Source organism: Ursus maritimus, unplaced genomic scaffold (genome assembly GCF_017311325.1).
Source record: "Ursus maritimus isolate PB19 unplaced genomic scaffold, ASM1731132v1 scaffold_22, whole genome shotgun sequence".
NCBI lineage: Eukaryota > Metazoa > Chordata > Mammalia > Carnivora > Ursidae > Ursus > Ursus maritimus.
In genome coordinates, this window is record NW_024424675.1 from 23150598 (window position 1) to 23220506 (window position 69909).

General features: G+C 52.7%; 2 protein-coding genes across 2 annotated transcripts; both read left to right on the forward strand.

Annotated features, from left to right (window-relative positions):
• The first annotated feature begins 566 nt into the window (after positions 1–566).
• Positions 567–17462, forward strand: BPIFB3 (BPI fold containing family B member 3). Its single transcript, XM_040638168.1, has 15 exons — positions 567–678; positions 1404–1560; positions 3036–3140; positions 3601–3741; positions 5608–5671; positions 7423–7483; positions 8234–8325; positions 8450–8629; positions 10269–10322; positions 12183–12353; positions 13226–13293; positions 14507–14549; positions 15535–15598; positions 16075–16151; positions 17167–17462. Exons 1-15 carry the CDS (start codon positions 567–569, stop codon positions 17194–17196), a joined length of 1419 nt encoding a protein of 472 aa, XP_040494102.1. The 3' UTR covers positions 17197–17462.
• Positions 17463–24331: 6869 nt separating this feature from the next.
• On the forward strand, positions 24332–52102 carry BPIFB4 (BPI fold containing family B member 4). The gene is made up of 16 exons (XM_008703206.2): positions 24332–24437; positions 25244–25306; positions 26069–26588; positions 27551–27655; positions 28445–28588; positions 31229–31292; positions 31754–31814; positions 32879–32970; positions 34554–34757; positions 36459–36512; positions 39331–39501; positions 41791–41858; positions 44318–44360; positions 46055–46118; positions 48187–48263; positions 51859–52102. The coding sequence occupies exons 1-16, from the start codon at positions 24332–24334 to the stop codon at positions 51880–51882; spliced, it is 1860 nt and encodes a 619-aa protein (XP_008701428.1). The 3' UTR covers positions 51883–52102.
• The last annotated feature ends 17807 nt before the right edge of the window (positions 52103–69909 follow it).

Sequence of the window (69909 nt, forward strand, 5' to 3'; positions counted from 1 at the left end):
CATGGAAAGAAGCCTGGGTTTTATCCCAAAAGCAGTGGGGAGCAGGGTTTAAGCAGAGGTTACACGAGGGGTTAGATGGGTATGTGACTGCATTGGCCATTGCTCCATAAAGATAAGTCCCATCCTATGAAACTAGTAAGTTAGCCATGCTCTCACCTTCCATCTGATTCCTTCCAACACGGAAGGATAGAGACCGGGGAGGAGAGAAATGGGACATGTTAAGTAGTGGGTCCCCAATCAGCCACACCTTCTGAAATGGCCTCATGAGCCAATGGGAAAGCAGGGCCAGGAAACGAAGCTCCCATCCTGGCGTCCTGGAAAGGTAGTCCCTCTGTCACTCTCCCTCAGAGACCTGGTAGGTCCACGTTCACCGGGGACGCAGAGGACTAAGACTTTTAAGTCAGGCACGTTGGCTGCTGCTTTCCTGGGAGCGAGGCTAGAGGGAGCTGGGCCGGGCGGGCGGGAGGGCCCCAGGCTGGTGATGGGGCACAGGGATCGGGCGACGTCTCGGCACGCGGGGTGCCTCAGCGTTCCTGCTTCTGCCCCTGATAGGTGCGCCATTGAGAATGTGGGGACTGTGGTCCTTGCTTCTCCTCTGGGGGCTGACGACTCCATGCCAGGGGCTGCTTGAGAAGGTGGGCACGCTTGCTCGGATTGACAAGGATGAACTTGGCAAAGGTGAGCCTGAGGTGGGCAGTCTGTGGGGGGTCCAGCTGCAGTGTAGACGTCGCACTGACATGCCCTGGGTGGCTGCTTGAAGGAAGGGCTGAAGGCGGGCTGCGATTCTCATCTACTCAGAGAGCTGGGGGGTAAGGTTTGCTCGCGGGCTCCCATGGGTCATCCGCTCACCTTCTCCTGAGAGGCGGACTGGGTGAGGCGGGCTTCGGCCCTGTGGGGGCTGCGTCTGCCTCAGGGGTGGGGCCTGGTGCGATGGAGGAGGCTGGCTGGGCCAGCGTCTTTGCCCCGTGTCTCCAGGCTGGGGGAACTCAACTAGGGCAATGGGTGCTCCAGGGCCCAACGGCCCAAGGTCACAGTCTCGGGTAGAGTAGGGCAGTGGTGAACAGGAAATGCTTCAGGGAATCAACCCTCCCTGCCCCCAAGGGACCCCAAGGAGGTCCCTTCTGTCCTGCCTTTCTCATAATCTGCAGAGTCAGGCCAGGGGTACCCAGGAAGAGCAGAGGTCACCTCCTCCATCTTGGTCAAGCCCTGGTGGCTGTGGGCTTCTTCCTTTGCTTCTGCCCTTTCTTTTGGTGCTATAGAGTGGCCCAGCGTCAAGGCGCTCTAGTCATCCTTTCGGCCCCAAACCCGATTTGCTGTGCGACTTTGGGCAAGTCTCTGCCCTTCTCTGGGCCGTACTTCCCCCTTCTGTAAAATGAACCTTCCTCCCTCAACCCTTCCTACAGCCATCCAGAACTCGCTGGTTGGGGGCCCCATTCTGCAGAACGTCCTGGGGACAGTCACATCTGTGAACCAGGGCCTCCTGGGTTCTGGGGGACTGCTCGGAGGAGGCGGCCTGCTGAGCTATGGAGGGGTTTTTGGCGTTGTGGAAGAACTTTCTGGGTGAGTCCTCACAGTGTGGCATCTCAACTGCCCACCTACTATGAGCCCTACAGGAAGTCTAGTCCTTTCTTTGCTTCAGGGAAGAGAGGAGAGATTGACTGTCTTCAATTGTTGGCAGGTAGCGGGGGTAATGTGGGAAGCCCTGGATAGGGAGTCCCGGGGCCTGAGTTGGAAAATAATGAGCCCACTATGTATCAGGAAACACAGGAATAGCAGCTTGTCCCTGTGGTTGAGGGTTCCAGTTCTGGGGTTGACTCCAGTTACTCACTGTGTGACCTAAGGCTAGTTGCTTAGCCTCTCTGGGCTCATCCAGGTATCTCCTGGCTCCCTCCCTCATCTCCTTTGGATATCTATTCCAAAGAGCCCTGCTCTGACCAACCCCTCTTTGTCTCCTCCCCTGCTCTCAAGTTCTCCAGAAGATGTATCACCCCCCCTGCACCCCATATGCTTTATTGATTTGTTTCTTGCCTCCCCTGCTAGGTTATAAACCCCAGGAGGGGTAGGGCTTCTGTTCGTTTATTACCGTATCCCCAGTATCATTAATAGTGCTTGATACATAATGGATATCGAAAAATATTTTTGAATGAATGAATGAATTAAATCACATAATAGCTAATATTTATAACTTAATCACCACCTAGCCAGGGTTTTCTGTATAACTAGCACTGTACTGAACACTGTAAATTAATTATCCCATGGAATCCAGAGGTAGGACTGTTACCAACGGCATTTAACAGGTGAGATTGAGGCCCCTGGCAGCCAAGGGACCTGTCCAAGCTCACCCAGCCAGAGAGGTGGGGGGGTGGGGGGTGTTAATCACAGCCCTTATTGCCTGCCCCAGGTGAGTGGGAACCCTTCCGTGCTTCGTGGTGAATCAGGGCAGGCTCAATCTGGATAGCTGGGAGGAGTCAGCGAGCTAAAGGTGAACGCAGAATGGAAGGAAAGTCAAGGGAAAGGTGTTCCAGACAGAGGAAACAGCCTGGGCAAAGGCCCGGAGGACAGAGAAAGCAATGAGCTGTGGGGCGCTGTGTTTGAGAACCCAGCTGAGCTGCATGTGCACGAGCCTGGGGGATGGGAGTGGGAGACAATGACGCAGGTCAGAGACTGAATCAGGATGGAGGCCGTGGGGATGGGGTGGGGAGAACACTTTAATTCACTGAGCCTCTCATGAGGACAACGTTACATTTACTGAACACATGCTGTACCAGCTTCAGCACCCACATTTATCTCATTTGTCTTTGCCATGTTTGAGGTGGGTACTAGTATTGGCCCACTTTACAGATGAAGAGACTGAGGCCCATGAGGTGACGTAATTGGGTGCACAGTTGGCTGTATGGGTTACAGACGGGATGTGGGACACAGCCCAGGGAGACTCTAGGCACCACTTTGTCTGAGATGGTCCAGGCACTAAGGGACTGACACTGAGGGTGGGGGGGTCTGGAAGTGAGGGGCCCTCCCCTTGACGCCCATTCCAGGATGAAGATCGAGGAACTTACACTGCCAAAGGTGTCCCTGAAGCTGCTGCCTGGGTTTGGGGTGCAGCTGAGTCTGCACACCAAGGTGGGCCTGCGTGGCTCTGGGTGAGTGTGTCCCTCTACCCTGCTGCTCCCCACCCCAGCCCCCTGCTCCACTGGGGACCCCTACTCTGTTGCCCCTCCACCCCCATCTCACTGACCCCCCCATTTCCTCCCACCGTACTTCCTCTCCATACTGGCTCCTTCCTGGATCCCACCCCACTACCCTCCCCAGGGACCTCCATCCCACTGTTCCCCAGGGACTTCTCTCCCCCCCCCCCCTCTCTGGACGGCCCTGCCCCATTGCCCAGCGCTCACTGGACGGGTTGGGGGAAGAGGGTGCAGGAACACGCAAAATGGGGCAGGGACGCAGTGAGCGACAGGAAAGAATGCGGACTCTAGCCCACTGGCAGGGCCACCCACCGACTCCTCGGGGCTCCCGCAGCCCCGGGGGGCGTGTCCAGGGCGGGCCCCTGTTGGGTGGGGCCTGGCAGCCTGGCCACGCCCCCAGCATCCGGTCTCGCAGCCCCCTGGGGGGCCTCCTGCAGCTGGCTGCCGAGGTGAACGTGTCGTCGCGGGTGGCGCTGGGCGTGAGCTCGCGGGGCACGCCCATCCTCGTCCTCAAGCGCTGCAGCACGCTGCTGGGCCACATCAGCCTGCTCTCGGGGTGAGTCCGCGGGCTCGAACCCGCTTGGGCGGCTTCCCACGCCTGCACCTGCGGGTGGGCTCATCTCGGGCGCGCGCACTGGGGCGTCTCCCGGGTTTCCCGGGAGCGGCCGGCTGGGCGGGGCCTGACCTCACCCAGCTTCCGGTCGGTCCCGCCTGTTCAACCAGCTGCGCAGACCTGCAGACTGAGACCCATCACAGGCAGGGACTCCGGCCCAGTCCCCAGTTACCATCACCCACTCCTGGGGGCTCCCCTTCTCCGCTCCAGCCACCCCCGCCCCGAGATCCTCTCCCAGAAAGAACAGACCCTCGCATTCTCAGTTCCCCATCTCAGCATAGCAGAGACCCAGCTCTGCCCCTGACTCACTGTGTGACCCCAGAGGAACCCCCTCCTCTGTCTGGGCTCCAGTGTCCCCATCTGTATAATAAGGACCTAAAATTGATGAGCCAGAAGGCTCTGGCACTCTTACATCCGTGACTTTCCCCAGCTGTTCAGGACATAGTGGCCTTCCCTACACTTGTGCTGAGCCATCACTCCTGTGGGACAAATGAGGTCCAAAGGGGGCAAGAGACTTGCCGAAGGTCACACACATGACAAGGATGGAGATGGGCTGGTCTCTGGACTCAGACGTGGGGCTTTTCCCCAGGGCTGGGCACCTGCCCTTCCTCTGCCTCACACTTTGCATCTCCCCCCTGGTTTCTACACTCCAGGCCGAATCCCACGCCCCCGGCCCATCCTTGCCCGGTGGCTCTGAGCAGGGAGGGTGAGGGGTAATCAGACAGCTCAGTGGTCCCTCCCAGGAGTAGGGTGACCCCGGATTGCTCCTGGCTCCAGAAAGGCTCTCCAAGGTTTCCAGGTGGGGTCTTTGGACTCCTTAAATCCCAGTACTCTGCCCTGCTCCTGCAGGCTAGAGCGGGCTCTGGGGGGACTAGAGCCCAGGTGGTGTTGGTGTCCTGCGACTGTGGCTCTGTGATTGTCACCCCTCCTCCCCAGTCTCCCCTAGTCTCCAAGCATACCGGAACCCACTGACATGCACTTCTCATCCTCAGGCCTCCCTCTTATTCATTCAACAAATATGCATTCATTCGCTCAGCAGATGCTAAGTGAACCCCCACTCTAAGCCAGGCACTGTTCTGGACCCAAATGTCACTTGTCTATAAATGTTGGAGGAGATGAAGGGAACAGACATTTAGCGAGCGTGGATACCAGATGTGAATACAGTCCCATGTAATCTCGGCAGCAACAATTCTTTTTTTAAAATTTTTATTTAAATTCAATTAATTAACTTATAGTATATTATCAATTTCAGAGGTAGAGTTCAGAGATTCATCAGTCGCATATAACACCCAGTGCTCATTACATCAAATGCCCTCCTTAATGTCCATCACCCAGGTACCCCATGCCCCTCCCCCCTCCCCTCCAGCAACCCTCAGTTTGTTTCCTAGAGTTAAGAGTCTCTTATGGTTTGTCTCCCTCTCTGATTTCATCTTGTTTTATTTTTCCCTCCCTTCCCCTATGATCCTCTGTTTTGTTTCTTAAATTCCACATGTGAGTGAAATCACACAAGAATTGTCTTTCTCTGACCAGTTCGCTTAGCATAATACCCTCTAGCTCTATCCACGTCGAGCAACAATTCTTTACGGTGTGCATTTTACAGATGAGGAAACGGAAGCCATCCCCCGGGTTCCATGGCAAGGCAGAGCCAAGATTTAAACCCAGGTCTCCAGAGCCTGAGTCAACCCCACCTCCTTCACTGGGAGAGGACACGGAGAGAGCCAGCGCCCCTAGTGCCCACTTTGCCCTGTCGCCCCCGCTGGAGCTGTCCCTTTGTGGTGGCCACACCCTCACCCTTCTCTCCCCACACAGGCTGCTGCCCGCACCGCTCTTCGGGGTCGTGGAGCAGACACTCTTCAAGGTGCTGCCGGGACTGGTGAGTGCGTGGGCCCCAGGCCAGGCACGCCCCTCCCCTTGACTCGCCTCTCCTTCCCCAGCTTTGGGTAAATCTGGGCGCCAGGCAGGATTAGGCTGTCCTTCCCTTGCACGCCCACGGGGTAATCCCATCCTGGCCTGCCCCGGAGCCTCCCGGGTGCCGCCAGCCCGTCTGTAGGCGGCCTGGCACCATCCGTCCCCAGACATCCGGATCCTGAGTTGACAGCTGCAGATAACCTGAGTCCCCGGGTCCCAAATCCAGGCTCCTGTCTTGGCCCCTGCTCTGTCTTTGCCCTCTGTATGATTACTGACTTTAAACTTTTCTTTAAACTAGCTTTGAGTTAAAATTATGTCACTCAGTTTTAAACTGAATTAAAACTGAGCCCTGGGCTTGGCAAACGTCCAGAAAACCACATACATATAAACTAATACATCATAAGTCAAACTCGAAAACCTGAGAAAAGCTGATCTGTCCAAAGCCCCTTTCATTGAGACCAGTGAGGGAACGGTCTTGATGAGGTCACACGGCCAGCAAAGGGTGGCCAGGCCTCCTGACCCCCAGTCCTGGCAGGACCTCTCTTGTGAGTCCTTGTGAAGAATGTATCTGTGGGAGTCCGTGGCTGGCAAAACTGCCCTGGGCTTGAAGAAGCCAATTGGAACTGAAGCTCAGGGGCAGAAGGGAAGCTCCCAGCAGCAAGGACCCCAACCCAGGCCCGTCTCAGGCGGATTTCAACCACACAGTGTGGGTGCATTTAAATCACAGGCCCTCACTGGGGTCTCGGGACAACTGAGTGCAGGGCAGGATTTGTGTAACTCAAAGACGTTTTAAATATGAGGGTCGGTTACTAGCATTTAGAGATTGGAGGTTTCTCCTAACAATCCAATTTCCGGGTCCTCTAGTGCAGTCAGCCACCCCAGCCGCAGTCCGTCCTGCAGGTTACACACGCGGGTGCCGAGGAGGGCGTTCCTCCCACACAGCAGAGCCCCTTTGGTCTCCTCTCATTTCTGTGACATGCCTGACCCCAAAAGCCCTGGAGTTGGGGGTCCCTGAGTGTAAATGAGAAGGCAGCCCTCTCTTGTCTGAGAACAGCTGTGACCTTGGGCAGGTCGCCCTTCTTCCACCGCAGCTGTAGAATGGAGAGGTGGGAAGTATGACGGGGCTGGACTGGGTCACCTCTGGGCTTCCTGCTCCAGTGGGCCCAGATTCTGTGACTCCCAGACCCCGGGTTCTGGAAGCCAAACCACCTGCTGTCTGTCCTCCTCGCCCAGGGGTTTTCAGGACACACGCAGGGACGTGTGCACAGCGGACGGGGCCCGGACCTGACTCTCCGGGTGGAGGAGGGGGGTTGCCCCTCTTCAGAGTCTGAATTCTAGGTTGCCCGGTGCTCACCTGGATAGCAGGGGGGCCCGAGACCTTGGAGGGGGCAGCTGCCTTTGTCTCCTCAGGGGAGGGCTGGGCCCCCACACCCCAGCTGGCCTCTGAGATGTGCCTCCCCTATTCCCCCGGCATCCTTCGAGGCTTTCTGAGGGGGCCGATGTAACTGGCCCTCTGCGCTATGTGCTCTGCCCTCTGACACCAAGGTCCAGCCCCCCTTGCCTCCCACCTGTGTGTCCCCCAGTCCGTCTGCACATTCTGACTTGCCTTGGACCCCAGGACCACAGAGCAAATGATTTAGACAAAAGGCAGCTGTCCCCTGCTCTGGGCTGGGGCCACTTCTATTTTCCTGTAACACCTGTTTCCTCTGGACACAGCTGTGCCCCATGGTGGACAGTGTGCTGGGTGTGGTGAATGAGCTCCTGGGGACCGCGCTGAGTAAGCTGGGGCCCAACCCCCTCCTCCTTGCCCCTTCTCCCTCCCCTCCCTCCCGTTGTCCCAATGGTGGTGGGGCGGCGGGTGCCAAGGGAAGAGGAAGGGACAGAATTCTGGGGCCTTCACTTCCTCCTCAGACTGACGAGGCCACCACATGGAGGAGGTCTAATGGTGGGGTTCTCGGCTGGAGCTGGTTCCGTGGGGCCTGGAGGCTCGGAGCCAGCCAGTCTCCCCCTGCCAGGGGCTGAAGGCCCCTTGTCCAGCCCTGGTGGTGTGTCTGGTGTTATCAGAAGCACGAGGCAGATATTATTATTATCTAGAAAGACAAGATGGCTGAGGCCCAGAGCTTAAGTCGGGAACCCAGAGCCCCACAGCCACAGTGGCCTTCAGTCTCTCTGAGCCTTATGGAGACATGGGTGCCTTTGAAAAATAGAAAAAGATATAACCAGGATACTTAGGGGTGCGTATGTCTCTATATGTGGTGTTGTGTGAGAGAGGCCGCGCTATGTCGTGGTTGGCGAAACTAGCTCTGGAAAACAGAAATCCTGCCTTTGCCATTCTGTGGCTTGTGTCACCTTGGGCTGGTGACTTCCTCTGTCTCAGCCTCAGTTTCCTTATCTATAAAATGCGCATGACGTAGTGCCCGACTGAATACTTAGTGGAATGCTAGGCACTCAATATATAGACGGCGGGCTTGTTATTTGTGAGGGCTGGGCTCATGGGGTCTTTCTACCTCCTCCCCTCCCCATGCAGGCCTGGTGCCCCTTGGGGCTCTTGGGTCCGTGGAATTTACTCTGGCCACACTGCCTCTTATCTCTAACCAGTACATAGAGTTGGACATCAACGTGAGTGCCCACCAAAGCCCTGCCCACAGCTGAGGGTGGGGTGGGGTGGGGTGCTGGCAGAGGCTGGGGGGCGGCTGCTGGGTCCAAGCAAGGTGGATGAGCCATGCTGTCTCCTCCCCTACAGCCTATCGTGAAAAGCGTAGCTGGTGACGTCATTGACTTCCCTAAGCCCCCCAAACCCATCAAGGTGCCCCCCAAGGAGGACCACACATCCCAGGTGGTTGTGCCTCTGTACCTCTTCAACACCGTATTTGGGCTCCTGCAGACCAACGGTGCCCTTGACATAGACATCACCCCGGAGCTGGTAAGTGTGACACCCTGCCCCACTGTGGCTGGACAGTGCTAGTGGTGAGCTGGTCATATCACCACCGGTCAGCCTTGACTAGCCCTCTTCTCCATAACTAGAGACGGTTGGACAAGTTTACAGCATGCATATGCGCACTCTTGTCCTTGTGACAGACACTGCTAATTGATAATGGCCCTCCACTTGGCTAAATCTGAGTGGGACCTCAGAATCCTTCTCTATATGGCACTCCAGTAAGTTCCTTTCAATTGGTCAAAACTGGCATATGGAATGTAGCTGGTTTTTCGTCCCCATACCATATGAGTCTTTCTGGAGTCAAAGCCCAATTTTATACTAAAGTGTGAATGGTTAACATTTCCATTGCTTTCTCAAGAGCAGATCTGTGTTGGCGAGAAGAAAACTAGGGTTGGACTATACCTAAAGTCATTTGGACATTTGTTCTAAAGCTTCTGAGACCTCTCTGCTTCCATTCTGACTCTTCTCGTACCCTCACAGATGTTTGGAAGCCCCCAAGAGCCTCACCCAGAGACATTTCTTAGTCTCACCTTTTCCAAAGGCAGTGCATCTGACCCCCCTGAGCCATCTGCCTGCAGCTCAGGCCCAAGGTGGCAAGGGTTGGTCACTCACTTCCTGATGATGGGGTCCAGAGAGCACGTGAAGGCCTATGGGAGGTGGGAATAGGGCCCTGAGCTGGGAGGCAGGTGTCTTCTAGCTGGAGGGAGGAGACAGGGAAGGCTAGGCAGAGACTATGAGTATGAGAATGTGTGTGTCCAAGCAGCCTGTGGGTGCGTGGGAGTGTGGGTGTATGTGTGTGTGTGTGGCAGAGGAAAGAGACCTCAGTGGCCATGGGGTGATAGCTGTGTGTTGGGTGAGTGTCTTTAAATCCTCTGACCAGGAGAGAATGTGTTTGTAGGTTTATCCTGTGTGAACATGTATGTTCTGAAAGGTGGACATGTGTAGTTCAGGGACCTCAAACATCAGGGCCAGGGCAGCTGGGCCCTTATCGATGAAACCAGGCCTGATGGGACTGTAATGAGCTAGGGCGACTGTGACCCATGTCCCCAGCAGCTGCCAGTCAGCTTCCCCAAGGGGGAGGAGTGCACGCCCAGTGTGATCAGGTTTTCCAAATTTTTAGCCAGAGCCTGGCAAATTTATACGAAATTTCTTGATTTGTAAGTATTGGAAACAAATTCATAGGTTTTGAAAATACTGTTTGGATAAAGGGCAGAAATGTCTGGAATCCGATCCCTGGGCCTTCAGATCGTAAGCTCTGGAAGAGCAGTTTAAGAGTTCCGGAGGCAGCCTTCCCAGGTCAGCCCCTGCGGCACAGCTCAGCGGCTTATGACCTTGGGCGTAAGCATCAGGTTTCCCGTCTGTAAGAAGGGGGTCATCCGAGCACCCACCTTTCTGAGTTAATGTAATGTAATGCCGAAATGCGCAAAGGCACACAAAGCCCTTAGCATGTGCCCGACAAGTGGTAAACACTCATCCCTGGCCAAGAGAAGGAACCTGAGTGTCTGCAGGGATGTGTGTGTAACTGGCAGGGGCGGGTGGGAGGCGGGCAGAACTACCGTGTGTTTGCTGAGGAATTCCCGTCCTGTCTCTGTTCACCCCACACCCCATTTGGTCTTGGGTGCAGGTCCCCAGCAATGTGCCATTGACAACTACAGACCTGGCAGCTTTGGTCCCTGAGGTGAGTGACCCCCTCATGGGCTTTGATCATTGTCGCTCTTTTCTGATGAGCCTGAGTGAACTCCAGAACCTTTCTCAATACCACTCTCCAGACAGCTGCAATCGAACGTCGAATCCAAATTCACACTAAAATTTAAATGACTACCACTTAAACTTTCCTGACAGCAGATTGTGCTTGAAGGGGAAAGGATCAGTGTTTAACTGCCCAGAAGTCAGCTGGGCACTTGTCCTGTGGCTGTCGCTCCTCCGTAAGGCAGAGGACAGGGGAGTCTTCCCCTCCTTCCACCTCCTTCTCCCCCAGGGAGAAGATTCCGGGTGCTGGCCCTGAGGAGGGAAGGGAAAGGTGAGGATTCAGGGGGGTGTGACTAGTGGGCATCCGTCAGTATGTGACTTCGGGGCCTGGCCCCAGCTACTTCCCGGCTGTGGGAATCTGAATTCATACTGAAGTTGAAATGACTGCTACGAAGTCCTTATGTAATAGCAGATTCCTTATCTAATAGCAGATAGAGGCTGGAATGAGGCCCAGAAGGTCTGGGTTTCTACTGGGGAAGACGGAGGGGGCAGCGGAGTTTTGGGGCGCAGAGGACAAACTGAATCCTTGGAAGGTGGTGATTCACATCGGCCTTGGCGGGCATGGTTGGGGCCTCTGCTTCTTGGAGTCCTCGGCCCAAGGGCATAGGGGTCTTAGGCAAAGGAGGAGATGGGGCTAGACATGCGGAGGAACTTCCCGAGAGCGGGAGCTGTAAGATGGAGAGGGACGTGGGAGAGGCAGAGGTGGCAGGAGCGGGGACCCGTGCCGGCGGTGAGCCAGGCCTTGTCCCACCAGCCTGGGGAGGCTGGGCCTGCCTCTGGAGGCAGAAGCCTTTGTTCTTTTGGTGTCAGAGCCCCGTGGCCCCGGCTCTGAGTCTGGTTGTGTGGCTTCACACTCTGTGGACACATAAGGATGGAATCTGGTGACTCCCTGTCTTTGTGACCCTGCGACTCTGGGAGCCGGGGCTGGGTGGGTCCCTAGGTGCCCACGTTCAAGGGGTCCGAAGCCTCGGTGACTCTGTGGTTCCAGCACTTCTGTAGTTCCATGACGTTGTGACTGTGAAAGCGGGGGCTTCCCGATTGTGAGATCAGCCAGTCAGTCAGCCCTGCTCACTGAGTAGCCACGTCCCGGGCTCTGTGCTAGGTGCCGGCCACGCGGGAGGAGCAGAGATGAAAAGCAGACGGAAGCGGCTGCTCCAGGAGCTGCCATCCTGGTGGGGGAGGCAGCCGTGGAGCGCGTGGATAGGTAGACTACACGCAGCGTCAGAAGGTGGAGGGGGATGGGGTGGCGAAGGCAGGTTAGGAAGGGGGGGGGTAGTGCTTTCAAGCAGAGAGCTCTGCAGCGGCCTCTCCGAGGAGGTGACACTGGAATAGTAGGCTGAGGAGTGGAGGGAGGGCAGCACGCAAGTTTCTGGGGAAGACATGTCCAGCAGAAGAAACAGCAGGTGCCAAGGCCCTGAGGTAGGAGTGTGTCCCTGGCAGGAACAGCCAAGTGGCCAGTGAGTCTGGAGACAATGAGGGGCCGGTGATTGGAGAGAAGATGGAGAGGAGGGCCGAGGAGGGGTCACATGGGGCTTGTGGTCTTGTGGGGGATTTTGAATTTGAGGCGGAAGCCTGATTCAATTCCATGGGTTGCTGTCTCCCCACTTGAATGTCACATCTGGGGGTGGGGGCATGAGCAGGACTGTCTGGTTCAGGCTGTAACCTCAGCACCCAGCATGGTGCCCGCTGCCCGTTAGGTGCTCAGGGAGTGTTTGGTGACTGACTGATTCTGTTATTGGGGCATTGAAGCTCCCCTCTTGCCCCCGGCCTTGCTCCTGCCTCTCTCCAGGCCCTGGGAAAGTTGCCCCCAGGCCAGCAGCTCCTGCTCTCGATGCGGGTGAAAGAAGCACCGTCAGTCACGCTCCAGAACGGGAAGGCCACCATCTCCATCCCAGCTAACGTCCACGTGCTGTCCTACCATCCTAAAGGGACCCCTGAAGCCCTCTTCGAGCTGAATGCGGTGAGTGGCCGAGGGACAGGAGCCTGGCACTGGGGCTGTGAGCGGGCCTGCCCTCTCTAGGACCTGATTTCAGGGTTGGGGGGGCCTGGCGTGGCACGACACAGGAAGTCCCCCTCCCCCGCTGCTGTCATCTGAGCCGAGGCCAGGTGTCTGCTCCGTCATCACGCGTCCATCCTGGCCCAGGTCCTGTCCGCTTTGCTCTCCTCAGAGCTCAGGAATGTCTCCACATCGCCCCAGCCTCGCTATGCTCAGATATCTCTCCGATGGCCCTCCAGCGTCCTCCTGGCCCTGCACCTCTGCTGGTCTTCCCAAACGCACAGCTGGGAGAGGCAGGTCCCTCACCTGCTCACCCTCTCCCTGGCCCCCCGGGACCAAGCACCTTCGCCCTGGCAGTCAGCCCCCTCCTGCCTCATCCTCGGCCTTCCCCTTCCTCCTACCTGGCCTCAGTGACTCAGGGCTGGCAGGTCCCACCTCCCGCCTTTGTTGCTGCCCACCCCCTGCAGTGGCATCTCCCCCCCCACCCCACCCCCCGCCCCGGGCTAACTCTTCCTCTCTCAAGATTCAGCTCAGGTGTCACCTCACTGGGGACGCCTTTCCTCGCCGCCCCCCCTCCGGCTGGATTGAGGGTCTCTCCAAGCTCCCGGAGCCCCAGAGCTTCCTCTCCTGCAACGTCAGGTGCCCTCAATACTCTGCTTCCTGAACACCAGAGCCTTCGAGTTGCCTCCTCATAGCCCAGCATGGACCCACAGTAGGGCCACAGCGGGGATTAGTGGAAGGAATGGATGGTGGAAATTCACCTGTTGGCCAGAGTGGACCTGTCGTCAAGCTCCTGCCACATTCATGGCTAACCTCTGCCTGCTCTTTCCTTGCAGGTTTTGACTTTAAATGCCCAGTTGGCTCCCTCGGCTACGAAGCTGCACCTGTCGCTGTCCCTGGAACGGTACGTGGGGTCCCGGGCCTTGCCTTTAGGAACAAGAATTAGGGGCCGACTAGAACCACCACCGATTCGCTGAGCATCAGTTAAGTTACCCGTGTTCTACCAGCCTCTTCCTTGCCTCCAGGACCTGCCAGGGAGGGGTCAGTATTAGCCCATTTTACAGATGAGCCAAGGGGCTCAGGGAAGCGGGATCCAGAGCAGGCTTCTTCCACTGCACCTGCTCCCAACCTGGCCCTGGGAGGTCAACGTGCTGCCAGGACCCGGAGTCCAAACGTCTGAGTTACCAGCCCTCGAGACTAGCCACGGAGATAACTGTAAAAAGCTTTGTTTTTCATGTGGACTAGTTACTTCTCTAATCTCTCCACCTCCCCTGGCCCCATGATAACCGTAAAAACCAAGATGGTGATGTTGGTGACAGTCCCTCCTGACACATGCATGGCACTTCACAGCTGGCAAAGCCCAGGCTCACACAGCAGGTTGTCCCCAGAACCCGGGCTGCGGTCTAGGCCTCCACTCTCCAGGCCCAGTGCTGTCACCATGGCCTGAGGCCTGGGGACCTGTCTGTCCCTCCCCCTAGATGCGGGGGACTTTCCCAGGGGTCTCTGGGATCCTGAGCCATAGACACCCAGTGCTCACCTGACCCCTTATTTAAGTGTCCCCCGCAGGTCCCCCTGCAAGGCTCTGTTGTCACCCCATTTCTAGCCTTGCCCCCTGCCTGGGTTTGCTTCCCCTCCCTGGTGGCAGTTCCTACCTCAACCCTCCAGGAAATAGAGATGTGTGTCCAGGCTCTGGCCCTGGACCTGTCTTTGGGCAGCTGGGATCCATCAGTGGGTTGCTGTCTTTAGTGTGCACCGGCTGGATGCAGGGAACCCTGTGTCCAGTGCTGAGTCTGTGGGAGGGCCACTCCTTAGGGAGGTTCAGCCACTTGCCCAGGGCCAAGCAACTGGGAGGGAGACCAAGACTCGAGGGCCATAGAGTCAGAGGTGGCAGTCATGATATCTCAGAAGAAGGTTAGAGCCCTTCAGGTCCATTTTACAGGTGGAAAGACTGAGTCCCTGAGTCGAGGCTGAATAGAGGCAGAGTTGGGGCTGTAACCCTGTTTCTGATCCTGGAGAGCTAGGGGTGGGGTAGGCTGGGAGGGGGGTGGACAGAGCAGTGCTCAGCAGGTGGTGTGGTGGGTGCTGTGGCCGCTCAGTGTCACTCTTCTCTCCACCAGGCTCAGTGTCAAGCTGGCCTCCTCCTTTGCCCATGCCTTTGATGTAAGTTCCGGGGAGGGTGAGCAGCTTGCCAGTGGTGACAGTCTTCAAGCAGGGGGAAGAAGGGGGCAGGATGAGTCATGGGTCATATACCTGAGCTGACCCCAGTCTGGGCTCTGTCCCAGCAAGCCTGAGTGGGCAAACATCAGAGCAAGTGTGTATGTGTGTGCATGTGTAAAATAGTCATCATCTGAGGAAAGTGAATCTCATGATCTTCCAAAGTCTTGGAACCTCACAAAGTTGTAAACATCCAGAATCTCACAAGGGCTCAAAATTCTGGAACTTCACACGAGTAATAATGTTCCTGAACTTGGAAAGTTCTAACATTTCAGAGCCCCACAGAGCCCTTGGTGTCCTGCTTCAGAGTTCTGAGGTTCTGGAGTCCCACAGTGGTCTCAGGTTCTAGAACATTCTAAGGGTCCCTGGGGCACCTGGGTGGCACAGCGGTTAAGCGTCTGCCTTCGGCTCAGGGCGTGATCCCGGCGTTATGGGATCGAGCCCCACATCAGGCTCCTCCACTATGAGCCTGCTTCTTCCTCTCCCACTCCCCCTGCTTGTGTTCCCTCTCTCGCTGACTGTCTCTATCTCTGTAGAATAAATAAATAAAATCTTAAAAAAAAAAAAAAAAAGAACATTCTAAGGGTCCCTAAGTGGATAGGAATCTAAGAGCAGACCACTCAGAATTCTACTGGAGCTGGGCGTGTTTTCTGCTCTTTCTCAGGCATTGCCCCTTCCGGGCCCCACAGACCCTTCCTCTAGGAAGGCAGCTCTTCCAAGGTCATGGGGCCCGCATAAAGCTGTTCTCAGTCGCAGAGACCCCTTTGGGGTCATCGATGGACAGCCACCCCAGTGGGCCCTGTGCCCACCAGCAATGTGTCCTCAGGCTCGGGGGAGGCTCAGCAGCCGGACCTCGGATTTCCTACCGGGGAAGGGATGTGCTGCTCCTGGCGAAGCCACCCCTCCCAGCCTTCCCTGTGCTCTGTTGCAGGCAGCCCGTTTAGAAGAATGGCTCAGTCACGTGGTCCGGGTGGCCTATGTGCCGAAGCTGAATGGTATGGGCGGACTTCATTTTCTTCTTGGAAACATGGAATGTCGGGAATCAGATTGTCCATTGTTCTGATAGAGACACTGAAGATGGAGGGGTTGATCCCATTTCTAAGATGTAGAAACTGAGGCACTGATGTTTCCATTCAAACCACATTAATTAGCACCTCCATTATGCCACACCCTGGCTATCTGAGCAGCGTCCTGTCCTCAAGCTCACAATCCAGAGGGAAATAGTCATAAACAAATGATTAAAGTATAGATGACACAGAGTGTGCAAGGGACGGACAGAACCTCGCACTGACAGACTGAGGGGAGCCACTGACGACAATACAGAAAAGGAGCATTTTTGTTTGGGTTTAGTGGGATGAATAGGAGTTTGCCAATCAGGAAAACTGAGTCCCCAAGAACAGAAATGGCTAGCTCAAGGACACTGGTCCCAGCCTCCCACATACCTTTGCTGTCAACCATTTCCTTCTCACAGTGGACCTGGATGTTGGAATTCCCCTGCCTAAGGTTCTCAATGTCAACTTTGCCAACGCAGCCCTGGAGATCATTGAGGTAAGCTTCCCATGCACGTGTGGCTTCGACGGGCCTTAAGCTTGTCCTGAGGGGAATGCCCCGCCTCACCATCTGGTCTGTCCCTGCACCGTTTTCTAAGTTGCTCAGGGTATTAACAGGTTACTTCACCTGGGAGTGGCACACATGCGACGTGTGCTACAACTCCTTACTCACTTGCCCACGGCAGACATGGTCAGTCGATCACAGAGTCCTCTCCTGTTGAATGCAGACATGCGTCTGACCTCTAGGATGGAATCTCAGATTCACTCACAGAGTCGCAGCTCCCCTGGCCCAGGGCTAGCAAATCCATGTCCCGTCTCTCCTTTGTCTGTGCCCGCGGCAGGCATGGCTAATAGATCCTGACACTTTCTCTTGCTGAATATCAGCATGGCTTCATGATCCCTTTTTTTTTTTTTTTTTAAGATTTTATGTATTGATTTGAGAAAGAAAGAGAGAGTGTGTGTGAGAGCGCACGAGCAGGGGGAGGGGCAGAGGGAGAAGCAGACTCTTCTGAGCAGGGAGCCCAAAGCGGGGCTCGGTCCCAAAACCCCGGGATCATGACCTGAGCCGAAGGCAGATGCTTCGCTGACTGAGCCGCGCAGGCGCCCCGACCGCATGATCCTTTTCAATCCAGCACCAACTTGAGTCTTGGAATGGCTCTGGGAGGTGGGCAGAGCAGGGAGTTACGGATCCATTTCTCAGATGAGGATCAGGGATGAAGGAGGCCACATTTCTGGCCCAGGGCCAGACAGTAAATTAACAGGGGAAATGGCACTTGAACTTGGGTCTCTTAAGTTTGGAAGTCAGTGACCTCTCCCACAGTGGATGTCATTCATTCATCGTTCACTCCATTGTTCATTCATTCAGTTAACGAGTGCCTGCTGGGTTCCGGGTTCAGTGCTAACCCCAGGGCATGGGGCCGGGCAGTGGGGGGAGGATTGGGGGACAACATGGAGACAGCAGCAGGGGTGGAGGGCTGGCAGATGGGCTCATCGAGAACCGTTGCTCCTTGCAGAATGCCGTTGTGCTGACCGTGGCATCCTGAAGCTGAGAATGGCCACCTGCCCTCCCCGTTGACTTCCAGAGTCTGTGCACCTGCCCACTCGGCCTCAGTTTCCCTCCCAGTCTCTAGCCTGTGTCGGTGACAGTGTTAGTGTCCCTTATCCACCCAGGACCACCCAGGTGCTCTGGCCCTGCAGCTCTGCCCCCAGTCTGGGGTGGGGACTTCAGGGCTGGCCACAGGACTCTGCTTCAAAAAGCGCTCTGGCCTCAGTGGAGAGTTCTGAGCTTTCAATAAACCACTCCTCTCTTTCTCGGCACCTCCCGGCTTGTTTGTTCCCCAGGTACAGGGGGCTGCCTTGGCCTCTGTTTCTGGGACCCTACCAGCTCCAGACCGGGGCTCCTGGAGGGTGAGGGACTCGGGGCCTAGTCGTTGTCGCTCTGCCTCCCTGGGAGGCCTCTGTGTCTTGTCCTGCCCTCCTTTACTTCTGCCTTGGGCTCCTCGTGCCCCCCTCCCCTGGCCCCTATTCCCCTCCAATCTCTATTTTTCTAAGTACCAGTATCTTTCGCTCTGTCTCTCTGAGTCTGTCTGATTCTGTGTCTGTCTTGTCTCTGTCTCTCTGACTTTGGGACACTTCTCAGAAGTGATTTGTGAGCAGAAGGGTGAATAGGAATTTCTCAGGGAGAAAGGAGCCAGCATTCCTGGAAGCAAGGACGACCCGGTCCTGCCCTGGAGGGATCCCTACTGGCTCCACATAGTGGTGGGCTTACCGCAGGATAGGCCTCAGAACAAACTACGCCAGCTGCTCATAGTGTGCGTGGGGAAACTGACGCCAGAGAGCGGGCTGGCTGGCCCAAGACCGCACCTCGGCAGAGTTGGGTTGGGAAACGGGGCTGCTGCCTCAGTCCTGGCCTCCTCCTCACTGCTCAGGATGGGCCTCCTGGGTTCTGGGGAATAACCCCACGTTGGCACTTACGCACGGACTTGAGGGAAGAGGGGCCAATGAAGTTCTGGGGAGTGGCTCAGGAGACAGAAGAGAGTTGGAGCCCATCTGAAGGTTTATGCATTAATAGGAATGACCCTGTGACCCCCACCCATCCATCCGGCCTCCCAGCCTCCCAGCCTCCTGCCTCTCCTTCCTCCCTCCCGCCCTCCCTCCCCAGCCCATCCACTCACCCTGCAGTTATCGCAGCCCCTCTTGGCGTGTATGCCAAGCCCGGTACTAAGTGACAGGTTGGGATTTTTCTTTGACTCTTTGTCACTTCCCCTGTCTCCCAGCTCCCACCCAGAACAGGTGGCCCAAGTTAGCTGCCTGTGTTCAAATCCCCTCCCAGCTGCCGGTTAGCCGGTGCCTTTGGGCAAGTCACTGACTCCGACTCTCCATCTCTTCATGGGTAACTTGCGGGTGATAGGAATAAGGTTTTGCGGGTTATCCAGCACCTACAATGGTGAGCTCATGTTAGTGCTGCGTTCATCTGCTCCCTCCCTCTGCTCTCTCATCCCATCCTCCTCCAGCCCTTCCTTGACCTCATCCGACCATCTCACCACTGCTGACAGCCCTCCATTGTCTGGATTCTCACGGCCAGCAGGAAATCATCCAAAATCCCCGCTTGGCATTCAAGGCTGCCCATGACCTGGCATCAGCCAATTCCTCTGGGAGCATGGAGAAGGAGCAGAGTGGTCTCTGTGCCTCAGGCTCCTCATCTGTGAAATGGGAACGCTCTAGGACTCACTCATAGGTCGTTTGAGGATTAAATGCGCAAGTCTTTCTTGAGTACGGAGAAGAGCACCTGGCACGCGGCAGGTGTGTGTGCTGCGTAGCCAGGCCCTCACATGGCGCCTCCCTCTTCTGGAACATCACCCCTCGCCCAGGTGTGCCTGGCACACGCTTGCCAGCCCTCCATCCGCCGGGCACCTGCAGCCTTCAGCCTCCCCGTGCTGTAGGCAAGGTCCATTATCGTGGCCGCCACACGGATTGTCCCTCCTCGGTGCCATTTTCCCACCCCGCCAAGAGCGCTGCCAAGTCAGGGACAGTATCTGCTTCATCACCGTGAGTCCCGTGACTTCACGGAGTAGCTGGGAGAGCAACTTATCTCCACTGAGCGCCTACTGTATACCAGTCTTGGCATTACATGCTTAACACCCCTCCCCTTACCTTAGTGAATTTTCACAGCGACAGTAGTCAGTGGATGGGATCGCTCTATTTTACAGAGGAGGAAACTGAGGCTCAGAGAAATGGAACTGGCAAGCCCCTAAGTGGCAGAGCCAGGATTTGAACCAGATCCTTCTGACCCTAGTTCCAAAGCCTGGGCTTTTCCCTGCGATGCTATAAAATTCTTGCTGCATTTATTATGTTTCCTGTTCAAGTGCGTTAGGTATGTTATGTTTTCGACTACTTGAATCAACCCTGCTGTCTAGGAACTGTTTTTACCCTCAATCCACAGTTGAGGACCCTGAGAGGTTAAGTGACTAGCCCCTAGCCACACAGGTAGGAAGCGACAAGGCCAGGATTTGAACCCGGGCTCCCTGATACCCGAGCCCAGGCTCTGAACCTGTGCACTTAGGGCAGGGGATGCAATAAGACGGGCAGAGAGCCTCCCACGGGCCGCCGCCTTGCAGCCCTGGCAGCTGACAGCTCGTGAGACAGACCGGGCTGAAGCAGGGACAGTAAGGGGACTGGTTCTGTTTCCTGGTCCCTCAGCCCTCTGCATGAGCCCCCCACATGGCCCCCTGCACGACTCAGTCACCTTTGGGTGAGTCAGTCACCTCCCAGGGCTTGGTTACTTCAGCCCCAGACAAAGGTGCCTTTTGGACACTAATCCCAGGTGATCTCCTTGGCGCCAAAGTTGTCCTAATCCTCTTGGGGCTCCAGGGGACAGGCCAGCCTCATGGCCACCAGGGTCTGGCTGGTCTCAGGACCGAGAAGGGCACGGAGCCTCAGGTGACGGACGATAGGCAACCACCTTCCCGTGTGCCCTGCCCTCTGTAGTTTCCAGTGCGCTCTGGTCCCTGCGGGGAACCGGGCAGGTGGGGACAGAGCACCACTGCTCTCTAGCGTTGTAGTTCAATTTTAAAAGGTAATATATTTGTTCAACAAGCATTTATATCACACTAAACGCCAGACAATGGGGAGCCAAAAAGGGGGTTACTGTTTACTGAGCCCCCACGAGGCTCTAGGCACATTCCAGACATCTGTGTAATCCTCCAAACCCAGCCAGGATGGTAGAGTTAGGCCTGCTTCTCTGATGGCCAGACTGAGCGCCCGAGAGGGGCTTGTCTGGGGTGGAGAGAGAGGAGATAGGACATGGGGGGAATGCAGGTACACGTGGTTCTCGGGGTCCCTGCCCTAGAGCCCTTCCAGCCCCCACAAATGATCAGGTAGCCCAGGGCTGGGGCTAAGCCCCCCCTCACCCCATTCAGGGCTTGCTCAGATTTGCTGCCGTGTGGAACCGGCAGGGACCCTTAGCCACCTGCTAAGCACCACCTGGGTGTCGGGGCTGTTCTCGGGGCTGTCAGTGATTAAGTTCCTCAATCCTCACAACACCCTTTTGAGGTGGACCCCCTCTGGTCGCCGTCTCAAAACTGAAGAAACAGAGGCTTGGAGAGAAGTGGCAGCAGAATTCAAATCCAGCGTCCAGCTCCAAAGCCTGTTCATTGATGTGCCCACTGCAGATGAGGAAACTGAGTCCCAGAGTGGGGCAGGCTCAGCGGCCAGGGACAACAGTGAGCTGGGCAGGACTCGATGCCCCCACTGCCTCCAGGGAGGGAGGAGGAAGCGATCTCCTTGCAGAATTCAGGGAAACACATTTACTCTCAGCCCGATTTGAGAGCAGGCCTTGATGGGGAGATAGAAATGCCCCCTCACCCCCCGAGGAGTTCTCAGGAGGACCTCGTGTGGGCAGGGAGGAAGTGGCATCAATGAAACAGGCGGCAGGACCCTGATGGGGGCTGGGGGGTGGGAAGCGCGGACTCGGAGACCTCGCCCAGTGGAGAGTGAGAGCACACATTCATTCATTCCTTATACTGGCTTCTGCACCCGTGCTGGCTGGGAGTGGGGCACAGGCCTGGTTTGTCCAGAGCAACACCACCTCTCATGGGCCGCAGAGAGCCCTGGGTGGTCTAGAGGAAGGGTCAAGGTTGGGGTTGTCACAGAAAGCTTTCCAGAGCAGCTGACATTTCTGTACAGTTATAACCAGTGGCGTCTGGAGAAGGGTATGCTGTGGCAAATACTGCACGTGCAAAGGCCCAGAGACAGGGAATGGGGTGGGGGGCGGAATGAGCAGCGCGGGGTACGGAGAGGAGCAGGAGTGAGCATGGGAAGTAGATCCATGTTGGATGTCAAGGAACGGGCCTGGGCTGTGTCCCGGCAGCTCTTGGAAGCTGCCTCCGAGGCATTGCCTGGGAAGGGGCAGGAGGCAACATTCTGGGGTGATGGAAATGTTCTATACTGAGATAGGGGTGTGGGCTACATGGTTGTACAAAATTGCCAAAATTCAACCAATAAACCCTTGAGATTGGTGCATTTCACTCTAAGTACACTTTACACCCACAGAAAAGAGTCACAATGGCATGCATATTGAAATGTACTGTTCCCTGCAGTTTACTTTGAAATACATTTTTTAAAAAGATGGGTTATTGGATGCATGGGTAGACACGTGATGAAGCAAGAGGAACAGCGTGCTAATGGTGGGGATAGTGGTGGGAGGAAGGCGACAAGTGTATGGATCTTCAGAGTTCAACTCTTTCAACTTTGCTGTATGTGTGAACATTTCATAATGAAAGATTGGGAGAAAACCTTCCACGGGTCAAAAGAAGCCCATCTACTTGTTCTCGTCACACCTGCACCAAGTTAGAAGAGTCAGACCTATAAGCATCTCCCTAAATCTTCCAATCAGTTCCGGGAGGCAGGCATTATACCCATTTAATGGATGGAAATGAGGAGAGGCACAGAGAAGGGAAATGCCCAAGGTCATGCAGTGAGTAGGGGGTTGAGCCTGAGTTTGAACCCGAGTCAGCCTGATGCTGAGTCCAGTCCCGGGGCACTTCCCGGCAGCCAGGCCATCTGGAATGGGCAGTGCCTGACCTAGAGCTGGAACCCACATGTATCTGTAGATGTTTCTAGTTCTCTCATCCGGGGGCCTGCCTCGCTGGAGTCTCCCGTAATGTGCCCAGACCAGAGGCTGATAAACCCCAGCTCATGTGACACCATCCGGGGCTGAATATAGCTTTCAGAATTAGCCACAAACCGCAAGCCTTTGTGGTTTTGGGGCTCAATGCCCGATTTGCAGAGCACATCTGGATTCCAATCTCTCGTAATTACATGGTGTTTCCCTCTCTAGGTCTGGGCTCCGACCCAGCTGCTATATAAGGCTGGCCTGTAACCAGACTCAGCCAAAAGCAGAGGGCCCAGTGAACAGCACCTCTCAAGCCTGAGCTTCAGGGACGTTGCAGGGGTAAGGAGGGGCCCCTTCCCCATTCAGTGTCTGGGCAGGGGGAGGCGGAGGCCTTGGGAGGCAAGGAGGAGAGTCTCAGACTGGAGACCTGCCAAGGTGACCCCTGTCTGAGCCTCCGTTGTCTCGCCTAGAACAGGGACACAGTCAGGAGAGCCTCTCAGGGATCAACAAAAGGGCCTGATCCACACCAGTTACGCGAGTTAACAGAGCTGCGCTTGTATTTCCCAGGGCTGGCACCTTCGTTACTTCTCCGAGACTCCTCATCTGCTTGCCAGAAATCCCTCCATTGGTGCCCATCTTTTTAACTGAAGTTGGTGATCTCTCTTTGTACACAGAACTTTCTAGGTAGTAGGTTAGGATGAGGTAAAGAAGCCAGAAAAAAAGTTTTGCACATATTAGTCCTTCATATTCTAGTATAAATGAGTGCTTCCAAAATTCCAGAAGTAGATGGGAGTGGGGGAAAAATGTGGGGGCTTCGTGAACTTCAAGAGAAGTGGAGGCCGGGAGAAGAGGAGAGGGTACGTAAGTGGAGGGGGCTGAAGCTAGTGGTTTCACAATTTCGCCCAGAGGGGAGTCAATGATCCTCTGAAGCTGACGACCGGGTAGATTGAATTAATGGAATGAGACAGTGGGTGAGGGCATGGAGGCCCTCATAAAGTTTCTTAGAGGCTGAGCAGCTCACCCCAAAATGCACGCTTTCCTCCTCCCCAATCTCATAGCACTCCACACCCATTCCTTAGGGCTCTGAAATAATAGTACCAAGACGATAACAACAGCTGCTGTTCATTGAGTGTCTACCGCGTACCAGAAACAATGTGTCAGTGATTAGGAGGCCAAGGTTCAAAAAAGTTAAGTCTCTTGCCTAAGGATTAGAACCCAGATAGCTCTGATCCAGATGCCTTAATCTTAACTACATGGTGTAGGACTGCCTCCTCCACAGAGGCAGGAGTGTTTTCTGGCTGCCTGGATGCATTGAAAGGGTGGCTAGATGAGTGTGTTGCTAGGTGGTTGAACTAATAGAAGGATGCATGGATGCTTGGGTGGGTGGATGCATGGATGGATGGATGGATGGATGGATGGATGGATGGATGGATGGATGCATGGATGCATGAATGGATGGATGGATGCATGGATGGATGGATGGATGCATGGATGCATGGATGGATGCATGCATGGATGGATGGATGGATGGACGGAAGAATGGAGGGTGGGTGGATGGAGGGATGGGGGGTTAGGGGGATGGATGGATGGGTGGATAAATGGATGGACAGATGGAAAGATGGGTGGAGGGAAGGATGAATGGTGGGTGGGAGGATGGACGGATTGGTGTGAACCGAGGGTAGATGCTGGAGAGATTGCTCTAGAGCCTGGCTGCTACTGGTTTGCTACTCCGGTTGGAATCCTCACGACCCCTCTCCCTGATGCTCCATTTGGAAATTTCATCTTGGGGGGTAATCAGTCATCCATGGCTCCAGGACAGTCCGGTTAATGAATCTGCTTTATGTCTCCACATTCATTTCATTTAGAAAAACTTAGAAGATGGTATGGGGAATTCTGGACTTGCCTCATGTGTGACCTCTGTACATCCCCTCTCCCTCTGTCACTGGGCCTCAGGGTGCTAGTATGACTCTTGGCAGGGGGTGCCTGGCTCCATCTGCTGGCCAGGGTGGTGCCTCCCGGCCACAGACATCGATGCCCTGTCTCCTCCGCAGAGAAGGCGCGCCAGCATGTGGACGGCCTGGTGCGTGGCCGCTCTGTGTGTGGCAGCCGTCTGCGGCACCCGCCAAGAGACAAACACTGTCCTCAGGGTTACCAAAGACGTGCTGAGCAACGGTGAGTCCAGGCCTGCGGGGGGTTGGGGTGACATGGGGTGGGCAGGGCTGTCCCGCCAGCTCTGAAGTTGCCCAGGACCCTCTTCGCCACCAGCAGATTCTGCATCGGGTGGACGGGTGAATTATTCCCCCTTTTGCTTTCGGCTACCATTTCCTGAGCACTTGCGTGCAGGACAGCGAGTTGAGGACCTTAGAGCTGAGGCAGCAGGCGGCAGTGACTATGAGCTTGGGGCCCTGGACTCAGGCTTCCTGGGGCTCAAATACTGTGTGGCCTCAAGTCCACGACTTGAGTTCTCTGACCTCAGTTTCCCGATCTGCAAAATCGATGTGATTTTGGCCCCATCACGGGGACAGATATGAGGATGAACAAGAAAGCCTTTTGCAAACTTATCACAGTTCCTGATACCTGGGAGGCCCTCAAATGCAGGAGCTGTAATTATTCCTGCCTTTAATTCTCGGGACCTCATTTTTGTCCTCTGGCAAATGAAGACTCTCCCTGCCCTGATTCCTGTCTAGGCAGGTTTATAAGCTCTAAAGTATGGAGCCCTCGAAAGGGAGGATGAAGGAGAAAATCTTTCCAGGTTTGGTGAATGGTGTGAGATCTAGTTACAGTGAGAGCAGGGCAAGGTCTGCAGCTGGTGAGCTTGCCGGGATGTCAGGGCTGGATTGGTCTAGAGGCGTCTTCCCATTCGACCCTGACATTTTACCACCAGGAAAATGGGGTGCCGAGAGCCCGGGTAGTGCTCCAGAGGTGGCCCCCCGGGGCTGTGGGAGAAAGCCCTGACCGGCACTTCTGCTTCTCCGCAGCCATTTCGGGCACCTTACAGCAGAGTGACGCTCTCCGCTCAGCCCTGAGAGAGGTGCCCATGGGTAAAGCTGGTGGTGATGGTGGCGGACCGCTCCTGGGGGGTCTGCTTGGTGGAAATGGAGGTGGAGGTGGTGGGGGCGGTCTTCTGGGGGGCCTGCTTGGTGGCGGAGGTGGAGGGAGTGGTGGTGATCTGTTGGGTGGAGTTGGGGGAGGCTTATTGGGCGGTGGAGGCAGCAGTGGTGGGGGGCTCCTGGGTGGTAGTGGTGGGGGGCTCCTGGGGGGTGGAGGCAGCAGTGGTGGGGGCCTCCTGGGTGGTAGTGGTGGGGGGCTCCTGGGGGGTGGAGGCAGCAGTGGTGGCGGGCTCCTGGGTGGTAGTGGTGGGGGGCTGTTGGGAGGCGGAGGCAGCAGGGGTGGGGGGTTGTTGGGTGGCGGAGGCAGCAGGGATGAGGGGCTGTTGGGGGGCGGAGGCAGCAGGGGTGGGGGGCTGTTGGGTGGCGGAGGCAGCAGGGATGAGGGGCTGTTGGGGGGCGGAGGCGGCAGGGGTGGGGGGCTACTGGGTGGCAGTGGTGGGGGGCTACTAGGTGGTGGTGGTGGTGGTGGTAGGGGCGGTGGTCTCCTGGGGGGCCTGCTTGGTGGTAGGGGTGGAGGGGGTGAAGATGACTTGCTGGGTGGAGTTGGGGGAGGTTTGTCGGGTGGTGGTGGCAGCCGTGGTGGCGGTCTGCTGGGTGGCAGTGGTGGTGGTCTCTTGGGCGGTGGTGGTGGTGGTCTTTTGGGCGGAGGCCGACACCATTACAATGACTACAGACGCGTTGAATTCTCCCGAGGTGTCGGTGGCGTTCCCTACAACGATTTCCATGTCCGAGAGCACCCCCCAAAATATACCAATGGCAATCAGCTTGGCGGTAATTACAAGTATGGTCACATCGAGACCAATGACAACACCGCTCAGCTGGGGGGCAAATACAGATACGGTGAGATCCTTGAGTCAGATGGAAGCATCAGGGACCTCCGAAAGGGCGACTACCGCAATGCCGAGAACGCATATGGCGGCCACAGGGGCCATGGGCGGTACAGGTCAGCCGAAGGTGCAGCAGTCGCGGGCAGGCTTCACCGGAGAGAGCTGCGGCCTGGAGAGATCCCACCCGGTGTAGCCACTGGGGCGCTGGGCCCAGGTGGTTTGCTCGGCACTGGGGGCATGCTGGCGGCCGATGGCATCCTGTCGGGCCAAGGCGGCCTGCTCGGCGGAGGTGGTCTCCTTGGTGATGGAGGACTTCTCGGAGGAGGCGGAGTCCTGGGCGTGCTTGGCGAGGGAGGCCTCATCAGCACCGTGCAGGGCATCACGGGGTAAGGAGGGGCCAGGCTCCCCCTATCAAGCCCAGACGATGAATGTACAAACCGGGGGATCACCCCCAGGGGCCGGAGTTGGAGGAGTGACAGTCTAGAGAGCCCTGTGCACTTCAAGGCTTGGCCTCAGGACTGGAGATCTTGAGAGCCCCAAGTTGTATGGCTTGGGGTCTTGTCCTTAAGCAGCCCTGAATTTGAGTCTCAGCTCACCTTTTTATGTACGTGTGTGACTGTGGGCCGCACTTTTCATGGCTCTGAGTCTTGATTTCCTCGGCTGTAGAATGTACATTGTCAGAGTTAGAGTGGAAAACACCCAAGGATTTAAAATTACACATATGTAGTAATTTCATCTATGCCCAGTCTCCTCCCATTCACTATCTAATTCCATGAATACTCAGCACTCCTCCTCTGTGCAGGCCGCTGTGCTGGCCCTGAGCACATGGCCACGTGGTCAGCCAAAAGGCACAGCTCTTGCTCCCCCAGAGCTTGCAGGCTGATGGGGTATATGGGCTTTCATAAAGACGCCTGAAAATAATCGTACAATTATAACACTGGTAAGCAGTTCGTGGGGAAATGAGGATGTGTATAATGGGAGAGATCAGGGAAGGCTTCCTGGAGGAAGAGGGTCTTAAACTGAAATCTGAGAATATGTAGGAAGGAACCAGGAAAAGAGGGGCAGGGACAAGCAGAGGGAATGTCATCTTTACAAGAAAAAAACCCCAAAGGAAATACATGGAAATGTAAACAGTGCGTCTCCAGGCAAAAGGAGTATGGACCATGGCGTTCTTTTCCCTTTTCACCTCTCTGGGTTTTCCAAGTTCTATCCACAAACGTCAGGTGTCTTTAGAGTCAGGAGGAACGAATGCGACACGGAGAAGGGGGTGGTGTGAGGCGGGCACTCCTAGCGAGGGGCGGCAGGCAGGCGGGATGACCTCCGTCTCACCACCCCCGGGCCCACACAGGCTGCGCATCGCGGAGTTGACCCTTCCCCGGGTGTCCGTGCGGCTCCTGCCTGGAGTGGGCGTCTACCTGAGCTTGTACACCCGCGTGGCCATCAACGGGAAGAGGTGTGTACCCCCAGCCCTGGAGGGGCCCCGTCAACCTATGTCCCGGCCGGGAGATCTTGGGCAGGCATTTCCCCTCTCTGCTCCGTAGCCTCTTTGTCCATAATGTGGGGTAAGACCTAACGTGTTACCAGCACACAGCTCACACTGGGGCTCAGGTCATCTTACGGTCCCTGTCCTCAGTGCAGGTGGCCTGCATGGTTGTTAAGGTCTGGGAGGCTGGAGACAGGTGACAGCCTGGGTTTGAATCCTGACTCTCTTTTAAGCTGCGTGACCTCGGGTCAGCCCCTTCATGTCGCTGAGCCTTAGTGTCTTCGCCGGCAATGGGCATGACACCTCCTTTTCCGGGTGGCTGTGGCCACAGGCAAGGGAGGGCAAGCAAATACCACCCTGGAGAGTGCCTGCCGCGAGCAAGTGCTTATCCGACCCTCGGACAGTGGACTTCCGCGCTGAGTTCTCCCCATGGGATGAGGTCATATCTATAAAGCTAGGTCGATGGGTAGTCGCCTTGGAAACCAGAATTTATATAGAGAGCTCATTTATTGAACCTGTTCCTAGCCTTTGAAGCCCTCATAGACTAAGGGGGAGATAGATTTGTTTGCAAATGTAGAGGGACCAGGGGGTTTGGGACCCCTAGAGATGAGCGAGGGGCACACTAGGTGCACGAAACCAGGAGGCAGGGACAGGGGAAAGAGGCCAAGCTGCCAAGGTGCTGGCCAGGACTGAGTGAAGCTGAGCTGCCTGGCAGTCGAGGCTGACTCACTGTCTCCCCGGCCCCGTGATCTCCTCCAGTCTCATCGGCTTCCTGGACATCGCTGTGGAAGTGAACATCACTGCCAAGGTCCGGCTGACCATGGACCGCACAGGCTACCCTAGGCTAGTTATTGAGCGATGTGACACCCTCCTGGGGGGTATCAAAGTCAAGCTGCTTCGAGGGTGAGTACCAGCGGGCAGTCGAGTGCCTTGGGGGATGGTGGGGTGGGCTGTCTTTGACAAACCATATGGTTATGAGTAAAGGCTCCAGAAGCAGCCTGCAGTTCAAACCTCAGCTCCACTATTCGTTGCTGTGTGACTTTGAGCAACTCTGTTGCCCTCTCTGTGGTCCAGCTTCTTTGTCTGTGGAATGCAGGTAATTCTTTTTCCCTTTGGAATTGAGATAATGAATGCAGAACACAGTGCAGAATCTGGTACATTTTAAGAGTTTTCTGAATACATGTCTAGCAGGAGTTTTGTGTCCCTTGGACCCCCAACTCAGGGGGAAATTTCCCAATTGGTTCTGTCCAATGCAACCTTGGTTAGGGGTTGAGTTTTTTCTGTTATGCCCTCCCCACAAAGTGGCCAAATCCCCATACTCTGTCCGGGGAAGTTAAAAGTGTCTGTGTATTGAGGGGTACGCTGTCCCCAGGTGTTGGTTTTGGATGAGGGCACATCAGGGCAGCTCAGAGCTGAGTCCTTTCTCCACTCCTTGACCCTCATCATGGGAGATGCTTCCTTGGCTTCTCTCTTCGAGGCCTCTGGCCCCTTACTTCTTCCCCTCCTGTGTTATCAATCTTTTCTCCCTATCACTCCAGTACTCATCCCACCTAGACTTTGGGAGTAGAAAAACTCCTTGTGCCACTTGAACTCAAGAATTTCTGATTCATGTGAGCTTCTCTGAGTCTTTGTTTCTGCTCTAGGGTAGGTAAGGACAGAGAAAATTGGCCCCTGATATTTTGGTGAGGAGAGCAGATGGAGAGAAGCACCCAGAAACCTCCCAGATCTTTACATTCATATTTTCACTGGGAAATGTATTTGGTAGTACATGGTTCAAAATATTAAAAAAAAAAATAGGGGCGCATGGGTGGCTCAGTTGGTTGAGCGTCTGACTCTTGATTTCAGCTCAGGTATTGATCTCAGGGTCATGAGATTGAGCCCCACATTGGGCTCTGTACTCAACAGGGAGTCTGCTTGAGATTTTCTCTCTCCCTCTGCCCCTCCCCTGCTCTCTCTCTCTCTCTAAAATAAATAAATCTTTAAAAATATGTATAAAAAAATAAAAGGGCACAGACTGAGAGCCTCCTTCCCACCCTGCCTCCCATCTGCCCCTCCCCAGCAAGCTCACTGTGCTTCTTTCCGATTCTCCCTCCAATTCCGTTCTACAAATGAAGCAAACGTGAACGTAGATTCTCACTCCCAGCCCTCCTTTAGCACACACGGGCACACCCTATAAACACCATTTTGCACTTTGTCTCCATCTACTCTCTTTGGAGATTTTTCTGTATTTGAACATTGAGAGTTTCTTGTTGTTTTTACGGCCGTGTAATATTCCATTGTCTGGCCGAACCACCAAGTATCGGTCTCGTCCCCTGGTGTGGGGACATGGCAGTTCGTCTAGTCTTCTGCTCTGACACACAGGTTACAATGAATAACCGCTTATATACATTTTAAACGTGGGCCGATGTATCTGCCGGATAATTTCCCAGAAAGAGAAAACAGTCTTAGCCCTGAATGTGCACGGATTAAATTCAGGTGATCCCCCCCCACACCTAGGCACACACGCACCTGCGTGCACGTTTGTTCTCAAGGGCCTTATCCTCCAAGGAGAATTGGAACCGAGATAAGGCCCCTTGAGGTGCGAATCCTCTTGAAAAGGAGACCAAAATACATAGTGAAACATTCTAATTAGGACACGATCCCACGAAATTCTCTGCTCTGTCAAGCTGGCAGGCTGGACGGTCAGCTACAACGTGGGCAGGCACAGGTAGGGAGTGTTCGGGGGGGGGGGAAACGGATGGGGTTTTAAGGGGCCAAGCTGTTGGTGACACTTTGTGTTAGGAGAGCCATGTTTCACTCACCTTCTCATCACTGCAGGGCCTCACAAAACACACGCTTGCCTTACAAGTCTGTCTGTCTGTCCACCTATGTGTCCTGTCTATGCATCAACACTGTGATCTCCTTCCCTCCTTAACTACCTGGCAGCTGGTGACGGACTTAGAACTCGCTCTGGACCACTTCTCCCGACCTGTTCCCTTGTCTGTAGAACCGATCACATCTCCCAAGCTTTTCAACATCAACAGCTCATTTCCTCTTGCGGACCGCACGAGCACGTTTTGCTGGCCAGTGTTTCTCCTCCCCTCCCTTCCACGAACATCAATTGAGCACCTACTATGCACCAGATGCTGTGCTAGGTGCTTGGATCAAGCAATACGTCCATTTCCCTTCGGGGTGACCGCACAAAGCTGCGGCAGGCAGCCCGCTAGACGGGCACGTGCGCAGGAGGGAACGACTTGCACATAAATCAGGCCTGGCCCACTGCAGAGTTCAAGGAGCATTTGTTTGTTGGATGGATGGACGGACAGACAGACGGATGGATGGATGGACGGACAAATGGATGGATGCATGCATGCATGCATGCATGAATGAATTGAATGAAAAGCCAAGCGATTTGCCAGGGTCACCTGTCCGTTCAGGCCCAGCCACTGTCCTTCCAGCTTTCAGAACAATTTTCCAGTACTCGCTGCCCAGGGCCTGGCTAGGGACCCCGAGTGTGGACGAGCTTGGTGAGCTCCCGCCTCCCCTCCACTCCTCTCTCCTCAGGCTTCTCCCCAACCTCGTGGACAACTTAGTGAACCGAGTCCTGGCCAATGTCCTCCCTGACTTGGTGAGAACCCATCCTGGGACGGGAAGCTAGAAGCACAGACTCTCCCCAGACTGAGGGACCATAGTCCGGCCTCCATCCCTGTGGGCATGCAGGTGACCCGGAGGGATGGAGGGAGCCAGAGGGCTGGGCCATGTTCTTGGGGGCCCGGGGAGGACCCAGAGGACCACGGAGGGACAGATTAGTGAGGGGATAAAGAAATGGAGCTTAGGAGTCACATGGTTCTGGTTTGAACCCCAGCTCGAGCACTTCCAAGCTGCCTGACAATCATATCCCTTCTCTGAGGCTTGGTTTTCCCAGCTATAAAATGAGTATTATGAGAGAGCCTTCCCCATAGGGCTGCGGGGAGGACCGTGCCAGGCACAGGGCAAGCCTGCAGGAAATGTTAGCTGCTGTCAGTATCCGTGCGCCCCCTCCCCAACCCCAGCCCCATCACCGGAACCTCATGCCGTCTCCCCCTACAGCTCTGCCCCATCGTGGACGTGGTCCTGGGTCTTGTCAACGACCAGCTGGGGCTCGTGGACTGTAAGTCCTTCCCGCTTTGCTTCGTTCAGCCAGCATCTGCCAGCCCCGATCGGGGCCCAGCCATGGAAGGCACTGGGGACGTAGCATGTCTGGGAGGGGGGCCCAGCGTGGTGAGGGCACACCTGCTCAGGCCCTCGGAGTGTGGCACGGCTGATGGCACAAGAGAGAGGCTACCTGGCCAGACATCCCCCACCTGGCCCGGAGGCTCAGGCTCTGGACTGGGACTGGGAAGCTGGGTTTGAGTCCTGGCTCTGCCTTGACAAGGTGTGGACCTGGAAAGACTTTCCAGCTTCCTCATCTTTACAATGGGGGGGTTGGCTTCAGCCCACAGAGGGATTGGAGAGTGAATAGCAGAGACACTGGGGAGACTGTCCGAGTCCTCAGAACTAGGCTCCAATACCACCCCATGATCCAAGATTTCTGAGTGAACATTCCTGAGGGCAAACCTGCCCCATATAGTTGTGGAGTTCACGCGCAGCATGGTTCCAGGGATCTCCTTTCACATAGACCAAAACATAAGGGAGATGCCTGACTTACGAGGGGCTACGGTTTCTATAGCCCTACAGTGCGGCCATCTGGGGCGGCACTTCCATCTCTCGGGACCCCTGGCAGTTTGAGGCTGGCTTTCCCAGACAGGTAAAATACTGTCCCTCTGTGGCCAGGAACAAGGGAGGAAGAGCCCAGACAATGCAAGCCTTCAGGGAAATCCCAGCTTCGACTAAGCACCACATTGTGCAACCTTCGAACTTCTTCCCTGGTCACAGGACTCACAGTTTACAAAGCTTATCAATATCCAGAATCTCGTGGACCCCACAGTATAGTCTAAGGTGTTAAATATTAAGTCTATTTTACAGAGGAGGAAACCAGAGTTCAGAGAGGTACAGTGTCTTGCTTGAGGTCACACAGCAAGGAAGAGACAGAGCTGGAATTTGAACCCAGAACTCTTGCTCTTTTCATGCTGTCTGGATCTGGAGCCTTGCTGTTCCGCCTACTTTGGGGCACAAGGAGGGGTGGCATCTTGGAGGGTCGAGGGGATTCCCTGTGACCCCCACCTTTACCTGCAGCGCTGGTTCCTCTGGGGATATTGGGAAGTGTCCAGTATACCTTCTCCAGCCTCCCGCTTGTGACTGGGGAATTCCTGGAGCTGGACCTCAATGTGAGTGCCGGGGCCGCGGGGCAAAGGGAGGCGGGCAGGGGTGTGAGCGCCAGACCCATGGGCTTCTGCTCAGTGTCTGCGAAGCAACATTTGAACAAGACCTTCTTTTGGTGACTCGAGGACCTTCTAGGAGCCACATTAGAAAACGCAATCACAGCCAACACTTACCAAGGGCTCCCTGCCTTCCAGGCACATTCTGAGTGTTTTATGTTAATTAACCCAGTCTATGCTCACAGCCACCATGTGACATAATGAGGCGAACTCTTTATGGAGGAAACGGAGGCGCAGAAGTTAACCCACTTGCCCAAGGTCACACCACGAATAAAGGGGACCCAGCCCAGGCCATCGACCTTCTGCTACTGGGGAGTTGGTTTACCTGGGGGAAGGAATCTGGCCAGTAGAGTGCTGACAAGCACTAGCAACCCGCTCTCTGGGATTAAAAAAAAAAAAAAGTCCTGATTTGTAGCGTTTGCTAATTCCCACTGTCTAAATACGGCCACCGTGGCCCATTTCAAGCTACCAACTTGATATCACTGAATGAAGAGCTGGAAAGACAAGCATAGATAATAATGTCACAAGAGTGTTTATGAGCTGGCGTCAGCTGCTTCCAGAACACCACTGAAGCTGGCCCCTCACACGCATGCGTGCTTCCCCTGGGCTGTACCAACGTGGGTGCCTCCCCACTCCTTGCCGTATCAGATACAGAGCGGCGGATACTCTCCTGCCGCCCCAGACACAGCGTGCTTGTACACACGTACACAGGCACACCTAGTCTCTTCATAAGCAAGAGCCGTTCAGGAGATACTTGTTGGCTACCTGCTGTTTGCCAGACTCCGGGCTGGGGCTGGAGGTGCACTGGCGAACAAGGTGAGATCTGCCCGAATGGAGCTTGCAGTCTACTGGAGGGGAGAGGCCATGCAAGAGTCACTCAGACAAATACACAATCAAAGATCATGAGTGCTGTGAAAGAGGGTCCCAGAATATAGAGCCTGAAGCAAGGAGATAGGATGTAACCAGGGAGGTCGTGGAGGGCTTCATGGAGGAAGTGACACTTAAGCTGAGACCTGCCAGATAAGTGGGCCATAACAAGAGAAGAGTGTGGGGGAGGGAACAGTGTGTGGGAAGGTGCCACAGTGGGGGTGATGAGATGGTGGCGGGGCCTGACAGGGCAGTAGGGACAAAGTGACTCTCCATGAGGTGGAGAAGTCCCCGGGGGCAGACCACACAGCACTTGTAGACCGTGGAAATGTGTCTGGTCTTTGGAGAGTAGCTATGCCACGGCCTTTTGCAGATCCATAAACACGCTAGCGCTTTTTGGCAGGACCGAGAGGGGAAGAATCCACGTCACACATGTATTCAAAGCAAAGGATGGCTGTAAGTGGTCATAAATTGAGAACTGTAAGAGGTTCCATTCCATCACAAATGAAGAAGAGCCAGGGGGCATATAAGAAAGGGCAACTCAGACCCAGAGGGTTTCATTGAGGAAGGCTGCCTGGAGGCAGACTCAGGACCTCACCCTGGTCCCAGCCTCCTCCACTCATCTCCCTGTACCCCTGTGACCCCTTTCCTCTCTGTTTCCCCAGACTCTTGTTGGGGAGGCTGGAGGAGAGCTCATTGACTACCCACTGGGGCGCCCAGCCATGTCTCCCAGACAAAAGATGCCAGACTTGCCCCCCATGGGTGACAACACCAACTCGCAACTGGCCATTTCTGCCAACTTCCTGGGCTCGGTGTTGGCCCTCCTGCAGAAGCAGGGGGCCCTGGATATTGACATCACCAACGGCATGGTGAGTCGTGGCCCCATCGAGAGGTGGGCTGGGCTGGGCAGCAAACGGCTCCCCGCTGATCCTGTCTAGTCCCTGCAGCCTTGGGAAAATTGCTTTAAAGCAAGAACAATAGTAGACAGTCCATCCCTCACTCGTTTCCCACTCACGGACGTGTATTGATTATGGCAGTGTTTACCAAAGCATGGTGCCTAGGGTGATTTTAGGTGATTCATAGCCATGGCATGAAATAGCATCAAATCATACGATGAGAAAGTTGCTCCCTATTCAGTTCTATTTAATTTTATGCCAATCCTTCTTAAAAAGCTTATATATATTCCTATATATGTATCCCAATGTAAATGCTTAGAATCCTTTTACTTTGTACATTGTTACTAAAAAACTAAATGATACATAGGAATAAGGTATGATCCAGAGTAATTTTCTTTCCAAACCTTTCCTTGTGAAAATTTCAAGCCTTCGGAAAAGTTACAAAATAACACGATTAATGCCCAAATATCCTTCACCCAGATTCACCAGTTAATATTTTGACATATTTGCTTCATGTCTACCAATCCGTCCATCCATCTGTATACTCACCCATCTACCCACCTACTCATCCCTCCATCCATCCTTCTGTCCATCCATCCATCCATCCATCCATCCATCCATCCATCCTTCTGTCCATCCAACCATCTTTCCATCTATCCATCCATCCCCCAACAGACTTTCTCAAATTTATAGAAACACTGTAGACAACCAATTCAGAAATTTATCCCAACCATCTTTCCATCTATCCATCCATCCATCCATCCATCCATCCATCCATCATCCATCCTTCTGTCCATCCAACCATCTTTCCATCTATCCATCCATCCTTCTATCTGTCCATCTCCTCATCCATCCGTCCTTTCTTCTCATCCATCCATCCTTCCATTCATCTACCTATCTAAACTACCTAGTTAGCTAGCTAGCTATTGTTGAACAATTTATGTTTTTGGAAACATGACATTTCACTCCACTCCAGAAATCTGTGTCTATCTGCTAACAATAAGATATTCTCAAAAAAAAACCCACCGTATGAATTGTGTCTATCTTGGTTCCATCAAGGAGAAAGTCTCCGTTTAGTGCCAGTATATAGTTAACCCTCTCTTGCACTTTTAAGTGTCCTCTTTTTAACTCAGAGAGAACAGAACTCACACCCACAGCCCTCCACAGACAATGATACCCAAGCAGAATGTAATGGCATTATTTTGTTTTTATTGCATTCAATTTCCAGTTGCCATTTCTTTCTGTCAAATGGTACTGGCTTTCCATTTTTTAGTATTTGAGGTTTTCAAAAGCAAGTCAATTGAAAGAAAACATTAAGTAAGTCATAGTACAGGTTGTTCAGGGATGTGGCAGAATTACGCATTTAGTGGACACTGGGGTACGCACGTGGACTCACTGGTGTTCCCCTTGTTTCAGTCAAGAATTACATTTAGAGGAGAGAGAGTCAGGCCTGTGGTGAGCTTAAGTGGCTGGCCCTGTCCACTTAACCACAAAACAGCTACCGTGGTCAGTATGGTGGTTGCTGTTGGACAGGCAGGACCCCCAAGGGGTCTTTAAGGGGAAGAAGATGCCCCACTGGTTGTCGGAGGGTGTGTAGGAGTTTAATCCCTGTGTTAGCATCTCCTGTCTGTCCCCCTGGCCTCAGGGACTCACATGACCCTTCTTGTCCTACAGTTTGAAGAGCTTCCTCCTCTCACCACGTCCACGCTGGGAGCTCTGATTCCCAAGGTATGTAAGGTAGATGTGTCCCCTTGTCTTCAGCCCTGCCCTCCTTCTAGCTGTCCCAGGAACTGGGTGATCCGACACCCTCCCTAGGAGTGCCGTGACAAAGGTGTGCTATCCAAATCCCTATGAGAGGGAGGCATGGAGGGTTGAGGTGGAAAGACCTGAGCTCTAGCAGCAGACGGGCCTGCACAGGTCTAATCCTGGCCTGGCTACTTCATTGCTGTGTGTCTTCAGGCAAGAGTCTTAACATCTCTGAGCCTTAGCTTCCTCATCTGTCAAAAAAGGCTGCTAACTTCCACTCCACAGCTTCACCTGGGAGAGTAAGGGGATGAAGGTGATAATTCATGTAAGGGTGCTGACCCAGAGCACAGGCAGGTGGAGGGTGGCTTAGACGGGAAGAGCCAGGCTTTTGGAGCAGACGAACATGATTTTGAAGTCTAGCTCAGCATGTCTCAACCACGTTGCCATAGGCAGATGACTTCCCGCTGGGCCTCAGTTTCCTCATCTGGAAGATAGGAATAACAACACCCACTTCACTGTGTGGCTGTGAACCTGGGATCTGAACGTAGGCACAGAGCAGGCCTCTGATAAATGTTCTCTGTTATTGTTCTTGTTAATAGTAACAAAATCTTTTTAAAAGGGGTGGGAGCAAGTGGGCTCTTGTCAGGTTAGTAGCTATGTGCAGGTGGAACGAAGGCCCTTCTGACCCCAGTTCTTGTCCCAGCGCTGGTCCCAAGTCTGTTACCCTGCACCTGGCAGCAGAGAGCTTCTTACGTAGTAAGTGTCATGCGGCTACGAAGGGTTGCTGTAATCTACAGCCGTTCTAGACATTTCTCTGTTCTGTTTGCTTCTGGTTGTAATTCAGAGGCAGGAAGGGAGACCCAACTCAACAAACGGTCACTATCGCCCTCTTGTGGTTGGAAGCTGAATGGCAGAGCACCATTGTCTAATGTCATAGTGGCAGCTTTGGGAGACAGGGAGAGTCCTCAGTCAACTGGGTCTTTTATTTATTGGGCCACTTCTTATGTGCACTGCACTTTAAAGCTTACGAAAAAAAATTTAAGAATGCACTCTTTTATTTGGTTTTAATTACCCCCTGCCCCACATTAATGGGGCCAGAAGAGAGGAGTAATCCATTTTACAGACGGGGAAACAGAGGCTCAGAGAAGTCACACAGTGTGGCAGTGGCAGAGCTGTGCTAGAGCAGGGACACCCCTGGGCGCAGGGGAGGATTCGGGCTGGACACAGAGGAACGTCCTGGAGACCCAGGCTGGGGTGGAGTCACCAAGAGAGGATTGATCAGAGCTGGGAGGGGTACCCCGGGTCTCCTGCTGCTGTGGGGAGAGTTTGAGGCAACCTCTCCACGTTCCTGTGAAGGAAGGTGTTGCTAATTGCTGGAGATGGTGTATGTTGGGGTAAGCCCCTCCAGCTGTCCTGAAAATCCCTTTGGGAAAAGCCAATTCCCCAAGTCATTGATTTGTCGAAAGCCAGGTTGCCAAAGGGTGAATTCACTAAGTGGTCATTTGGCTGAATTTACTAGATTTGCCAACAGACCCAGTTTGTTCAAAAGAATTTCACCTTGGGGCACTGGGTGGGTCAATGGGTTGAGCGACTGCCTTCAGTTCAAGTCATGATCCCGGGGTCCTGGGATCGAGTCCCACATCAGGCTCCCTGCTCCACGGGGAGTCTGCTTCTCCCTCTGCTCCTACCCCCACTCAGGCTTTCTGTCTCTCTCTTTCTCTCTCTCGCAAATAATTACATAAAATCTTAAAAAAAGAAAAACAAGAACTTCACCTTGAATGTGTTCAAGAAAATAAATAGTCTTCTTAGGACCGGGATCCACACAGCTGCATTGCTCGTGGAAGTTTCTGTTTACATGGAATTCTTTTTAAAGCAATTTGGTAGTTTTCCCCATATATTTATGTTCATGTAATATATTTAAGAAAAGTGCTCCTTAGGGGAGCCTGGCCGGCTCAGTCAGAAGAGTGTGTGACTCTTGATCTTGGGGTCGTGAATTTAAGCCCCACGTTGGGTGTAGAGATTACTTAAAAATAAAGTCTTAAAAAAAAAAAAAAAAGAAAGAAGAGTGTTCCTTAAAATAACTTCTTTGGTAAACAGTTATTTAGCAAATATGGGAACTGATTGCTTGATGACTTGTCCCTTTAGCTAATTAGCTTTTGGGGAGTCCATTTGCAGCAAACGGGCTCCGATTGCTCCCAGCGTGGGTCTCCAGAGACCCCAGCGAATCCAGGTAGGCTGTGCCTCGCTCTGGGACCTCACTGAGAAGCGCCCTCAACTGTGAACTTTCTCATTCCAGGTGGGGCGTCCGGGGGCAGCAGGAGGGGAGGGAGGCCTGGGCTTCTGAGTGACATAGACCCGGGCTGGAACTTCAGCTCTTCCGCTGGCCTTGGACAATTTGCTTGAGCCTCAGTATTTTTAATCTGTGACGTGGAGAGAAAATACGCTATGGAGTTGTTACGGTGATTTGATGCAATCGTGAACGTCCGGACGAACCCATCTTGCTAGAAGCAGGTTCTGAGCATTTTGGGGCATCAGGCATTGAGCTCGAAGCTCTGCTGTCACCCCCACTTTTGAATCTCCCAGTAACCCTACATGAGAGCCTCGGAGGGGGCAGCCCCCTGCCCAACCTCAGGAGCAGGTCAGAGCCCCCGCATGTGGTCTGTAGGGCTCGAGCGATGCTGTTGGACCCGAAGGTGCCCAGTCTGAAACCCTGGGCCATGTGTTTAGAGGTTGACTGATGACCCACTGGGCACCCCCACTCTCCAGGGCCCCACTCACGCTGGCCTGGTGTCCCCCCCAGGTGTTTCAGCAGTACCCTGAGTCCCGCCCACTCACCATCAGGATCCAGGTGCCCAACCCACCTTCAGTGACGCTGCAGAAGGACGAGGCACTGGTGAAGGTATTCGCCACGTCCGAGGTCATGGTCTCCCAGCCCAACGACGTGGAGACCACTATCTGTCTCATCGACGTGGTGAGTATCGGCGGGAGGGGGGGCGCCATGTGGTCTTCTGGAGCCCCCAGACCCCTTCAAATCCCTGCGGGACCAACCATAGTGACTACAAGCCCGACACGGGGCCAGATGATCTGATTCAAATTCAGTCTGTAGCATTTCTAGCTGTGTGATCTTGGGGGGATCCCTCCCTCCCTCTGGGCTTGATTTTCCCCTCTGTTCTATGGGGGCGGCCGCGGGGCATTGGCTCCGCGCTCAGAGCAGTAGCTGGCATACCGGAAGGGCTCCTTCACAGGTTGTCTAGCTCAGTGTGGTAGGTCACGCATTCAGCAACCTGTACCGAGCAGCTACCCTGGGTTACGCTTTCCCCTGGATGCTGGAGAAAAGGGAAACAAGGCAGATGGTACTGGTTCTCATGCCCCTGGGCCCCAGCGGGAGACAGATACGAATACAATTTCCAGTTATTTCATAGAGAGGAATCCTCTTAAAACATGTGGCTCCTTTTCTCAAAATTTTTCCTTTCAATCCTGAAACAAGAGTCAATCCACTAACAAGGACCCACAAAGTTCTAGATCAACCCCTGGTCACCTTTCAGCTCCTCACTCTTTTGCTCTTTCACCAATGTGCCAGGTGGAGTTCCACCCCAGGGCCTTTGCATATGCTGTCTCTGCTGCTGCTTGGAACGCTCTTGCATGACTCACTTCCTCATTTCCTTTAGGTCTCTGTTCAAATGTCACCTCCCCACAGAGGGCTTCCCAAGACCAGCTGTCTAAAATATCCTCACCCCTGGCATATCTCTCCCTCCCCCCCTCCCTCCCTCTCTTGCTCTCCTTGGTTCATAGCCTTAACCTGACGCTATACAATGCATCTATTAGTTTACTGCTGGGCAGAGATGTGCATTGGCTTCTTCACTACAGGATCCTCAGAACCTAGCACAGGGTCCTGCACATAGTAGGTGCTCAGTAAATGTTTGTTGAAGCAATGTGCTATGTTAAATGCCACTCCCCCTTGGTGGTTAAGGCTTTAGATTCAGACACTTGGGGTTCTGTCCCATTTGCTGTGTCTTCTCAGGCTCTCCTCCCAGGGCTCAAGACCAGATGAGCTGCCTCTAATCCGGGAAGTGGGTATTCTTGGCTAGAGCACGCCAAGCCATGGTGTGTCGGGAGTCCGTCCTGGGCGTCCTCAGATGCCAGATTAAAAGGGCTGGTTCTCACCCAGGGAGTGGCGATGGCTGCTCCTTGTTGGTTAGTCCCTACTGTGTGGACATTTTTCCATCAACAGCCCAAATGCCTTAGGATCCTGCTCGGAGCCCTGCCATGACTCCCCAGTGCCCCCAGGAGGCAGCCATGACTTCTCTCCAGCCTGCTAGCCATGCCCGGTCTGGCCCCTTCTCACTCCAGTCTCCTGCGGTCCTTTTGCCTCCTTGCTCTCTGGCCTTTTCTTTTCCCTTTAATGCCAACCTCTTTCCTGCCCCTGGGCCTCTGCACATACCCTTCCCAGTGCCTGGATCACTCTCACACCCTCTTTCTCATCTGGCCAAATCCTACATACCCTTCATCTCCTTGTGAATGGATGGGATGATTTTGCGTGGCCACACGGGTCCCTGCCATACACACCCAGAGCATCCAGTCCTCCGTCATCCCAATTATTATTATTATTGTTACTACTATTGTGACATCGCCTGAATATGTTGGAGATTCCTTTCTTCATAAGACCAATTTATTTTATTTTATTTTATTTATTTTATTATTTATTTTATTTTATTTTATTTTATTTTATTTTATTTTATTTTATTATGTATTTGATGGGGGAAGCAGGGAAGCAAAGAGGAACTTTCCCATAACAAGGCTTCTGCTGGGGAGGGGTTGCTCTGGACCTTTCATGCCCTCTGCTGGGGGTGGGGCTGGGGCAGTTGTGGGGACACTGGTGATGCCCAATCCCCTCTGCAGTGGAGCAGAGTTTGTAGGCTACGGGCCACCCACCCGCTCTGAGACAGTTCAGACACCACCAGCCAAGCCATCGCTGCTCCCCGCGACAACGTCTCTCGGAGGGAAGTTCATTCAGCCCTGCCGACTGACCTGAAAGCAACACACTTGTCCACAAACATAGGCGGTTTCTTATTCCCAACCCCTTCCTTCCAGAGCAGGGATATCCATCATACAGGGAGCGTTACTGGGCTCTCGGCTCATAAAAGGAGGTTTGACCAAGACCTCGCAGGACAGACAACCTGTGTTAACGCGCCCCTCGCCGGGGCCTGGCACACACAGCCCGCCCCGCGGCAGCGCCTCATTCTCACCCCCTCTCCTCCAGGACACAGAGCTCTTGGCCATGTTTTCCGTGGAGGGAGATAAGCTCATGATCGACGCCAAGCTGGACAAGTAAGGCTGTTTGTGGACTCGGGCTCCCGCCGCTCAGAAAGGCCTCTTTGGGGCAGCCGTGCCTGGTGCCAGCTGCTGCAGGGACACCAGGGCGGACACCGGAGGTCCCCTCGCACGGCTGCCAGGGCTGGGTAGATCCCAGAGGCTGCAGGGGTGAAACCGGGCTGTGACTGTCAAAGCCACTGGTGCGAGCTGGGCAGGGTGGGTGATGTGGGAGCTTCATAGAAAGGACCTACTGTCAACGACAACAACAATGTCAATAATAATACCAAGGACGGGCGTGATGCTGATGTGCCCGGCTTTGAACTAGGTATTTGAATGCATGACAACGGCCTTGCGAGGTCGGGGCTGTTATTCTCCCAGCTTCAAGCGGAGACAACTCGGGCTTAGCGAGGAGGGCGTACTGACCCAGGGCCTCACAGTGGGTACAGAGAGGGGCTCTGAGCCAGCCCAGGCCTGTCAGGCCTAGAGCTGTGGTGCTCGGTTACAAGTGCAGGCTTCGGAGCCAAGCAGTACGAGTTCAAATCCTAACGTGACCACTGACTGGCTGTGTGACGTAGGCCAAGTGACTCTGCCTCTCTGAAACTCAGTTTTCTCACCTGAAAATGGGGATAATAGTCCCTACCTCGTAGGACTCATGATAACGGCTGTTATTTGTTGGAGGCTTTCTACTGCCAGGCATTGAGCTAAGCCCTAAGTGTGTCTCAATTCATGTCATCCCTGACATCAGCCTGTGGCAGTAAGTACCATTATTACTCCTACTTCAAGATAAATGAGCTCATACGTGAAATTGTCAGCACGTGCCTAGTTCATTATAAGTTGTTCTTCTTACAACAAATATTTATCAAGCCCAACAATGGGAATTACTTGGAATATGACACGAATCAGAGCCATCCAGGAGTCTAAAGAGGTGATGCTTGACCTGAGCCTGGATGACCGGGGGTGTGGGGGGTGGGGTTCGGGCAGTGCGAGCAGGGCAGGCAAACTCTGAAGGGCAGGAAAGAGCTTGGTGTCGGGGATGGAGAGGCTGAGGGGGAAGGGGGGGAGGGAGTGGAAGTCGGCAATAAAACACCACTGAAACAGTCTCCTCCCCCAAGAAGTCTCATCGGTTTCTGTCCTACCAGACGCGCGAGGGCTCTAATGGCTCTGGCCCAGGGCGAATCTGGTCCGGCCTCTCTCGGGTCGGGCTGTCGGTTTGCAGGCGAGATTCAGGCCCAGGGAGACCGAGACCCTCACGGTGCAGAGAGAGACCTTGAACCCCGGCCTCGGGCCCCCTCCTCAGAATAGCGCAGCGGCCAAGAGCTCATCTCAGGGCCCGAGTCCCGGGCTCTGCCTCCTGAGCTCTGTGGCCCTGGCGAGGTCCCCTCTCGCCAGGTTCCTCCCCCAGGGGTTTGCTGAAAGGACCACGCGAGGTGGGGACGGTTGCTCCTGTGGGCGTGGCACGCACCGTGTACCAGGCACGGGCTCTACTTGGACTGCTCATTTAGTCCTTGCAGCCGCTCACTGTGCAGAGGAGGAAACTGAGGCAGAGAGAGGCTAAGTACTTGGCCAAGGACACACAGCCGGTAGGTGTCACAGCGATGATTTAAGCCTTATGTATAGCAGTCCCTCCTTATCCGTGGGAGGCGAGTTCCGAGACCCCCAGTGCTGCCTGGGAGTGCAGCTAGCACAATACCCCGGCTACACTGTGCTTATCCACACACATACCTGGGGTAACATTTAATGTAGAAGTCTGGCACGGTAAGGGATGAACGACAATAACTCATAACAAAATACAACAAGTACAACAATATACTGTAACAAAAGTTATGTGACTCTCGTCCCTTTCAAAATATTGTACTATACTCACCCTTTTTTTAAAGATTTTATTTGTTTATTTATTTGAGCGAGCACAAGCTGGGGGAGGAGCAGGAGGAAGGACAAGCAGGTTCCACGCTCAGCGCAGAGCCCGACGTGGGGCTTGATCTCACCACCCTGAGATCATGACCTGAGCCAAAGTCAAGAGTCAGATGCTTAACTGACGGAGCCACCCAGACACCTCTATACTCACCCTTCTTCCTGTGGTGATGTGAGGTGACGAAATGCCCACACGATGGGATGAGGTCAGGAGAATGACGCGGGTACAGTGACGAAATGGCAGGCTACTCCTGACCTTCCCGTAATAGGTCAGAAGGGGGATCGTCTCTTCCAGACCGCAGCTGAGCGCAGGTCACTGAGCCCGTGGACAACGAAACCTCGGATAAGGGGGGCCGGTATGGTATAAAAGCCCGAGGACCAGGTCTAGTACAAAGTTGGGGTTCACTACGTGGAGCTCAATGCTGTTCTTACTAACTGCCCCCAGGTCAAGTGAGGTCTTGTGAGGATGTCGGTGGGGGGGCTTCTGAGAGTTTATGGAAATACAGCCCCTTATGACCCTCCGGCAATCACTACGTCTAACAGGTGGTTCTCTTTCTCGGCAGGACTCACCTCAACCTCAGAACCTCAAACGTAGGCAACTTTGACGTAAGTACTGAGCTCAGGCCCTCGGGCAGGGTCTCCTGGGAGTGGCGCCCCGTGTGGCAGGCTGGGGCCCAGGCAGCTGGGGAATGCCGAAGCGTTGGCATCACCTCTGTCAGGCCTCGCTTACAGGTGGGCAAACGGAGGCCCAGAGAGCCAGGGAGGGCCGGGGCACAGACCCCCCACTCCAGCCCTGCCTGTGAGGCCGTCCCGTTTGAACCGACCACTCCCGTGGAGGCAACGTGGCCCAGATCCGCCCGCCCCACGGTGGGGAGGCGGTAGGACAGCCATGTCGTGCGGGACCCCTGCCTGTCTGGATCAGGCCAGTGGCTGTGCCGCTGACTCCGTGTGGGCGACACCAACCCACTCTGAGCCTCAGCAAACAGGTTTGGATTGATTTCCAGGCACCATTTTACCAAAACGCTCTGGAACTCTGCCTTTCTAATCTGAGATGCTCAGATTCTACGGTTTGGTCCTGTTTCCTCATTTCTTTGTTTATTCTTGGGTCCCCCACACCACCAAAGTCTCCAGAAATGCCTCCCTTTTCTTTTACAAATTGACGACTGAGCAGAGGCCCGACTTTCAGGACGAGATGGGGTGAGATGTCCGCATGTGCACAGACACTCAAATACCCACCGTGTTGCCTCTTCCTGAGTTTTTGCAACCGCAGCCCCTACAAGCCATGGAGTTGGTGTTACCAGCTTTATTTCGTAGATGGAGAAACCGGGGCCTGGGGCTAGGCTGTGACATGCCTCACAGCTGGTTGGGGCATGGCTGGGACCGGAGCTGGAATCTTCGGACTCCAAGCAGAAGCAGCATGTCGCACAGTGTGAAATTAGCGAATACTCACGGACAACAGAGACCAGGCACTAGGCACCAAATTAAGCTTTTTTTTTTTTTAAACAATTTTCTCTCAATCCTCACAACAAACTTATGATCTGGATACACGTATTAGCCCATTTTCCACATAAGGAAATGCCAAATGCAGAGAAGTTGGGCGACGTGTCCAAGGTCACGGCGCTGCGATAAAAGTCCCACGCCCTTGCCACGGTCCTACCACGTGGTTCTGCACCAAACCATGTACTTTACAGAGAGGGGCTTACATTTGCCTTTTACAACCACTGTACGAGGGAAAGGTTATTCACGCCTATTTTCAGAGTGGAAACCAAGGCTTAGAGAAGTTTAGGGCACACGCACACGTGAGAAGTTCCAAGGCCGGGCATTTCACCTGATCGGCCTGTAACCTTCACTGCCTCTTCGCAAGTGGGGCTTGCTGACCCATTTTACAGCTGAGGAAGCTGAGCGTCCAAGAGGTGAGGGAGATTTCCCAGAGGCCCACAGAGACTGAGCTGGGATGGGAACCTGGCATGTTGGTGACACAGCCCCAGGGCCTTGCGTGACATCACGGTGGTTTCAGAGCAAGCCACCATAGACTACGGGCCCTAGGTCTCCCCCAGTCCCTGCCTTACCGTGAGCCTTGGACCAGCGCTGGCCTAGCTCTGGGCCTCAGTCTCCCTAACTGCACAGACAGCAGGCGGACAGATGTGCCCTGCGGCTGTCCAGCTTGGTGGTTCTGGAGTCGTGGAAGCTCCCAGATTCTCCCAGATCAGCTCTGCAACTTCCCAAGGGCGGGGCCTCGAGGAGCCCTTGGGGATCCAAGTGAACCCCTGCGGGGGTTGAGCTCCCTTTCTTCCCTGCAGGTTGGCCTCCTGGAGGTGCTGGTTGGGAAGATCTTCGACCTGGCGTTCCTGCCCGCCATGAACGGTGAGAGCTACGCCCGGCCTCCGCAGGGCTGCGTGGCGTGGGGCCTGGTAGCTGCCGGTTTGGCGGGCATCATACTTGACACTCAGCCATTCTGCCGCAACAGGATTTCTGAGAACTTCATTCTAAGCTTATTTATCTAACCCTCTGAATGCAAATGTTGCCCCAAAGGTCAACTTCCTTATTTGCTGTTCTGCTGTGTTCTTCTCCTCCTTCTTCCTCTCCTCCTCCTCCTTCTTCCTTCTTCCTTCTTTGGCTGATTGTTTTGTTTTTCTGATTATCTACGTAAAATTCTGATTATAGGTGAAAATTACATATGTGTAAGTTTTAAAAAGTCCAGAACAGTTTAAAAAGTAACTTCTCACCTCCCAGAGGCCATTAATCTCAACACCTGGTTCTAGTTCCTTCTAAACTCTTTTTTCTCCATTCAAAAAAAAAAAAAAAAAGTCCAAGATATTTCCTGATTGTTTTGTGTGTTTACTTTCAGCTGTGGTAAAATACACATCATAGGAAATCATTTTTAGGTGCAAATTTAGTATTGTTAGGTTTATTCGTGTTGTTACGGTCCTGATTGATTTTTAATCATGTATTTAATTTTACTTACATAGGGATTATGTGAATACCTTGTTGCAAAAGCTCTGTCAGTACCCATAAAGCTGAAGGTGCTCTTAGGATCTCCCGGCCTCCCAACCAGAATCCGCCCCTAGGCAGCCTCGTTACCAGTGAGAGGATTTTCCCGCTTCATAGAACGAAGGGAGAAGGGACGGAGCGCGATTCCTCCTCTCTGCGCTGCCTTGGGGATGTTATCAGGAAGTTATTTGAACTGTGGGGCCACTGGAGGCTGGGAGAGCTGAACCCCTTGTAACTGGAAACCTCGTCCCAAGGCCTCCGCCGCTTCCCCTTCGTGGAGGAGAGGATGGAGAGGGGCTGCTATCAGCTCTACCAGCAGGGTTCATTCGGGGGAGTGCTCCATGTCCAACAGACCTTTATCCTGGAACCTGTCACCAGAGGAGGCCGAGTGGAAATCACAGGAAGGCCCTGGTCCCCAAGGCCATGCGCGCTCCCTGGCGGGAGGCGACCACTTCAGGAGCGAGGCTGGGCTGGGCTGGGCTGACCTTTGAGGCGAGAGGTGGAGACTCTCGCCCGGTCTTGGCCACCAAGAGGTGACAGCAAGTCCCTCCAGCTCACTGTCATGCAATTTACCGTTGTCAAAAGTGAGAGACTGGATTAGGACCATGATTCTCAAAGTGGGTTCCATGAAAAATTAGTCTTACAGGATAGTCTTAAGAAGAGGGTTCCATGGCCAAGCGAGTTTGGGAAATTCGGAATGTCCTGCCCGGGGGTAGATTCGTCATGTGCTTAGCTCTCTGAAAAGTCCTGCTGGAGGAGGAAAATCTGTTTAATGTCACTTAATCCAGTTCCACCACCTACCCTTTCACCCATCCATTCCTTCCTCCCTCCCTTCAAAGGACACAGTCCTTGCCTGCAAAAAACTCATAGCCTGGGGGCCTCTGGGTGGCTCAGTCGTTGGGCGTCTGCCTTCGGCTCAGGGCGTGATCCTGGTGTTATGGGATGGAGCCCCACATCAGGCTCCTCCGCTGGGAGCCTGCTTCTTCCTCTCCCACTCCCCCTGCTGTGTTCCCTCTCTTGCTCGCTGTCTCTCTCTCTCTCTCTCTCTCTGTCAAATGAGTAAATAAAAAATCTAAAAAAAAAAAAAAAACTCATAGTCTGGGTAGAGGCGACAGATGGGGAAACAGAGAATTCACATTCTGTGATTTCTGTCATGGTGGGGGCGGTTCAAGGGAGCAGCAGGAGCCCAAGGTTGCTTGGCCTGGGCTGGGGGAAGCTTCACAGAAGAGGTGACATCCAAAGTCTCGGGGGAGGCTCAGACCCCGGCAGGCAGGTGAGGGTGAGGGCGTGTGTCCCGGGCAGGAGCACCTGCTAGGACAAAGGCCTAGAGATGGAAAAGAAACGGCTGTTCTCCTTGAAAATCCTGGCGGCTTCCTGTAAGGCTGACACCTCTTAGCCGCGCTGACTCGGTCTGACCATTTGGTGTTGTTTCTTCTCACAGCCGTGCTGGGCTCTGGCGTCCCTCTCCCCAAAATCCTCAACATCGACTTCAGCAATGCAGACATCGACGTGTTGGAGGTAAGGGGAGAAGAACTCTATTCTGCCCTCTACTCCATGCCCAGGAGTTGGGAGGAAGAAGAGAAGGGAGGGGAAGGGTGGGGCAATGGAGGTCTTTTCCTTCAAAGGATGGGGCTGAGGGAACAGGAAACAAAGCTGAAGAACCCTTCAAGGAAGCTCTCCCCACCCACCAACTCATTTCGCCCCCAGGGCAGAGGTCATTGCCCCCATCTTGCAGATGGGAATACTGAGGCTCAGAGCGGTGCGATGTAGTTCACTGGAAAAACTTTTATTGAGCACCTGTTGAGTGCCAGACGCTGTGCACGGGGGTGGGAATACAGCAGTGAACAAAACGGACAATCCTGGCCCCCGCAAAGCTCTCCCAGCCAGGGGGAAGATGGCCCTTTGGATAGACATCCCTGAAATAATTGCTAATTATAATCATGGCAGGTGCCTTGAAATTCAAATGCAGGTGGTCTTTTTGCCACGATAAAAGCCACATATGCTTGTTACCTGAAATTTGGAAAATACAGAAAAGATTAAACAAACACATTTATCCTCTTAGATACACTTGCAACCTAGAAATGACCACTTAAAATGTTTTGCTGGTTTTTGTTCCAATCTTTCTGGAGTTTTATTTTTCAACATGACTTTGCTCAGTAGGGCACTAGCGTTGAAGAAGGAGGCCTGGGTTCCAATCCCGATTCTGCCAGTATCCAGCTGGGTGACCTTGGGCAAACCACTTCATGTCTCTGAGGCTCAGTTTTTGTCTCTGTAAAAGGGGCAAATCATAGCACCTTCTCATAGGGCTGCTTTTGGAATAAAGTGGTACTCTATGTGTCAAGAGCCTTATACAGCCCCAGGCACATAGTAAGCATTCTAGAAGCGTCCATCATTACCAGTGTCTTCATTTTAATAAAGAGTGCTGCAGCGAACATCCTGGCTCATAAAACTTTCTGGATTCAGGATTCAGTATGTTCCCTAGAACACACTCCCGGAAATAGAAAGAACGTTCTTTGCCCCAGAATGACAATTGCCTTTCCTAAAGGCGGCCCCATCCGCACCGCCTCCAGCAAAATGCAGAGAGCCCAGCTCCTCACACAGCTGCCAGGCTTGAGTCTCAGCCCGGGGTGGCCCCCCACCACCTCAGGGGAGCAGTGAGGGGAGGTGGGCAGTGACCTTGGAGGGGCAGAGTGGGCAGGGGTCAGATGCAGGCTCTGGGATAGTCCTCTGGGGTGCGTGCCCTGGTCCCATCTCTCGAGCTCCTGTAGGACCTCAGCACTGCTCTGAGCCTCAGTCTCCTCGTCTGAAAATGGGGACCAATAATACCCACTCGTGGACTTTGTGATGAGAAATTAAATGAGATACAGTATTTTAATGCTGTTATTCCCTTGATGCTGCCATTCACACTAATACCGTTATTCAAGGGGGTCAGGAGCTAGGGATGGGATCGGCACAAATTTACCACCACCACCATCATCCCCTCCCCCGACCATGTACTGTTTTATGTGCATTTGGGCCTCAGCACGACCCTAGTGCTGCTTGCCCGCACATCACAGATGAAGGACCTGAGGATCAGAAAGGGTAGGCCACTTGCCCAAGGTCACCCAGCTAGTGAGAAGTAGGTTTTGTACTGGAATAATGGACGCAGTTCCTACCAGTGGTTCTCGACCGGGGCTGTATTGCAAGCCTCCTCCCCAACCTAAGGGCCTTTTTTAAGTTAGTGGGGATGATTTTTTTCTTTCCTGAATAATCATGCTTGAGTATTTCGCATCAAAATACATATTATTGCATTATAAATAACTTACTTTTTAGTTCTTCTTTGTATTCGAGCAAGGGATATCAGTAGATTATATAGATCTGAATTTCATTTCAAAATAATAAAGGAAAGAGCACAAATACCAGTGATAAAATGTAAATTGGTGTGTTGGGTCTGAAAGGTGCAGAACCACTAATTTAAAGAGAGGCCCAGCTTTGGGGCGCCTGGCCGGCTCAGTGGGTAGAGCATGTGACTTCTGATCTTGGGGTCGTGAGTCTGAGCCCCGCACTGGCTGCAGAGATTACTTAAATATATAAGCTTAAAAAACAATAAAGACCCAGCCCAGTCTTGGTCTTGCACAACCTCTGTAAATGGTAGCTACTTTCTTATCCTCCTCCTCCTTCTTTTTAAAGATTCATTTTAGAGAGAGCACGTGGATGTGGGGGAGGGGCAGAGGGAGAGAATCTCAAGCAGACTCCCCGCTGAGCACGGAGCCTGACGCAGGGCTCATCTCGTGACCCTGAGATCATGACCCGAGCTGAAACCAAGCATCAGGAGCTCAACCAACCAAGCCACCCAGGGGCCTTCTCCTTCTTTTTCTTCTTCTCCTCTCCCGCCCCTCCTCCTCCTCCTCTTCTCCTCCTTCTTCTTATTATACGGTTCTAGCCATTTATTTTAACTTTTCATTTTAAAACAATTTTAGACTTCCAGAAGAGCTACAAAAATAGTACAGAGAGTACGAGAATACTCTTCCCTCAGTTTCCCCTAATGTTGGCATCTTGTATAACCAGAGTATAATGATCAAAACCAGGAAGTTCACATTGACAGAAAACTATTAACTCATCTACAGACCTTCCTCAACGGTTTCCCCACTGCCGCGCTTTGTCTGGTTCAGGATCCAGGATCCCACTTTGCACTTGGTTGTCAGTCCAAATCTGTGACGGTGTCCTCCAACATGTGACAGTTCCTAAATTCTCCTTGCGTTTTATGACCTTGATGTTTCTGATGAGACTGGCCCGTTGTGTGGGATGTCCTACAATTTGGATTTGACCAATGTTTTCTCACGATGAGATTGGCGTTACGTATTTTCGGCGAGAACGCCCCTGGCGTGGTGCTGTGCCCTTCTCAGGGCACCGTATCGGGGACACGCGATGTCAATGTCTTCTTCCTGGGGATATTGACTCTGATCACATGGTTAAGGTGGTCCCGGCCAGTTACCCCACTATTGGTTAAGTTACCATTTTTCCCGTTGTAACTAATAAATATCTCACGAGGAGATACTTGGAGACGACCACGGAAATATCCTCTTTCTCATCACACTTTCTCCCCCTCATTTTGGCATTCTTTATTGGTTCTTGTCTGCAAGAGTTATTACTGTGGCGTTTGCCTCATGGAGACTCTCCTTTTCGATCGTTCCTTCCATTTATTTGTTGAAATTTTGCTACAAGGAAGAGCTATCCCTTCTCCCCCATTAATTTATTTACCCCATTATTTTTATCAGTACAGATTTATGGGTACTTACTTTGTTCTATGGGTTAAATCTATTATTTACTTTTTTGTAGATATTTTGAGTTAGGAAAATTGGATTTTGGAAGAATGTGGACAGAGGCTCAAGCTTGCTTCTCTTGTTTGGGGGAAGAAGGAGATGAGGGTCAGGGAGGGAAGTGTCTTTCCAAAGGTCACCTGTACAGGGCAAGCTAATGACATGGCCAGGGTGCTCGACGGGTTCCTTTAATCCCAATAAACCTTGCTCCTTCCCAGAAATGTGCCTTGCCCAGTCCCCAGGCAGGTGACTGCTGAGGCTGTAAGCAGAAGCCAGCTCCTCCACTAACTGTGTTCTCTGTTCTGACCTCCAAGGACCTTCTGGTGCTGAGTGCCTGAAGGACACAGGCAGAGACGCTGCTGCAGCCCCGGGAGAAGCCAGAGCTCGCCCTTCTGGAAAGGCTCTGCTAACACAGTCTTTAGCCCTGAGTCCCTGAAGGGGGCCTGCCCCCTACGACAGGTTCCCACCCAGCTTCCCAACCCTCTTCCCACCTGCCCCCCTCCCCCGAGAAAGGAACCAGCCAGAGACTCTTTTGGCAAAGAATCCCATCCACAGTCCGTCCTACGGTCCATCCCCGCATTGGGAAGGAGGTCACCCGGAGGACTGAGGCCTCTTAGACTCCATGCCAGACTCCATGCTGCACACTTTACACTTTAATAAAAGATTCCAATTTCCCTGCAGTTGGAGCAAGTCTCCACAAAGGACCCTTCCTCAGGGTCTGGGTGTTTCTTCCCTCCATGGCTGCGCCGGGGGCACCTGGCACTTGCCTCCCTCACCTACGAGCTAACCAAGGATGGTTCAGTTCATGAACGAAATACATCAGACACTACTGAGGACCCTACAGATGGGTAGGAGGGGATTTAACTCGGTTCTCACTGATTCTCAATGATTCCACTTTTCACTTTGCACACAATTCTGGAGTAGAGTCGGTGTCTGCAATTCAATGATCCATCCCTAAAAGCCCCAGTGTGGGGGTTCTGGGCACCTGGCAGGTGCTCAAGAAATGCAAACCCCCACCCTCTTGCAGATCATTAAGGATAGCCTTTTTTATTTTGGAGATGGGGAAACTGAGGCCCAGGGAGGCAAAGAAACTAGCCCAGAGCCACATGCCAGAGTATAACAGGGTCAGGACCAAGTCTACCGAGTTCACATCAAGTTCCTTCCACTCCATCACTGTGAAAATCACTGTCTCAAACCCTGACAAACACGGAATCCCTAGGGCAGCATGTAAAAATGCGGTCACCAGGGCCCCCACTCCTTGGGGCTGCTGACTCAGTAACTTCAAGTTGGGGAACTAGAATCAGAGTTTGATAAGCTCCATGGGCAGACTGGGGGAAAGACCTGGAGAAATACTGTTTGAGTCAACTCTCTTAATTGTGCAATCGGGGAAACTGAGGCTGGGAGAGAACAAGGGGCACATAGCAAGTGGGTGACAGAGTGGATTTCAGGACCCAGGTATTTGATGCCCAGCCCTGAACCCAGCTGTGCCTGACTTACTTGAGGGCATTTCGAGCGATCCCCTAAACCCCATGAGTCTGCCCCTCTCCCCTGCATAGAGGTGACTGTGACAGAGTGTCCGCTCCGCTGTCACCTCCTTGCCCCAGTTACTTTCCAGGCAAGAGGTGACTCGGAAAAGGGCAAATGCAGAAACTGGCATGACCTGAGCTTGATAAAAACAAGTCAGGCAGTTGCCCTAGGGGCTGTAGGGCTCAGCTCTAAGGAGCCTTTGTTCTCAGCCCGTGCCCCATCTCCCCTGTGGGCCGGCACCATTCACCTGACCCCCTGGGGAATTCTGCATCTCCCCCACCCAGTCTGGCAGGCTGCACCCTCAGAGCTCTCTCTGTCCTCCCTCTACCTGCCCTCGTCCCTCCTCCCAGACTTGCCAAAGTCCCCCTTTCCAAATTGCCCAGATCATTCAAATTGCTCATTGTTCCTGTCCTGGTTCAGGACCTCGTTTCCTGGTTTCTGCACCAGAAAAGTGTCCCTGCTCCTGTCCTTGCTCAGATCTACCCTAGCGTGGGCCACACATTTGATTCTTCATCTAACAATCATTCACTGAGCAACTACTATGTTCCGGAATGCAGGATGAGTAAGACAGCCTCCCCTCCCTACTGTCCTTTGAATTTCTGTACTGTTTGGGGGGACCAGGTTCGAGCTTGGAAATCTTGGCCAGGGCTGCGAGTGCTGGGACCTCGGCCCCTACACAGCCTCTAAATGCTGGGGTCCTATCCTCTCCCCACGGCACTGCCAGAGAGCCAGGTTTCGGCCCCAGGGCCCCTTCCCAGACTTGGGCAGACCCTCCCCAACTACAGTTACAAAGCATGCTGTCATTGTGATTTCATTTGCCCCTCATCCGGGGGCTGTGAGGCAAAGCGGGGATCGGGATTCCCATTTCATAGATGGGGGACTAAGGCATGGGAGCGGTGTGGCTTACCAAGGCCACCTGCTGAGGAAAAGGCAGGGCTCAGTGACAGCCCAGGTCTCTTTGCATCACCTGCAAGGCTCCTCGCCCTCATCCTGACAGCAGCTGTGGCTCAGGCTTACTTGGAGCCTGGCGTCACGATGAGCCCTTGGCAGGCGATTCACGCAGCCATCACAATAGCCCTTCACAGTGGGGACAAGCCGTGACCCCACCTGACAGATGAGGACACGGAGACTCAGAGACGTAGCTTGAGGTTACCCGTGCGTGAAGAGCAGAGTGAAGATTCAACCACAGTTTTTCCTGATTTCAGAGTATGTGCTTCTAACCTAAGCCACAGGGATTATGGGGTGACCTTTAAACCCAGCCAAACATGGGGTCATGCAAAGTGCCCAGAGGAGGGGGGGTGTGAGGCTGGGAATCAGCAGCCCACATCCGACCAGAGTGTTCAAACTGAGCTCTTTGACCAAATGAGAGCTCCCAGGCAGCCTGGTAGAAAACCAGCTTTGGGGTGGGGGGGACGCTTGGCCTGCGGGAGGGTGGGCTTCGGAAGCCCTGCCCCTCCAGCACCTCTCACCCTAAGATAGCGGTAACAATAGTGATAAATGGTACTATTTTCGCAAAAGCAGTGAAGGTTCTCTGAGCACTTGCCATGTGTGGGCTGCCATATGGCCAAACCATTATTTCCTTATTCTTGCCTCCATTTACAGTATGAGTAAAGTGAGGCTTAGTTGAGTTAGTTAACTAGTATGAGAACACACTGGTAATGAATGGAATGTTCAGGAGTTAAGCCCAGTGCCCACTGATGCACTTCAACACCAAGTCCGGTGGGATGGAGCAGGGACACAAGAGAACTTTCCATGGGTTCATCTGTAGGACTCTTTACGGGGACTCCGTTTCCTCATTTCCTGATTCCCAGTGTTTGTGTTTTCTGTCTCAAGAACCTTCTGTCTCAAGAGTGGCTTCTCTCACAAAGCTTCCCACCTTCCCTTTACAAACATTCCTTCTCCTTCTTTATGAAAGATATCTGCCTCTTTGTCCCCAGTCCCTACTCAAGGGCATCGACTAGGAGCTTCGCGGCCAGGGCTCTGGACAAAGGGGCTGTGATGATCCCCCGATGTCTGGGAAGCCGGCCAGGTGGTTTTCAGTTTGCTCTCAACAAAAGAGTGTTATTACTGCTACCAGTCTTAATCTACTTAGAGTTATTGAGAAACAATCTTTGATCACACACCATATCGTGATTTTTGGCATAAATGTTGGAAGCAGTTCCAAGAATTGAGCAACGCTGCCTTAATAAAAACTGCCCGTGTCCACCCATTTGTCAAACAAATAAACAGCAATATTTTTTGTAGCGCTTGGATCTCCAAAATTGAAAATGAGGTCTCTGCTGGGTTGTTGAAACCTGCCTCCTTCTTAGCAGTAACTAAATTAATTCACAGATAAAAGAACAAATTGAGAAAAAGCTCTGTTCATTGCCTTAAAACATCCATTTCCAAATCAATATTACTTTGTGTATAATTATTATTAGCTAAATAGACTGTACCTGAATAGTTGGAATGATAGCAATGTAAAAGATTATTTTAAATACTTAGTGCCTACGGTAAAAAAAAAACTTGAAAAACTTTTAATCAAGATACATATTTTTGATGCAAAGAAGTGTAATTCCCTCTGTGTCTGAAACCCCAACCCCTGTTCTTTTCCCACTTGTTAGCTTTGCAACAGCTTTGCTGACCTCCTAACTATTCCTCAAACACACTAGCACTTTCCCACCCAGGGCCTTTGCACATGCTGTCCCCTCTACCCAGATCACTCATCCCCTAGGTACAATTACAGCCTCCTTTCTCACCTCTTGCAGTCTTTGCTCTAAGTCACTTTTCTCAGTGAGGCTTTTTCTGATCTCTGTATCAAAAATGTGTCCGTCTTCCTCTCAACCCTTCACACTCCCTTGCCTTGACTTTTTCCCCCTTAGCACCTATCTCCTTATAAGGACACCAGTCAGATTGGATTAGGGCTGACCCTCAAGACCCCATTTTAACTTAATTATCTCTTTAAAAGCTCTCTCTCCAAATGCAGTCACATTCTGAGGTACTGGGAATTGGGATTTCAACCTATCAATTTGGGAGGTGGACACAAGTCAGCCCACAACACACGGGAAGCTTCTCTTTATACTCATTCCTCCAGCTCTATGCTTACGATTTGTGTGATTAATGTATGTGTGTTCTGCTTCAATAAAGAAGATGTGAGAGGCACATGGTTTTTTTTAAAAAATTCTATTAGTACAAACACAAGGACCGACTAAAAATCATAGTGTGTCTTGCAAGGTTCTAGGGTGACACCCCACATAAATCCCCGAGGTTGTGAACAGACAGAGAAAGGGACAGCCCACCAGGTTCCACTTCCAGACTCTGGGGAAGAGCTGGCCGCACGCTGGGGGTGAAGCTGGCCAGTCTGGTTTGCCCCATCCTCAGCAGATAAGCCTCCGCCAACCCTCCCAGATGGGGTCTCCGGACCCTTATATGCCTATTTTACAGATGGTACAAACTGAGGCCTCAAGAGAAGGGACTTACCCAAGGGCCACCCTGGCTCTTTGGCTCTGAGAGCCCTCAGCCCTGACTGAGCCTGGCCACGCTGTCCTGTCCCTCAGGCCTGGCATCGTCCCGCCATTATCTTCCTCCTGCTGAGTGAGGTGTGAAATGGGCAAAGGGGCTGCAGGCAGGGTGGGAGGCCAGCCAGCTCTTGCCAGGCAGCCCGCCTAGCCCAGGCGTCCTTTGGCCTGGCTACCTGGTGACTGACTCCAGATTCCCACACCAGTGACCCCCCAAGGGCCCTGGGTACAGCCTGGGTGCCTGGGAGGATGAGGAAGTGGGATTAAGAGAGGCCTGTGGGGATCAGGGGACCTCGGTCTCTTCTTGTGCAGCACTGACTTGCTGTGTGACCTTGCTGAGCTCCTTTGCCTCTCTGGGCCAAGGCCTCCTCTCTCTGACATTCCTTTCACCCCAGGAGGGGCCCAGGAGAAACATGCCAGGACGAGGGCGAGGGAATGGCGACAGCAAGACCCACCCATCCTCATGGCCCAAACAGGCACCATCTTTTACAGTGTGCAAGTCCCCCTTCCTGACCGGCAGGGAAGCGCTAAGGCCCATGCTCAGGGGGACTCTGAGACCCAGTAATGGGAAGTGACATATTCAAGCTTCCACAACGGGCCAACGGCAGAGCTGGGACACCAGGACTCCAGGTCCAGCCTGGGAGCTCCCACGCTCCTTTGGTGACCCTTCAGAGGAGGGGGTATTCTGGCATGAGTACGGGCATTTCCAGAGAAATTGTTATACTTCCTTCGATCAGAACCAGGGAATTCTCTCAGAAATACCGAGATTCCTTGGGAATGTTGACAATTCCTTGGAATTCCCACAGGATTCGTGCAGCTCCCTCAAAGACATTCCACTCAGATAGGACGCTCGTATTTCTGAGGAAACACTTTGCTGTCATTAGAATTCTTCTAGAATAAATAGAGGCGTCTGGTTGACTTAGTCGGTTAAGGGCCTGACTCTTGGTTTCGGCGCAGGTCATGATCTCAGGGTCCGTGCTGAGCCCGTAGTCTACTCGTCCCCCTCCCTCTGCTTCTCCCCACGTGTGCTCTCTCTCTGCAATAAATAAATAAAATCTTTTTTAAAAAAGAATTATTTTAGAATCAAAGTACCTCAGAAATAGATTTCATAAGGAAAAGTAAGCATTCCTCAAGAATTCAAGGCTCCTCTCGGAAATGCGAGCGTTTCCTTGTGAGTTTTGAGATTGACACCCACAGGAGGGCTGACAGTCTTCCCCACGTCAGGGATTCTCCAAGAAGACTAAGAGACGGCACAGGGAGTTGCCTTAAAAGAAGAGGTAACTTCTGGAGCTCTTAGGATGCCTCAGGGAGTCAGGTGAAAGCTCTGGCCGCCTCCCAGAACTTTGCAGATGGGCACACAGGGTCCTGCACGCACGCAGGGAGCCCCTCCAGACACACACCCACACACGCAGCCACACGCACGACGCAACACACACAGACACAGACACACTCAGAGACCCACGCCAGGATTCCTGGTGGTTTCAGGAAGTGACAGCTCCCCCCACCCCCCCGCCCCAAGTTGTCGGACCAGATGGCCTCACGGCCTCCTCGTCCTCAGGCCTCCTGGGCTGAGAGCCTTTGCCCTGCTCTCTACCCGCTGCCCCCCCACCCCGTTCTGGTATCAGCCAGAAGTGGCCAGTCTTCCAGGAGCCCTGCTCAGGTCCCCCAGGGCATCGGCCTGCTCCCTCCACCCACCTGCTGCTTAAGCTCCTCTCCACCCCTGGCTCTCACTCCAGGGGCAGGCAGCCGAGACCCGAAGGTCCTAGGTGACGGGAGCCATAACCCAGGTAAGGGTCCCCAATTTCCCTGCTCTCAGAGGCCTGGAGAGCAGTCGGGTGGTGGTGAGAAGGAGCTGGAGCCCTGGGTTCTGGCCCTAGCTCTGACCCTGAGCTGCCAGGTGACCCTGAGGCCTCAGTTTCCAGATCGGCAAAATGGGGACCCTGCACCTTTGGTATGTGATGTCTGTCAAACAGCCTACGGGAGATCCAAAGCCCACTCGTCCAAAGACCAAAAACGTGTCGGCTTAGGGACGTGCCATGTTGACTTTGCTCATTTGTGGTAAATATTAAGGATTCAGAACACTCCCCAGCCAGGAGGTCGGGGACACAGAAAAGATGTGAGATGAGTGCTGAGCTCAGGGCCTGGCATCTGAAGCCACTGGCCCATTGCAGTTGCTATCATGGTCATTGTTCTGGGAGCCCACTGTTAGCCCCAAAGAGAACAGGTGCTCCGCGTCGGGGACTGTTCTGGCTGTCCCCCCACGGGCCCCAGGTGAGAAGGGGGTGGGGCCGCTGTCCCGGGACTGAGCTCCTGCAGGGGCTCCGAGGCAGTGGCGGGCTGAGGACTGTTAGCTGGGTGTCTGCGAACAACAATCATAACTGTAGTTGGTCCATTTCTCTGTCCAATTGATGGGACATGACTCCCGCCTCTGTCATCTGCAGAGCGCTGAGGGGACTCCCAGGGCCCCACTGACTGTGGGACACCACTCCTTTGCATGTACAACTAAGAAAGCAGACACGCTGTGAAGTAAGCACATTGACTGTAAAATGCGTCCCGATTTTGGAGACAGTCATGGGAGAAAAAATCTGCCTCGGAGCCCCTGAAATGTGGGGGCTTTGCAGAACTTTGCAGATGGGCACACAGGGTCCTGCACACACGCAGAGAGCGTTAGAAACCCACAACGGCGGCGTAATAGCCAGGACAAGCTTCTCAGCCCTGGAGGGGGAGGAGTTCCCCTCCAGCCTGCCCGCTGTCCTTCTGTCTTTCTTTCTTCCACATATTTTAAGTTGAGGTTTCAGTCATGTGCAGTAAAGCATTCAGCTTGATGACTTGACTTGTAGACCCATGTAATCACCACCCCCATCCAGAGACACAGCATTTCTGTCACCCAAAAGGCTCCCTTATGCCCCATCGTGGTGAGACCTGCCCCCCCCCCCCAGAGGGGACTCCTCATCTGATCGCTATCACCACGTGTGAGTCTTGTCTCGGCTATTTTTGAGCTCCATGTAAGCAGAATCACACTGGCTTCTTCTGTTCAGCGTAATGCCTGTGAGATCCACTCACCCGTCTTGCTGTATCTGTCAGCTCTCTCTCCCATTCCCGTTCTTCTCAATCAAACGAGATCTAGTTCAGGAAGCCTGGCTCCTCCTTTCTCCTGCCCTCCCCTCCCGGGGTACACTCAGGCCCCAAACCAGTCCTCCCTGTCCGTGTGTTGGCTGAGCCCGCTGCCCCTCACCCAGGCTGCAGAGTGGCCCTGGGAGGTCCTGCTGGTGACTGCACGTCTCAGCCTCCTGGTCATCCTGAGGCCCGGAGGACCGCCGCAGGCCATTCTTTCCAGCATTTCTCACTCATGTTGAGGCCTTCGTGAGCATCCATCAGGTGACAGCCCCGACCCAACATTCCGTATCTGCCGCCTCGTACCCAGGGCAGGTGAGGTCTGCCCTACCCCGGTGACCTCCAAACGCAACCTCCTTGTGTCTGTTTTCCCTCCGTCCAGCTCCGTTAGCTGTGCTTTTGGGCTTGAGTTCTCAAACTGGCAGTCTCAGGGACGGATCCACAGGGTGTGTGTGTGTGTGTGTGTTCTTTCCAGAAAGTATATTTAAATAATTTTTACAATCTGACTTAGCTGCCAGTATCTTAACATCGAGAGCTTCACCCTCTTGACAAATTGTTCGGTGTGTCTATGATGAGCCAGGTCCTACAGTGGCAGCAGGGAATACAGCAGTGAACAAAGCAAGGACCTTGACAAAAAGGACCTTACCTTTTACAGGCACTTACACAAGAATTAAAAAAAAAAAAAAATCCCTGTTTTTCTTGAAAATTCTAGGTTGTAGCTGGAAGGGGTCCACATTTCCCATGAGGCATCAGTTGGCTGGTGTCTTGTAAGAGCTGCCCATTTTAAAAGGCAGTTGCCCTCCAGTGCGGCAGCCCCCTCCCCACATTTGAGCTGCTCACCTGGCTCCTGAAGGTATTTGAATTCTTTACCTCCTGGTCTAGACTTCTGGAAGGCAACTACTGTCAATCCTGATCTACAAAAAAGGCTGTTAAGGACCCTTCTCTGCCTTCTTTCCTCCCCACTCTGCTCACACTGTCTCTTCCCCACCTCCAGCATGCACAGAAAAAGCCCAGGCCTAGGGTTAGGGGGAGGGGACATTCCTTCCCAGTCTCTACAGCATGAAAAATAAACTCCAGGTGATTCTCAAGAGGCCACTAGCTCCACCGGATTATTAAGAAATTACCTTTTCATGGTCATTGCCATCCGCTAAGGGTTTCTCATGGGCCCAGTGCCGTGCCAGGGGCTTTGTACACATTATCTCATTCCGTCTTCCAACCTCCCTTGCAATGAAAGGTCTGCTCTTCACCCCATTTAACAGCTGGGGAGACTGAAGCTCAAAGAGGCAAAGTCACTCAGCCAAAGTCACCCAACAATTGGATGGTGGAGCTGGAATCGGGAGGCAGATCTTCCTGACCCCATAACCACCTACAAGCCCCCACTCTGATCCACTTCCATCCTTGCCAAAGGGGAGTCCTTGCTGCTTTTCTGTGAAACTGAGGAGGTTGGCCCAGCTCGCCACCCACCCTGCCAGAATCTCATTGCCTCCCCTGTGAAGGAGCTGAAGGAAACTGGTAGAGAAGAATATTCCCACTATTAATGACTACCACATACACGTAGGCCCTGTGCTGAGACCTGGGGATATCAGATCAAAGCCTTCCTTCAGGAGGTGACACCCAAGGCGCAGCAGGTTGCTGTAATGGCTGTGATAAGGGATGTCATTGGGCTTCGCTCTTATTACCATTTCCTTTGCATCTGATTTGGTTATATATTGCTGCATAGCAAACTGCCCCCAATGCTTGGTGGCCTCGATCAGGAATTCAGGAGCGGTTCAGCTGGACATTTCCAGCCTGGAGTCTCACACGGTTGGAATTGGTTATTGGCTGGGCTTGTAGTCACCTGAAGACTTGTTCATTCACATATCTGGTGGACGATGCTGGCTCTTAGCTGGGTCCTTATCTGGGGCTGTCAGCTGGAGTGCCTACCTGTGGACAGTGTGTGGCCTGGGCTGCCTCCCAACATAGAGACCAAAGTCCAGTCTTGAAGCTGTGTTCTTTTAATGACCTAGCCTCAGAAGTCACATAGCATCACTTCGGTCATGCTGCATACTTTGGAGCAGTCACCAGCTTCCCCCCAACTCGAGGAGAAGGAATACAGACTCTACCCCCTGGCCATGAGGGAAATATCGATAACACTGTATGAAGAACATGTGGGACAGGATAAATACATAGTTGTGGTCATCTTTGGAAAATGCAATCTACCATAGCATCCTCATCCACTAGCCCAAATATTAGAGTGAATTCAAACAATAACCATCTCTCATAATTCTAGCTATGTCATTACCACTGAGTGACCTTGGGCAAAATCATCTCACTTCCATTTCTTCGTCTGTAACTTGGCATTAATAGTGCGTGCCTCTCAGTGTTGTTAAGAAGGTTGGACGAAGTGAAATGACAAGTGGAAAGCCCCTGGCATGGGGACTGGCACAGAGCAGGCTTCTGAGCTTACTCCTGCTTCAACCATGTCTACCAATGGAAGCATCATAGCATAGTGTGCACTCCGGGGCAGATGCCTGGCTCTGAGTTCTAACTGCCACTCCCCAGCTTCCTCATTTCTCTGCCCATAAAGCAGGCATGACAGAAGCCCTTGTTTCATAAGGTTCTTGTGACGATGGAATGGGGTAGTGCAGATAAAGTGCTTGGCACAATGTCGGGCACATAACACGCTTAGTAAGTGCTAGCCGTTACTAGACTACATGTGCAGAGGCTCTTGCTGCACGTAAACGCTTCTATGTCCATCGTCGTGTTTTCCTCTCAAGAGATGGGGCAAGTAAAAATAGGCCAGTTTTACAGATTAAGAAACTGAGCCTCAGAGAAATGGAGGGGCTTGATTAAGCCACATAGAAAGTGATGGTGAAGATCGGATAAGACACCAGGGCTCCTGGATCCCAGATCAATGTTTCCCTGTTGACTGACTCTTGTCTCCACAGGCACTTGGAGTGAACATGGGGACATTTTTGTGGGCTCTCCTCCTCCCCTGGCACCTGCTTAGCATAAGCCATGCTCAGTTTGGAGGTTCCAGCTCCCAAACAGGTGAGTTGTCACATCCTTCCTGGAAGCTCCTTCCAAGAAGATTCCAGAAACAAACTCCTTTCTTCTGGACAAGCTGACACCTGTCACCAAGGCTGACTCATTAGAAGTGCTTAGATATGCAAGTGATATAGGAGACACTTTGCCTTTCCCAGAGGTTCCTAATACTTTTCAGATCCCGCTTGATGTCTAGATCATAGGCTTAATACAAACCACATGTCACCTCTCTGCCCTTTGACTGTAGTCTTCCCCTCTTACACTTAGTTTCCAGGCAAATCTTTCCAGCCTTAGTCTCTGATGACCTAAGTCCCATGAGATTGCAGGTATGTACTTAGCCAGCTGCTTTGGAACCACATATCACAGACTTACAGCTTCCAATCTTTTGATAAAAGATTTTAGAAACCACTCATATGCCTCAAGTCCAAAGTTTGGTCCATATTTTTCTCTGAGGGTTTCTAATCTGGAACCCCACTCCTGATACCAATTTCTGTCTTAGAGGTTGTTTGGTTGCAAGGGACAGAAACTTTCCCTACAAAGTAGTTAAGTTAAAAAAAATTGATTTATAAAAAGGGGAGAGGTGTTATGCAAGTGATTTCAAAGTTCAGAATTCTCTGGGCCTCCCGGAGCACTAACACGAAGATCTGGGAAGCTGTCAACAACTAAGTGGTTACCCCCCCCCACCCCCATGAAGCTACAGTGCTTATTTCTCAGAGCATAACTATATCATCATTTTCTCTCTCCGCCATAAATGGCCCCAATGTGATTACCTTCTGTCTGACTTGTCATTGCCTCCTGGATCAAATGCTCAAGAAAATGAAGAGATTGAGTCTCAGCTCCAAATCTCTGAGGGTAATCCTTATCCTGGTTCCTGGGCATGGTCACGGAGCTGAGCTCCTCATTCCTGTGGCTCTAGTGGGAGGGGTGGCCTCGGACTCACCTATGTGTCTTCGTCCCTGCAGGCAGTAGAAGTGGAGGTCTCCTGGGCAGCGGCGGTCTGTTGGGCACAGGCCTTCTTAAGACTGGCCAGGTTCTTGGCAATGGTGGTGTGCTTGGCACAGGCCTTCTCAGTGGCAGCAACCAGCAGGCTCAGACCACCAGCAGTTCTTCAAGTAGCAGAGGAAATGCCCACTTCTATGAACAGAACTCCCCTAAGAATGACCAGTACATTTCTCTGAAGGACCCTGACACTGAAGATGCCACTGAATACAGTGTCCAGCCTGAGAAACCCAGTGTGCTCCCAGCCCTGCCCCTGAAAACCAACCTGATAATCACACCCCCAGTAAGAATAGCTGGGCCGAGTCTTACTCCACCCATGAGAACCCATGTGGCCAATCAGATCACTGTGAGTTACCCTGGTCAAAGCGAGATGAAAGGTCAAGGCTCTGCTGACAAAAGCGATGTGATTGGCCAAGGATCTTTAGACCACAAAGGAATGACTCCTCCCAGACAGTTTGGTCAAGAGGGTATGAAGAGCCCTGGCTACTCTGACCATACCTCATCAGCCCAACCTGACATTACAGGTGTGAGAAGTACTGTCTCGGGTAGTGGTCTTCCTGCAGATGACTTTCTAGGAAGTGCTGTCATGTCTAGGGCAGCTGCATCTGGTAGTTATGGTCAGTCTGGGCCTGGGTCATCTGGTGGTTTTGGCCAATCTAGGGAAGAGCCAATAAATGGTCAGCTTGGGTCAGGGAAAACCGGTGGTTTGGGTCAGTCTGGGATGGGGTTAATGAGTGGTTAGTCTGGTGGTAGATCACCTAGTGATTATAGTCAAACTGAGGATAGGCTCTCTGATGGCTCTAGTCAGCTAGGGAGTGGGTCATCTGGAAGGTTTCATCAGTCTGGAGCAGAGTCAATATATGGTCAGCCTGAGTCTGGGTCATCTGGGGTTTGGGATCGATCTGGAACAGGGTCAATGAGTGGTCTGACTGGGGATAGGTCGTCTAATGGTTATGGTCTATCTGGGGCAGAGGCACTACATGGTCAGTCTGGACCTGGATCATCTGGTGGTTTGGGTCAATCTGGAGCTGGGTCAATGAGTAGTCCAACTGGGGATAGGTCATCTAGTGGTTATGGTCTATCTGGGGCAGGGGCACTAAATGGTCAGTCTGGGCCTGAGTCATCTGGTGGTTTTGATTAATCCAGGGAAAGGCCAGTGAATGGTCAGCCTTGGTCAGGGAAAACTGGTGATTTTGGTCAGTCTGGCATGGGGTTAATGAGTAGTCAAACTGGGGATCAGTCAGCTAGTGGTCAAATTGGGGATAGATCATCTGATGGCTATGGTCAGCTAAGGACTGGATCATCTGGAGGATATAGTCAAACTGAGGTTGGGTCATCTGGTAGCCATGGTCAGTTTGGGATAGGGTCATTTGGACAGTATGGTCAGTCTGGACCTGGATCATCTGGTGGTTTGGGTCAGTCTGGAGCAGGGTCAATGAGCAGTCCAACTGGGGTTAGGTCATCTAGTGGTTATGGTCTGTCTGTGGCAGGATCACTAAATGGTCAATCTGGGCCTGGGTTATCTGGTGGTTATCATCAATCTATAACAGAGTTAATGGATGATCAGCCTGGGTCAGGGAAAACTGGTGTTTTTGGTCAGTCTGGGGTGGGGTTAATGAGTGGTCAGACTGGGGATAGGTCATTTAACAGGGACAGTCAAATTGGGGTAGGGTCATCTAAAGGGAATAGTCAATCTGGGGCAAGGTCAATAAATGGTCATATTGGGCATGAAACATCTGTTGGTGACAGTCAGTTTGGGGCAAGATCACATGGAGGATATGGTCAACCTGGGTATGGGTCGTTTAGTCATTTTAGTCAGTCTGAGACTAGATCAATGAATGGACTGGATCAACTTAGAGTCGGGTCATCTGGTGTCGGTCAGTCTGGGGCTTGGTCAGTGAATGGTCAGCTTGCATCTGATAGTTATATTCAATCAGGGCCTAGGTCATCAGGAGGAAATGTTCAGCTTTGAGAAAGGATATCTAATCATTATACTCATCCTGGGGCTGCATCATCTCTAGATTTTGGTCAACTTGGGGCTGGAGTATCCTTTGGCTATGGTCAGTTTGGAGTTAAGTCACCTAATGGTCATGGTCAGTCTAGAGCTGGACCATCTGGAGGTTATAATCAATTTGGGGCTGGAGTATCTTTTGGCTATGGCTATTTTGGAGCTAGGACCCATAATGGTTATGGCAAGTCTGAGGCTGGGTCATCTTTAGGTCGCAACCAGTTTGTATATGGCACCCCTGGCCCCTCTGGTCCTACTATAGAAACGCAATCTAGAAATCTTGGCCACATGGGAACTCCAGTGAATGGCAGGGCTCCCCAACACAGGAGTCCAGCCAATGGCAGTGTGCTGCCTCCCCTGGTTCATCACAGTCAAGGAAAAGAAATTGAAATGGAATCTGGAGATGCTCTCAGCAAAACAAATGTCCTCAACAAAGATCTCCTGGCTCAGGAAGGGCTGCAGGGAGCCATCATTCTCAACAGCCAGAATCTGGTCCAGGAGAGGGAAATGCTACTTAGGATCCTCCTGGGCAGCAGGACCTTACCTACTGGCAAAGATCACCTCCTGGAGGCAGCTGGGTCCTTGGCTCTGGAAGGCCTGCTCTGCAAGGGTTCTCTTGGGGGCCTCTGTGGGCACGGGAGTCTTGTTGGCATCAACGATGTTCTGAAGAGCACAATCCTTTTGCGAAACTCAATAGCTGGTGAGTTTGAGTCCTTTAGCAATAAAATAGTTTTCCAAAGCACTGATTAGTGAAGGTTGCAGGTATTTGAAAGATACCACCCTGCACTCTAAGCATCAGAGTTTCACTCACCTACTTGGAAAGGTGACATTGAGAAGACAGCATCAGACACTGCTTCCTCGTCCAAACTGCCAACCCACCACCCAACACTCCCCCATATGGCTTCATCTCTTGGATTTATGTAGGCTTGTCCAAGCCCCTACTGAATTACAAATAGGACTGGAAAAGGGTACAGAGGAAGCCCTTCCCAGCTGATATCTGAGCTATTATTTAATACCCCAGTGATTAAAAGAGCATCTTTGCAATAAGTTAACACCATAGTTCCTTTGAACTGGGGTGCTTTGAATCTGATGTCTTAATTTTCCTTTAGCATAATAATGAACTGAAAAACATCTCAGTTATTGACTAAGGCTTTCCTTGTCTAGTAGGGATGGGATTCAGAATGGAAACCCAGGTTAAGAAAGGGTGGGCCGAGGATGGAAGAAAGGCCACGTTGCAGTTTGGGTGTTGAGTTGAGAAGACTGGGAATTTCTGCTGGTTCAATTTCCCTCATGCTTCCCATTCTGCAGGCTCAAAATCACTGACTTTGACATCGTCCAGGTGTCATGGAAAGTCTATCCTTTCTCCGACCTCCAACTGCAGTTTCAGACCAGACTGACTATCACTTTCCCAAGGTTAAGTAACCATTCGTGGCTAGAGAAGGGGGCATAGAAGGGAATACCTGGAGACAGGGGCAATTTTTTAAACAACTGGCAAAATGCCCTTTGGCTACTTTCATTACCCACCAGGAGCTCTTGACAATATCTTTCTAAACATATAAGCTTCTTAGCGATGGTTGTTAAGAGGAAGATAGGTGTGAGAGTAAATCTATTCTTTTTCTGCCATTTTTGCATGCTTTGTTGTAATAAACTTGGACAAAATATTGAAGTATAAACCTAAATTCACAGCCCAAAGACAATGGCCATTAACATTTCAGTTTGCTCCTTTCCACACTTTTTTCAGCACCTTTTTGAATGTCAGTAAATATTCCGTCGCATTGGTGTGCCATGATACGTTTTCACCATTCCTCTATCGTTAGACACTTAAGGTGTTCCCAATTTTCATTCTTTTTTAAAAAAGATTTATTTATTTGAGAGAGAGAGAGAAAGAGAGAGTATGGGGAGGGGGAGAGGGAGAGATAGAATCTCAAGCAGACTCCCAGCTGAGCACAGAGCCTGACATGGGGCTCCATCTCATGACCCCAAGATCACGACCTGAGCTGAAATCAAGTCAGATGCTTAACTGACTGAGCCACCCAGGCACTCCCCCCCGCCAATTTTCATTCTGATAAATTATTCTGTGATTACTTGTGATTTCTGTCTTGTCTTATGATTACTGTGATTACTGTCTTGCCTTATAAATCTTTGTTCATGGAGCACCTGGGTGGCTCACTCGGTTAAGCGTCTGCCTTCAGCTTAGGTCATGATCCTGGGGTCCTGGGATCAAGCCCCACATTGGGCTCCCTGCTTAGCAAGGAGTCTGCTTCTCCCTCTCCCTCTTCCCCTCCCCCTACTCATGCTCTCTCTCTTGCTTGCTCACTCTCTGCCTCTCAAATAAGTAAATAAATAAAATCTTTAAAAATAAATAAATAAATAAATAAATAAATAAATAAATAAATAAATTTTTGTTCAGATCTCTGATTATTTACTTAGAAATTCTCAGAAGTGTGATTTATAGTTTTTGGTTAAGTGTTGCCAAATTGTCCTCAAAGAGATGACTGTGGTGATAAAACGTAACTAATATTATTGAGTGCTTAATATATTCCAGGCACCGTGCTGAGGCTTTTATGAATTATATTTATATAATATATGAATTATATATATGAATTATTTTATGAAATATATATATAATATGTTATTTGCCATAACCTTAGAAGGAAGATACCCCCATTGTGCCCATTTTACAGAACAGGAAACAAAAGCTCGGAGACATAAATTATACATGTGAGTGGATGGGGATGTGCTTATCATATCTCTGGAAGGAGACACAGAAAGCATTGATGATTTGTGTGATCCCAACGGGTTGCTGGGTGGCTGGGGATCATTGGTAGGAGGTGGGCTTTTCACTGTGCATTCTCTCTATCTTTTGAATCTTGAACCATGAAAATGTATTGCCTATTAAAAAATAAATTAAACAAAACCAGTTACTTTAACTTACTTTCTAATATATATTCAAAAACAAATTAAGTTAAAAGTATACACTTTTTACAGGCATCATTTATTTATTTATTTTTAATTTTTAAAAATTTACTTGAGAGAGAGAGCACTATCAGGGGGGAGGGGCAGAGGGAGAGGGAGAAGCAAACTCCCAGCTGATCAGGGAGCCCAACGTGGGACTCAATCCCAGGACCCCAAGATCATGACCTGAGCCAAACACAGACACCTAACTGACTGAGCCACCCAGGCGCCCGAGAACAGGCATCATTTAAAAACATAAATATGTGTAGGTCACCTTTCAAGCCCACAAATGCCAGTGATTTCCAAGTTTGAGGGAAGTCTTTAGAACAGCCCCAAACATTTTCTCTGGAAAGGGAAGGTTTCCTGCCCTGCAGAGGTAGAGAAAATAAGCCCAGTGACTTGCCCCTGGGACTGGCCTGGGGCCCAGGGAGTGTCTTGGCTATGGCTTCCCAGGCCACCCTTGCTTCGGCCCCCACGTGGACTTTCCCCAGCAACTCAGCTCACACTGTCCTCCTGCCGGGTGTCCAGGCTGCTCAGCTTCCTCAGTGGCTCCACACTGGATGTGACCATCAAGGCTCCCTTAGCACTGCCCCAGACCAGATCCGGCCAAGTCTCACTTGCTCTGCAGAACTGCCAGCCCGTCTTCACCGGGATCCACATGCGAACATGGTAGGTACTGTGCAGGGAGGGCCCAGCGCTGGGCAGGGTGCGGTGGGGGACAATGCTATGATAGTGGCAACGACCAGGCTCACGGGGGACCACAGCCAAGGTACAGCAAGCCACACCACCAGAGCATCTCTCTTCTCACTTCAACCTCTGCCCAGGTTTCTCCACCAGGGAACTAGATTTCTAAACAGGAGAGGTTAGCTTCTTGCTAGAAGCCCATGTCTTCCCTGAAAGTGGCCCTGAGTGTTGCATGGTCCCTTATCTGGGCAGGATCCCGGGCAGACGGGTCCTGGGCAGAATCTCTGTCCTAACACTTCTCACATTATGTTGTGCCTGAGTGCATGCCTACATGAGCTCTGTGGGAGCAGAAGCCGCCTTATATTTATCATTCATTTGTTCATTTATTCACTCAACAGATGTTGAGCCAGTCACTACAGTGCTGTTCCTGGAGATACACTGGAGAGAAAGAGAAGAATGAATAGATGGTTGGATGGGCAGATGAATGGATGAGTGTGAGGATGGATGGCTGGGAGGATGGGTGGCTGGGAGGATGGGTGGCTGGGAGGATGGATGGA

Excerpts from the sequence above, each read along its gene's own strand:
- BPIFB4 (XM_008703206.2), top strand. The coding sequence starts at position 24,332 with ATGTGGACGGCCTGGTGCGTGGCCGCTCTGTGTGTGGCAGCCGTCTGC. Across the intron at positions 31,815-32,878 it reads CCAGCTGGGGCTCGTGGACT|CGCTGGTTCCTCTGGGGATA; the intron begins GTAAGTCCTTCC and ends CTTTACCTGCAG. Across the intron at positions 32,971-34,553 it reads TCCTGGAGCTGGACCTCAAT|ACTCTTGTTGGGGAGGCTGG; the intron begins GTGAGTGCCGGG and ends CTGTTTCCCCAG.
- BPIFB3 (XM_040638168.1), top strand. The coding sequence starts at position 567 with ATGTGGGGACTGTGGTCCTTGCTTCTCCTCTGGGGGCTGACGACTCCA. Across the intron at positions 3,742-5,607 it reads CACATCAGCCTGCTCTCGGG|GCTGCTGCCCGCACCGCTCT; the intron begins GTGAGTCCGCGG and ends CTCCCCACACAG. Across the intron at positions 10,323-12,182 it reads TGGCAGCTTTGGTCCCTGAG|GCCCTGGGAAAGTTGCCCCC; the intron begins GTGAGTGACCCC and ends GCCTCTCTCCAG.